Consider the following 58,791-nt stretch of genomic DNA (forward strand, 5'->3'; position numbering starts at 1 on the left):
GTGCGAATGAGGGCAGTGTAGGGGTTTACAGGCTTATCTCAAAATCTTTTTGTTTTAGGTTCCTTTAAAATTTAAGATGTTTCTAATGGATATTAAAGTCTAGGGTAACCAATATAATTTGGACCCCCATATATTTTGGACTCCCTGGGTCGTATTATCACAACTTACACCGATTTAATGATGAGATGACGGAAATTTTTTGAATCATTCGCTAAATAAGATTGCTCTGCACGGGCAGCAATCATTTCGGTGCTGAGGAAACTTGCAGATGTAAACAAAAACGTTTATCATTCTAGCGCATTAAATTCGCAAAGTTCGTCTAATCAGCCTTTGTCATTCAAGTAAATGGGATGTGATCCAGCATATTCAAGCGGCAAATTCTTCCAAAAGAGTTCCAAACGAGTTTAAACACTGGGTGTCCAAAATATATACTGAACAGGGTCCAAAATATATTGGGGTGTCCAAAACAGTGAAAACTGATGCTTCAAAAATCAGTTATTTTCATCAAATTTCCAGTCAGAAATGACCTTGTGGGTATTTTTAACGGTCAATGGAGGCTTTTACAAACATACCAACATCATCATTACGTGTAAATACCGTTTGAATCTGTTTGATTTTCACTTAAATTTAAACTAATGTCCTCTAGGGGTCCAAAATTCAACCGTTACCCTAAACCTCAGCAATACAATTTAGTTGCTGTAAATCTTGTTTTTTGTAAGAATCTAAGAAATATAATCTTATCTCAACAAAAATCTATGATTTAAAATTACCTTATCTCAACAGAACAATCAGACAATCATAGATTGAACAAACATTCTAAAAAACACCGTCTTCAACTAGAAGCTGTACAGACTAAACATTGAACAATCACTAATATTAAACGATGGACATTACACGAAATACACCCAAAGAAGAATTTTCCGTTTGACGAAAAATTTTCACCAACTGGAGCAAGAATCGAACCCACACTTTCACAAACATTAAGCCGAATTAAAAACAATGTTGAAAACTTGTAGGTAGCTATTTTGTGCTACTTGTTTGTATTATATTTAAAGCTGTAGAATATTTTTATTTTATAAAGTTTCCAATTATATTTAAGACATTTTTTACGAATAAAAAAAAACAATATTTCAAAAATACTTTTTCAAAATCACTTTTCGCATTTATTTAAGAAATATGAAAAAAACTTTTTTTCGGATGTCCACGTGGACATTGGGGGAGGGGGTAGGGGTCAATGAAAAGTCCACGCTTGTCCACGGGGAGGGGGGAGGGGGTAGAAAACCATGAATTTTCTGTCCACGTGGTATATGGACGGCCCCTTATATGTATGTTGGGAATCATTTATATATGACGACCATCGTTTAGGGAGGGAGGGGGCAAGGGAGGGGGTGTGTAAAAGTGTAACACTCCATGTATTGAGTATACGAAAAAAACATGAAGAATGGATGAAAAGCGGTCTGAAATTACCAAAAAATGATGGACGTCATTTTTGAAAATCGTTCTACTTTCCATGGTTGCTCTAGAGCACCATCGATTTTCGAAGAATTCGAGACAAACAAAATAAGATGAATAGGGTATGTGTGCCATCAGTAATCTCATGCTCCCATTTTCATCCTATTCGAAAACAAGCTATTACAGCACCGATTGACTCCGTTCTTTTTGTTTTCATGGGTGCTCACTTCTAACAAAAAATACAAAAATAAGAAACAAAACAAACAACGCTTCAATCCTTTGTTTTTCGTGGGATGAAAATGGGAGCCACATGCTTAATAAGGGAACCAATACCCTATGATGCAATAGTTTTTAAAATATGATTGTAATCTCATTAGGTAAACCTAACTCCCAACTCCTTGTTTCAATAGTGGAACTATTGATAAACTAACAAAATGCCATTGATTTACAACTAACATTTTTATGTTGATTTCGAAAAATTTGGCCAATTTGCAATAACTTTTGATCAAGAACTTTTGTCGGAAACACTTCTTGGCATAGAAATAGTCGTTCAAAGTCATGGGAAGGAAAGAGTTAAGTGACATCTTGTCCCATAGCAGATGGCCTATTTGCACCATTTCCGTTTAAGGAACCAACTTCTGAAAATTGCTCAAACTTGATGAAAATAAATGCGAAACCAACAATGTGCAACTTATCAGACACTGCCCTTTCTCAACCGAAGGGCAGAAAAGGATGGTGATATGTATTGCGAACAAAAATATGACATTGATCTAGCTAATAATAAATACCATATATAATTTTATTTATATATTTCCATCGTGTAGATGTATAGTACTTAAACATTGGAAAGGGGCATGTAAAATTGCATTTGTCCTTAGCAGGGTTTACTTTCAGTAAGGTGCTGGTTTATCTTTTTATGTCGAGTGGTGGATTCTGTGAGTGTTGGTGTGTAAATAATAAAATTGAATATATGTTACGATTCTACAAACGAATAAAAATGGGTTTACCTATAATGTTTAGAAATAGTATGTTCCTTTGTAACCACTCTCCATATCGACCACCCGAAAAGTATGTGAACTATTGAGTTTTAATTCTAGTCTATACTCTTTTTTTACATCAGCACATTCTTCAATTAGCCAACTATTCCGATTAGAAGGGGCGTGAAAGAAAGGATTTTTACTACATTTTCTGTTAATTTTCAGAGCATTTTATTTTTTACACTCCTGTATCTGACAATTGGTTTATAAACTGCATTGAATAAAAGACTACGAAAATAATAAAAACAAATACTTTAGTTCTTGATGTGCAGATGAATTTGCATTGTTTAACAATCCTAATAAAATGAAGAACTAAAATAAACAGTGTTTGTTCAGGTAATTTTGCGGTTGATTCTCTTACCAACTAACTTTTGTGTTTGCTAAAAAATGATTAAATAGGTTTTCTTGTGTCATAACTCTATGACCTTAATGATGAAAATAAAAGAAAAAAAAAACATTTACTCAACCATCTGCACCACCGGTTCGAGATCGTGATGGTTTTCCAAGGTATCGTAGTGATCGTCACTCTCCTGAAAACTCACGTCCGGTTCCAGTGGAAGGGGTTCGTCGTCAGCGTCCATTCCGTAGCTGTCACCGAAACTAGGTTGGCTACCAAACACAGAATGATAGCTGAAGTCAAAATTATCTCCGTTATTGCCCATCGGGGTTGGCCCTGCTGTTCCTGCTCCCATTGCGGCCATTTGGTGTGGGTTGAAACTATCCCACAAAGAATTGTTGTCATTGCTGCTGCCACTCATTTGCATACCGTAATCACTGTAGTCGATCCATTCGTTACCATTTCCACCGGGATGTGCCATTCCATTGCCACCCATGTGCTGGTGTTGACTGCCAGCTGAAACGGTCTGCGGTGGCATCAATTCCAGGCGAGGTTTCCGGGGCCTTCTCCTACGAGGTTCGCCTTCCGGTCGAATGTCGTGTACGTGTTCACCTTTGACTTGGTCCACTCGGCCATCCGCTCCAAGGTAAACCGCTGCATGACAACTACGAATCGCCGAACAGCGCCACACTTTACGACCGTCCTTTCGAACGTAGTGCAAGAAGTACCGACACTGCTGGAACACCAACACGTCACGGTTCTTCCAGTTTTTGACGATCTTGTAATCTCTCGAGCCGATCATAGTTTTCCGCCTGGCCAGACTGTTATTGGCAGAGTTATTGTGATAGTCTTCGGTTTTGTGGTTGTGCATCGTGTTGTTAGTACGTATCACTTGTCCGGCCAGGGTCGTGTAGAGGGACGCCTGGCAGTTCATCTTAGCCTCATAGTTCGAACAACGCCAGAAGGCCATCCGGTTGCTGGCATTCGTAGATACAAACTTGTAATGATAGCCATGGTGGATGATGAATTTGGGCAGCTGATGAGCCGATGCAGATGAAGATGATGCCGAAGAAGACGGTTCCAAGTCCAGACCCAATGGGTCTGCCGGTGCAATCAGCTGAATGTCATCGTCCAATTTGTTCCCGCTGCTCGGATTCCGAAGGGAAAGAGACGATGGGTTCATCATGTTGTCCATCACTGGTGGAAAACCGTGAGTGTGCATCATTTCTCTGTTAACCACGAGGGTCTTGTTTGGAAGTAGGAGAACCGTGGCACGGCAACCTGTAAACGATAAATTTCAATTGTTTGGTCAAGTTTGGCAATCGCTACTCGAAACATTCAAGCCTTGAATAGAATAGAACGTTTTTTTTTTTTAATTTTATATATTTATTTTATAAACCGATGTAGACTAGTACATTTTACATTTACATTTTTTCTTATTTCATAGTTTATAAATACCTACATAAAAAACAGGGAGTGGCACTAGTTTTCCCAAGCCGAAATATCCAAAAAAAAAGATGAAAAAATCCTGGAATCCGCTTCATATCTCTTAACAGACCAGGAAACCCGGAAAAGTCAGAAGAAATCTACCAAAAAACTGTGTCAAAACATCAACAAAACACACTAACTAGAAATCATTCAGAGGTGAACGCTGAACTTTGCCGAAGTTTTCTTTAGGACTCTACCCAAAATTAAAGGTAAATTTGACAGGATTTTCACAGTAAATCTGCCTAGAGCCTCACTCAGCAGTCCAGATGATCTTGTCCGAAATTTTCCAAGAATACCCCCAGAAATAAAAAAAGGTCGATCAACGTTTCACTCGTAGTAAGCTCCGACAAGAGAATGCAAGCCCTTGATAAAACACTAAGCAAGTCCCTGTATATGCACCAGGGAAGTTGATGTAGAAGATATGACCGAGTTTTGTACAAAATTCAAATTGGATTACATATTTGACAATGATGAACAGGTGCATCGCGAAGATTTTTTCCCTAAAAATTGCGCCATGAGCCAAAAGGTCTAAAAACCCCTGCTCCAAGCAACCAAAGAATTGAAGTGTCAAATATCTAAAAAAAATCAAAATTTTCAACGTCTGTTGTCTGTGATTTTTTTTTCATGAAATGCTGTGTCTGGTTGTCTAAGGTTGTCACTGGTTTTATTTTCTGCATCTGATATAAAAAAGAATTGAAGTGTCAAATATTAAAAATAAATCAAAATTTTCAACGTCTGTTGTCTGTGATTTTTTGCATAAAATGCTGTGTCTAGTTGTCTAAGGTTGTCACTGATTTTGTTTTCTGCATCTGCAAAAATAAATCAACGGCTGTTGTCTGTGATTTTTTTTTCATCAAATGCTGTGTCTGGTTATCTAAGAATGTCACTGATTTTATTTTCTGCATCTGACGAATTGAAGCGTCAAATATAAAAAAAATATAAATTTTCAACGTCCATTGTCTGTGATTTTTTTCATCAAATACTGTGTCTGGTTGTCTAAGGTTGTCGCTGATTTTGTTCTGTGAATCTGATAGTGAAAAGGAATTGAAATGTCAATTTTTTTTGTGAGAATTTCCCCGCGTGCTGCGTCTGGTTGACTAGTCACCGGACAGACAAACAGGGCTATTATATGTGATTTAAAAAAAAAATGGCAACACGGCAGAATGTTCTGCAATAGACCACCTCACGGCGAAATTCTATCTCTTTCGCTCTTTCAGAGAGTTTGAAAACAACAGGACCAGTACCTGCCAAATTTGACAGGTGCTGGTTCTGTTGTTTTCTAATTTCTCGTAGGAGAGAAAGAGAGCGATTTCTTGATGACGTCACCGTGCAATGGAGTATAATGATGCTCTCGTTCACGCGCTGCTGCATTGAAAGGTTGATCTGGAGGGGAAATATTGAACCAATCATTTGATCCATGGAATAATTTGACCCATGGTTTGAGCAATCTTCGAGAGGATTGATGTAACAATTGGAAATATTGTAGAGAAAATTGAAGTAAAATGCGCTATGGAGGGGAAATATTGCTGCGTGGTTGATCAAACGGAAGATAGGGGAAAAGTTGAATGATTGATATCAATCTATTTTCGAACAATAATATACATTCAATGTTTCCATAAAACGGTCAACTATTGATCAATATATGCATCGTGTGACTGGCGCTAGTGGCTTTTCATCAATGTTACTAAGGTAACATTAATGAAAAGCCACTGAAGTATGTAAATGTATTTTCCCAAAGTGAAATTTTATACCAAGTTTCATGTCCCCTCTTTGTGTTAAGACCGTAAAACGGTAAAACAACCAACATCAATAAATAATTCCAGTAAAATATCCATTTCAAAATATTCATCAGCGTTGGCTATAATAACATTATCTTGGTGCCTATAAATAGTGGACTCCCATTTAATTTCCATGTTATCTGTCTCGCTGCCAACCTTGCTTATAGTGGACTCACAGACAAACAGACGTAACTCTTAGAGGAAATTCATCAAACACTTTTGAACGGTGTCATTTTCATGAGCACACTGCCACCTGTTGGTAGAACCGCGCGCAACACTGTCGGCCATGATGGACTTCTATTTGACGATTTCTGACACGCACACTACTACACAAATTTGCCTGTAATTTTCGTTTGCATCATTCAGCAACGTGTACACTGGAAAACGTCAAAGCGAACCAACACTAGCGCCTCTGGTGGAACGATCGCGCAAATCAAATGAAATTTGAATTGGTGGTTAAATGCATGTGCCAAGCCGTTTTGAAGAGTGTTACGTCTGTTTGTCTGTGGTGGACTCTCCACAGTTGCTCCTCCTAGCTCAAAGGCGCTCTGATATGCAGAGCAAGCTCGATGATCTTGCCAATCGCTCCTCAGCGGCAGGTCTTACCATCAACGTCAACAAGACCAAATCGTTGGATGTAAACACGGTCAACCCTTCCAGCTTTACGGTAGCTGGGCAATCAGTGGAGAATGTTGAAAGCTTCCAATATCTTGGTAGCCAAATGGCGGCCGATGGCGGCACCAAGATCGACATAGTTGCACGGATCATGAAATCTGTGCTGCTATACGCCAGTGAAACCTGGTGTGTATCAGTGTAGAACACTCAATGGCTGCAGGTCTTCATCAATAGATGCCTGCGGTATATAATAGAGTGGGTCATCGTTTATATGGAAAAAAGAAATTCAATGGTATCCCCTCAGATCAAGGCTTTTTTGATCCCATTTAAGGACCCAAATAAGTGTGCAAAATTTGGGAACAATCGGTTATGTCTACGTTTTGCGCATCGCGTTTGAAGTTTGTATGGAATTTTACATGGGAAAACACACTTTTTTGCATTTCTCACATAACAAGCTCATTTTTTTCTAAAACCATGTAACCGATATAGTGAAAACATAGCCTAGGGTGTCCTGGAAAAATTTGTCGAAGACCGCGAAATGATCTGATGCTTATGAAAAAAGTTATAGCGTTGGTATTGCTTGGCGAAACAGCATGATTTTGTTGCTATTGTTGTTCCTTTACATGTCAAAACATAAACACATGTATGCGGTTCGTTGGTTATAACTATTTTCACAAGCATTGGATCGCTTTGCGGTCTTCAACAAAGTTTTTCAGAACATCCTAGGCTATCATTTAATAGTATCGGTTAAAAAGTTTCAGACAAACTTTTTCAACTTATGACAAAAATGCCAAAAAGTATGTTTTCCCATACAAAATCCCATACAAATTTCAATTGCAATGCGCAAAGTGTAGACGCAACCGATCGTGCTCAAATTTTGCACAGATACTCAGGACCCGAAACGGAACCACAAAAGCTTTGATCTGAGAAAACGGTTCCGATGACCCGCACTAGTATAATTCGTGCATGGTGGCCTCACAATTGGATCTCCAACGTGGAGCTCCATCGTCGATGTCATCAATAGCCGATAGCGACAGAAATTCGGGAGCGAAAGGGGAGGTGGGTCGGCCACACTCTACGCAGGGGCGGAAACGAAATCTGCAAACAAGCGTTAGACTGGAACCCAGCAGGACATCGCAGCAGAGGCAGACCCAGAGGCTCATGGCGGCGCAGCCTCAATAACGAAATCAAGCAAGTCGACAGAAATTTGACCTGGCCACAGGTCAAGGCGATGGCTGGCAATCGCCCAGGCTGGAAATCTTTCAATTCGGCCCTCTGCACCACCGTGGGTGCCCAGGACTGAAGGTAAGTCCACAGTTGATTTGGGTATATTTTTCCTGTAGGGACATTTTTCCATGACATTTCACAGCACTGGTTGCTAGAAATTCTACATTTACGAGCGGCCATGAGATCGCTGCACTCGTCATTTGGCATATATGCCAAACATATACGTTCAGTTGAGAGGGTTGAGAGTAGCAGCCCCTATAAGGTATTATAACGAAATATTCGCTATAAATGTGGGGTTAAAGTCCAACGCAGTGTAAAATTTAAAAAAAATCATAGCAGTTACGTGGATGGATAAGAACTAGGTACATAGTTAATGAACAAATAGACAATGACGAATCTTCACATAATAGATAAATAGATAATGACCGATCTGGTTCACAACTTACCCGCCACAGCCGAACACCTGAAGACGATCTTCCCATCCTTTCGCGAATAGTCCAGATAGTACCGCCCATTCTGGTATAGCACAACGTCCCGTCCCTTGGAATTTTTCGTCAGTATAAAATCCGACGTTCCGATTTCCTCCTGCGGCAACTTGACCACGGGAAGCTCCTCGTCGATCTGGCCACCGGCCACCTCGGGCCAAACTTCCGGCACCGGGTGGTTATGTTCCTGGTTACGCATACTGACCAGCTCGTACGTGTCCTCCTTGGTATGGAAGGATACCGGACATTTGGTTTCTAGCCTCATAGCGCAGCGCCAATAGATAGTACCCTCGCGTTTACGGGTAGCGAATCGAAACCGGTGTCCTTCGTGTAAAATGTAGCGGTGGTACGGTGGGGTGTATGCGTTCGAAGCGAAATCCGGCAGCATTCCAGGAGAGAAACTGTTGCTGAGGCCTGACATGGACATTCCAGTGGAATCGACAGACATGTTGGGAGTGGTGAGATTTCGTTTCGGGGGCATGTGGTTGTGGTCCACGAGCTTAGCGTAGTTTATGGAACCATCCGGAAACAAGTGAACCGCGCCTCGGCACAATCGGTGGGAAGAGCAACGCCAAACTTGTCCACCATTTTTCTTCTTGTAGTCCACGAAGTATCGCCAACCATTATAGATAAGGATGTCTTTGCCCTTATAATTTTTAATAATTTTATATCCATTGGCACGGGCTACTTCTTCTCTGGCAACGGCATTAGCAACGGGGTCACTGAGGTTAGGAAAGTGACCAGTTTCGGCTGCTGTTCGCTGCTGCCTTCCTGGTTGGCCATCAACGTCCTTGATAGGACTGGTAATTAAACTATCTTTAGTGACGTACTTTTCCAAATCTTCCGTTGGGGGATGTGTATGGACAAAGTTTTTAGCCTCTGCAATTGTGTTGTCCGGCATGAGGAACGCTCCAGCCGGACAGTTACGGAACATTGTACACCGGTACGAACGTTTACCGTTTTTGGACTCGTACTGGAAGTAGTATCGATACCCTTGATAAATAAGAAACTCCCGCTTTTGGCCACTTTTCACCAGCTGGAAGTCGGTTGATCCGGCGGTTGGTGCAGCGGGTTTCTCGGCCGGTGGTTTGATATTGCATTTGACAGCATTTTCTAATTCTATATTTGGGTCCGGAGGATCATGGTTGTGTGTTTGATCATTAGAATTGATAAACTCAAAAGTGGCCTTTGTATTCAACGACGCCAAACAGTTATTATCCTGCTTCAGCATGCATCGCCAGTAGAGTGTACCTTCAGGTCTTGCGTGACAATACTTGTAATGATAACCTTTGTAAACTGCCACTTTTGGTGATCGATTTTTTCTTTTGTCTTCTTCTAGATCATCTACATCATTTTCATTGTCGGCCTCATCGTTACCCATTTTTTCCTTTTTGATTAATTTCCCTAACTTTATTCTGCCATCAACAAACTGACGAATCGAATCGCTACATACGTCATCGTTTTCCAGAGTAGTGACACATTTCCATATTCTAACACCATCGGTCCTACTACTTTGAAGTTTAAATTTGTGCTCCTTATATATAAGAGCTTCGGTTTTGTCTTCTTCCTCAATGATCTTATACGATTCAGGGCTTTCATACTCCTCATCTTTATTAGCAAGTTCAGTCACAGCTTCCTTAACAGCTGAAATAATTGGTAAGGGTGGACGCGTAATCTGTTGTGGTGGACGGGGTTGTACCGGGGATTCACGCTGTACCATTAATTCATCGGCCTGGTCCGGGAGGACCACTTCGTGTTCACTTTCATCTGTCTCCGTAGGTGGATGAACGTGGTTGATCTTATCGTTTGTTTTGAACAGTCGACCCTTGTAGCTACAAATTTTGACCGGACAGCCACTAACGCTGCATGCCCAGTACCATTTCGGCAGGCCACTGCATGACTTGTTTCGCCGCAGAAAGCGATTACCCTCAAAGATCAGGTTGTACGAGTTTAATCGTGCCTTTACCACCTTGAAATTGGTGTATCCGCCGTCCTGTGGAGAAAAGTGTAAGAAATAGATTAGGCATCGTACAAATTACGCAACATGGGAACTTTCGAAACTCGACTCCGAATAATCGAGTTCGGCCTCTACATCCTAGGGTATACTTTTGTATTACCATTACCAAAAAAAAAACTGCCTGGAATGCCCAAGTTTTGTCCTATAGGTATAAGTATACTTATTTTTTGAGGGCCCAATGATATTTTTTTTATAAAACCCATACGTACAGTATCTAGATCAATCCTCTTCTTTGGTCATGCTACATAATTATCTTTTTAAACCTTTTTTCTGGCAATCACTAATAAGACACTCATGTGACTATACTTAACAAAAACTTCATGGAAAAAACAAAAGGAAGCAGTTTTCTAAATTAATGCAAATTTCAAAACACTCACCATGGCAAAGTTCGGATTCGGTGTTCCAGCGTGCAAAATCAGATCACGCAATCCTTCGTCGAGGAACTTTTGTACCTTCTTGGTATGCTCCATGGTACTCAACGAGAACGTATCGAATCGCCCTCCCATGGGGTTGCGCGGATTTATCGGATGAGTTGCGGGAGCATGGTGGGTGGATCGACCACCGTTAGAAATATTGAAGTGCTGGCGGAAAGCGCCTTCGAAGCCTCGTGGTGGTACTTGTGTTTGAGTCGGCTGCCGCAGCGGCGAGGATGTGTGGAATGAACTTGCAGCGAATGGGTTGGGACGGGCCAGAAGACGCTCGGTAGGAACTGTGGTGATGAATGTTTGGGGCCTTCCACGCTTACCGTCCAGATTTGAGTAATCGGTTATTTTGAGGGGTTTCAGCACAGAACCACCAACCTGTGGAGAAAACTCAGTTGTTTTCCAGCCTCGTTCCATGCCAGAATTATTGCTCGGTCCAAAACTGCTATCATCGTTACCGCCGTTCAGTAAGGACTGGTCGATCTGTTTATCACCGATTTGCGTTTCCTGTGCCAAAAACTGTCCCGGATTAAAATATCCGTCATCGTCGTCATCATCTTCGAGGAGTTCCTGCTTGACCGCACAATTAGTAGAGTCGGCATCTTCTGGCTTCTGGTCATCTTCTGTTTTATCCAACTGCTTATTTGTCTGTTTTTCTTCACCTTCAGTTGCAATCGATGGCGTCGCGACGGGATCGTTCGTAAGTCCTATCCCAGCGAAGAAATTTGTTCGTCGCTTCCGCAACAATTTGTCATTTTCCACACATTTTATTTTGTACTTGAAGAAGGCTTCAATACTAACGACACAACTATTACATATTTGTGCATTGTGATCGTCTCGAAAACTCAACTGAAAGCAAAAAAAAAATACACTATTAGAACAATTGCATATATGTATTTCAAATATCAAATTACAATACTACAAACAAAAGTGAAGATAAAACGAAGCCACACTTCAAATTTTCAAGAGCACGTAATACACATATTGCGCGGCGTCGTGTTTCCAAGGATTACATGTTGGCTTTGTAAGCGGAGGTCATTAATCATGGGTTCAACTCTTAGCTGGTAAATTTTAAATCCTTTGAATGAAGAATAATAAAGATGTTAACAAGTCCAAGGCTTATTCAGTCTCTCTCTTGTAATTCAGGATCACCAGTACTTAAACTGCCGTATTACATTCAATGATCATACTTAGATACTTAGGTACTCATGTTAGGAGCGGTTGATCAACGCCCCAGTGGCAGGGAAGGATTCTAAGACCAACTGCAGGGTTGTTACGAGAAGGGTGGAAAAAAATCCGCGCCAAATCCGCGCGAGCAAAATTTGAATCCGCGCCAAATCCGCGCGATACTGGAAATAAATTCGCGCCAAATCCGCGAGAGCGTGAATGTATTTTTTTATTTCTTCACGTTATTGAAGAAATTTATTAAATAAATTCAACTGGAATGGACTAGTTGAGCGCTGGAAGAAGAATAAACTGTTGATTCGTAAATCAACGCAACTCATGCTTTTTGAAAGTGAGTTCGAAGACATTTCGGCAAAACTCTCCTTATTTTTAAAATTTCAAAAACATTCCTTAAGGTGAATATAGAACGAAGCCGAGAAAAATCATGTCGCATTTTTAATAGACTTCTCAACTGAAACAATAGGCCATATGAATAAAGTTAAATACTTACAGGGGATAGACAAAATGATCGGGACAGGCAAAATTTTCATTTTTCAAAAAATGTTCAAGTGGCTGTAATTTTTCGAAAAGTGCATCAAATATTCTCAAATTTTTACTGTAAGTTTATCAACTAGTTGTGTATCAGTGGTACAAATTTGAGAAAGATCGGGCCATTCTCCACGAAGTTTTAAAGGTTCTTGGGAAAGGTGAATTTATCCGGTAGCCAACTTTGAGCTGTTATATCTCCGGGTTCAATGAACCAAATGCAATGAAATTTTGACCATTTATGACTTATATAATAAGCTATGAAAAACCGTTGACTTAACTTCAAATTTTTAACACGGAAGAAAATTACAACGATTAGATTATTTTTCTAATAAAACGTCAAATTATCCAAAATTTCAACATCGTTTCAAAATTCAAGTTGCAAATTATAGTTGATTTAACTTCCCTCTAATTGACATATATATGAATGTGTTTTGAAAGAAAGTATCAACATAGCCACCAACAAATTGAAAAAGTAATGGAAGACATATCAAAAATAGACCAATTTGCTAAAACATCGTGAAAAAAATAAAATCGCTATTACTTTTTCTCTTGTTGAAAATTTTAAGTTAAGTCAAATGTTTTTCAGAGTTCATTATATAAGTCATACATGTTCAAAATTTCATTGCAATCGGTTCATCAAATCCGGAGATATAATAGCTCAAAGTTGGCTATCGGATAATATTACCTTTTTCAAGAATTTTTATAACTTCGTGGAAAATGGTCCGATCTTTCCCAAATTTGTACCACTGATACACAACTAGTTGATAAACTTACAGTAAAAATTTGAGAATATTCGATGCACTTTTCGAAAAGTTACAGCTAGATGAACATTTTTTGAGAAGTGAAAATTTTGCCTGTCCCGATCATTTTGTCTATCCCCTGTATGTTACTACTTTACTAAATCTATGTGAAGCCGTGGAACAAATCTCTGTTAATCTTCACAGAGATCTCAGTAAAGAGTATTTACTCAGCTTTGTTCATATGGCCTAATGCCTCGAAAATCTCTGAAAATATTGAACACATTAGTAATGGTAATCTGGGTAAATTGTTTGTGGACTCTTTAAAATAATTATTGGAGGAATCCTTGATAATGTTCCCTGATAGAATTACGAATGAAATACCAAGAAGGATTCCTAAAGAAATTAATGGCAGGGTTCTAAGATGTGGAATATTGTTAGAATTCCCAAATAAATGACTCCGGAAATCCTTGTAATGAATGCATGTAAAAACTCTACAGAACGTTTTTACAAATTATTGATAGATTTGATCGATTGTCTTGAATTTTGTATTTGTTGAATTGTCTTTGGAAAAATTACTTGCGGAATATTTAAAAAAATTCCAGTTGAAATCAATATATGTATGTATGCCTGAAGAAATCTCTGAGAAAATCTGCGAAGAAAGCCAAGAGAAATTCTAGGCTACCTGCAAGAATCGATGCTATCGATGCTATACTATTTATTCCTGGAAAACATGACCAGGTAAACTGGAAAAAAACTTGAAAACGATCAAATCACCAGGAAGATTTCCAGAACCATACAGATTGGGAAATGAAAAAAAAACAGGGTAAATATAGTATTTTTTTAAGTGACAAGATTTGTCCTGCAAAGGTTTAGGTAGAACAATACACTAACTGTCCTACCCAAGACATTTTACGTGTCCTTAATACTCCTTGCGCATCAAGGAATCAAAATATTTATAAAGTTTTTCAGACTAAAAATTGAAAACTTTTACAGAAGTCAAAAAAAAAAATGATAGCAACAAGCAGCAGGCTTAGTGAATACCATTTTCATTATTTTATGTATCCCTTTTACATCGTATGCATTACAATAATAATTGTAACTTTCTTTAACATATCTAGAATAATTTTTTTAAGATCTCAAAACAGTCTTTAGAAAATTTTCTAAGAAATATCAAAATAAATCTTTTGATTAACTTTCCATCAGTCGCGTACTTGGCCACCAAGCATTACGCTAATGCTGAGTACAAAAGCGAGAGTTTTTCAACGTGATGTTTAAAATACTAGAGCACGATTACACAAGCGTCAGGTTTCGATATCCGTATATGAAATCAAGGATCTAGTATTGTAAGATCCTGTTTTAGAAGAATCACAGTCATTCTCAATAATAATGATTATCCTGGACCAAGGGAAGTTCATGTTCTTAGCAAATACCCGGTATTTTCCCGGTTGTTTGCGATTCCTGGTTAATTCCCGGTTTTCCCGGTTGAGTGGCCACCCTGTACTTGGGACTTATGGTTGGTTATGGCACAGAGAAACAGACGTCACACTCCGCTCGTTTCCCATCGATCACCTTTTTAACGGTTGATTCAAATTTTCGGTAGTAGGTCGATTGATCACTCGCTGCGCTGGCGCCGTTTCTGCTTCTGTTGACGTTTGCTCACTACCCAAGTAACATTTTTAGTTTTATGCAACACTACGAGGTTGTTATAAACCTGCATCCTTAAACCCTTGCCTTGACTTTTCAATCCTCATTGCTTCTATCGAAACCTCGCGAAGAGTAGAATCCGGCCAGTTGGCCCACTCTGGCAAAGGTTGTGGAGGGCACATTTTCGAGACATATCAAGACAGAATGGAAACCATAAGGCAACACTGCGGTCATACTGAAAGCGTTTTGAAAACCATGTGACCGCTTAGATAAAAGCAGTTTGACATTTATAGAACCTTTTTTCATGCCACTCTATCTAGATGCTTGCTACTTGCACTAATCATGACATTAATAGCAGCATTGTTGATTTTATGAAATATATTCAGTCTAGATAAATTCATCTCGGAAATAAATTATCGGTAAAGGGCCTAACAATATTTACTATTCGGAATATCAAAGTTGAGGAGGCACTGTTTTTTCTTTAACATATACCCAATTTTACATAGGGGCCGTCCATATACCACGTGGACAGAAAATTCATGGTTTTTGACCCCCTCCCCCCTCCCCGTGGACAAGCGTGGACTTTTCGTTGACCCCTACCCCCCTCCCCCAATGTCCACGTGGACATTCGAAAAAAGTTTTATTTTTCATATTTCTAAAATAAATGATTTTAAGTGATTTTGAAAAGTTTTTTTTTATATTGTTTTTTTTCTTTGTATAATTGAAAACTTTCTAAAATACAAATATTCTACAGCTTTACATATAATACAAACAAGTAGCACAAAATAAGTACCGTAATCCGGGGTAACATTGATCAGAATTTTCGATCTTTCTTGAATAATTCTCTTGTTAATGCAAATGTTACATGTTTCATATTTTTAAAACAAGTACTGGCCCTCGGATTATGTGTTAACACAGACAAACAGACGTAACACTCTTCAAAACGGCTTGGAACATGCATTTAACGATCAATTCAAATTTCATTTGATTTGCGCGATCGTTACACCAGAGGCGCTAGTGTTCGATCGCTTTGACGTTTGCCAGTGTACACGTTGCTGAATGATGCAAACGAAAATTACAGGCGATTTGTGTAGTAGTATGCGCGTTAGGAAAATGTCAAATCGCAACCCATCATGGCCGACAGCGTCGCGCGCGGTTCTACCAACAGGTGGCAGTGTGCTCATGAAAATGACACCGGGCAAAAGTGTTTGGTGAATTTCCTCTAAGAGTTACGTCTGTTTGTCTGTGGTGTTAAGCTACTCGAAAAAGTATTGCAAAACTTTTAAAAATGTTTAAATAGACTTTTTAAACTAATTTTTGATTTTGTTGATCATGTCAGCAGTGGCGTAGCTAGGAATTTGGGGGCCCGGTGCGGAACAAAATTCGTGGGCCCCCATGAAAATTACTGATCGCACTGTTGTATTTTGCACAAAACGATGAAAAACCCAATGAAATCCATCAATGAACGTAAGATTTTTTCTAAGAATTATGTCGAGTTTTTTTAACAAATTATTTGGAAATTGTACCAAGTAATCTTTAAGGAATTCCTTCAAAGATTGCTTTACCGTTTTCTTTAAAAAATCTTTCTTGAAGAACAATTTGTCTCCAAGAATCTTTCAAGCCGTTAATGCAAGGATGTAATTCAGTATTTCTATAAGCACTCCTTCAGGAGTTCTTACAGTGTTGTCTCCGAGGATATTTTCAAAAATACTTCAAAGTACTTCAAAAGATTCTTGCAAAAGCTTCATCATCGAGTATTTCTCAAAACATTTGTTCAGGAAGTCCACCAGGGTTTCTATCAATAATTTCTCTTAAGATTCATCTAGAAGATTCCAGAAAAAAAATGCTACAAAAAATTCTTCAAAGATTTTTTGGAACCACATAATCTTCCGAAAAAATAAAATCGGAATCGGGTTCTGCAGGGGTATCCCGATTATTTCATAATCGGAATCTCCGTCCAAAAAATATTTTTTTTTGTTTTTATTTTTGTGTATTTTAACTTATGCTAATTCTACACTTTAGTCCAAAAAATAGTCGAAATCCAAAATTTCATCATTTTTGGTGCCCGGGAACTATTTTTAAAATCCATTTAAAGTTTGTATGGGGATTTTTTTTGTTCGGGTTGAACTGTCATTTTATCGATTGAATTGTCATTCTACCCACGGAAATTAAAACTGTTTTGTTAATTTAACCGGGAACACAAACGAATTGAAACGTAATAAAATCACGTTTTGCTCACAAGGATTCCAAGGATTTCTTCAGAAATTCCTCCAATGATTTCTTAAAGAACGCTTGTTTCGATAAAAATCTGCAAGGGTTCTTCAAGTCCCAAAGAATCCGTTGGATATTTTTTTTTTTAATCTCCAAGGATTCCTACGAAGTTCCTCTAAGAAAATTCTCAGAGGAGCTTCGTAGGAGTTTTGCAGAAATTCTTTCGAAAAATCCTTCTGGAGTTCCTCCAACAAATTCTTTAATATTCATCAACTTAAGGACATTTTCCAAGGATTCCTACAGGAATTTTTGCTAACATTTCTCTGGGCACTATTTAAAAAAAATCTATTGTGATTTTTCAAAGTTCTTTCGAGACCTTCTTTTACCAGGTTATTAATGATTCCGCTAGAAATTCCTCCGAAAAAATCGTTTAAATAAACTCTGAAAATTCCTGGTAGGGTCAACATGCCCTTAATAATCCTACAATCGCAAATGAATTCTATTCGAAAACAAAGCGATTACGGAACCGATGATTACGTAATTTTTGTTATCATTCGTGCTCACTTGTAACAAAAATACAAAAAAAAGAAACAAGACAAAAAGCGCTTCATTCCTTTGATTTGAGACGGATGAAAGTTGGAGCGTATATGCTTAAATAGTAAAGGAACAGACGCCCTATCTTATCAAATTGAAAAAAAAATCTCATGTTACTCCAAGGATTCCTCCTAAGATTGTTTTGCTACTTTCTTCAGGAATTCGTTAAGAATGCCTAGAAGTATCTTTTAAGTGATTAATGCAAGATTAAGATTTCATAGAGGATATCCATAGGGAATTCTTCAGGAATCGCTTTTAGAAATCCTACGGGAATTTTTCCAAGGATTTCTTAAATATTTCTCCAAAACAAAACTTTCGAAAATTATCAAAAAAAATTCTTTCAGAATTCCTTTAAGGATCTTGTTAGAAACTACTGCCAGGGTTTCATCAATCGGATAAAGCTTTCCTTGTTTAATTTATTTAACAATTTCTTCAAGAATTCTACCAAGGATTACTCTTGGGACTTTTCCAGGACTCGCTTTAGGAATTCTTCCAAGGTTTTATTCAAAATTTTAAAGAATTTCCTTCAAAGAGCCCTTCAGAAATCCCTCCCAAACTTTCTTCGGGATTTTTTTCTAAAAATGTCTTTAGTAGTTCATCCAATACATGCTCTTACGATTTCTCCAAAGATTCGTTCAAAATTTTATAAAGTATTCTCTTAGAATTTCCTCAATTGATTTCATTCATTCTTACTCAAACTTTCAGCACGCGCGCCTGTTCGAGCCTAAAAATACACTGTGCTTGCGCTGTATACGACGAGCGAGGTTTTTTTTTTTGGCATTGTTACAACGACGCGCGTCCTGAAGGGTTAAACTGATGTCCTCAAGTATTTCATTTTTTTTACAATAAATCTTTCGGGCATTTTTTTATGCAAGGATTTGTTCATGTATTTATATAATTACTTCAGCAAGATTTTTTCGAAGATTTTAAAGAAATTCCTCCAATAATTTATTCAAGGATTCAAGAACTCCTCATTAGAAATTAAAAAAAATATTTGATTTTTTTTTTCAAGAAATAAAATTAAAAAAACATTTTTAGAAATTGCTTTGTGATTTTCTTAGGAAATTGTTTGTAAACTTCTCTGGTTATTATTTTTGGAAATTCCTTAGATAATTCCTTCTGCCGTTCCGTTTTAAATTCTTGATTTTTTTTTAAATTCACAAGAGTGTATCTCATAGAACTGCAAAACCAGACAAAAACCAGCTGCATAACAGACGTAATTCCGTAAAGAATTATGAAAAAAATCCAGAGGAATTACCAAAGGAATTTTCTGAGGAATTACCGGAGTCAGTCAAACGAATTGACTAAGGAATTTTCAAAGTACCTGTCGAATGAATTTCTAAAGGAACTATTGAAATAAAAACAAACGTAAATTTCAGGCATATTAGCAAAGGGACTGCCGGTGAATCTTTCAATGAAATTGCTGAAATCCCGTAGGAGTTTTCTGATAAATTTCCTAAGCAATTGCCCAAAGAATATCGAAACTTCAGAAATAATAACTAAAATCAATTTCGAATATTATTGCCGAAAAATTATCAAAAGAGCTACCAAAACAAATTCCAAACAAATTGCCGAAAAAAATGCCAAATGAATTAATTAATCAATTCCCATATGAATTGGCGAAGAAGTTTCCAAAAGAGTGTTAAAGTTATTCCCAAAGTAATTATCAGATGATTTTTCAAATGAATAGTAAAAAACAGCAAAAGGTTGCAGACAAAATTTTTAAAGAAATTTCCGTAGAAATAAGAATCTGAAGTTCGTAAAGTCATTGCTGAAGCATTGCCGAGAGTTCATTAAAGAAGTTTTCAAAGGAATTGCCTAACAATTTCTCAATAGATCTGCCGCAGAAATTTTCAATGATGCTTTCAACAAAGATGCTAAAAAAAGCTTGAGAATTTTTACCACAGGGATAGCGCACTCAATTTTCGACACAATAGCTGAAACAGTTTCCAAAATAATAGCCACATAAATTTTCTAGAAATAATTTCCGAAGAAAATTTTAGAGTATTTGCTGAAGAGATTAAGATATTCCTTAATGAATTGCTGCACGGATTTTCAAAGTAATTGGTGAAAAAAAAAACCCAAAAGAAATTTCCGAAGAAATGCATCAGAAATTCTAATAAAAAAAATTAATTTCCTTCCAGAATTATTACAGAAACTTCTCCAGAAAATTCTACTGTGATTCTTTCAATGAATCCTTCAGGTATTCTTACAAGGTTTCCATCAAGAACACCAGTTTCGTCCAGATTCCCTTCACGAAACTTTTAAAAATGATTCTTACGATTGCATGATGCATTTGTTCCAAGTGAGGAACTCCAAGAACTTTTTCTTGAATATATTTTACGATTTATCTAGGAATTACTTCAAGGACTTCTTTACAAAGATTTCCTTCGAAAGTTGCTACAAACTCCTCCATGCGTTTCTGAAGCAATTTCTTCAATTGTATGTATTCCCATGAATCCTATAAAAAGTTTTTTTTAAGATTTCCACAAATGATTCTTTTGGGGCTACCTCACATAATCACTTCAGCAATTTTGGAGAAGAATCCTTTAGGAATTCTTTTTTTTAAGAGATTTCTCCAAGAATTTCTTTTTGCAATGCCTCAAATGGTTTTTCTCGAAGTGCTTCAAATAATGTCTTAAGAATTTGTTCAAGCATTTCTTTAGTTCTACCTGCAGGGATTTCGTCAGAATTTCTCCAATAATTGCTGTGGAAAATCGACCAAAGATTCCTTATGCGAATTTTTCAAGTCCTTTTTCACAATTCGTTCAATAATCTTTTATGGAAGTTCAGTGAAGATTTAATTTTTTTCTCCGATGATTTTTTTTCAAGCTACAATACAAATATTCGTTCGTGGATTTCCTTCAGATAATCCTACAAATATGAACACTTTCATCCCCAAAGGATTTACACAGAATTCCCCCCTAGGCTTCCTGCATAAATTCCTCCAAATATACAGGATCTCTTTTATTTTTCGATTTGCTCCAAAGAATTTGAGAGGAATTCATTATGGTTTCCGCCATTGATTTCTTTGAGAAATAATAGGCATGTCATCATTAGTTCTTCCAAAAATCTCTTTGCCTTCAATATTTCTTCAGGAATTCTTTACCTAAATCCTCAAGCTACTCCTTGTACTGTAGTAACCCTTCAAGGATGTCATCAAAGATACCTGCAAAATCAACCCAATGATTCTTTCCGAATACGTCTTGGAATTCATCAAGACAAAGATTCTATTAGAAATTCCTCCAAAAATTCTTGCAAACATTTCTACAAGAATTTCTTCGGGAATACCTCCACAATTTCTTTAGAAAATCTTCCAAGGATCCATTCAGGTATGGCTCCAAGCGTGATCTCCGAAATTCATGAAAAATATTTTCCATTGATATGTCCGAGATTACTCTTTAAAGCTTATAGGTTTTCGGTTTGGAAATGGATAGTAGTAGTTTTCAGGTTGACTGCCGAATCAAGAATGACGGCACAATGCTATCTTTATTGCTTCGAAACCTTTGTATGAAAGGCAATATCGACGGAGACTATAGACGTCTCACTCGAAATGTCATTTGACATATACTACAGCTCTTCCCTTTTTAATTATTTCTTATTATTTCAGATATTTGAACTTACAAACTATTTAACATTTTGGCATTAAATATTTAAATTGAATTCGATTAACATACTAGTCATTCCACTCTTCTTAATGTATTCGATAACACTTCACGTGTAACACTTATCCATAATGAAAATCCACGTCGACCTTTGCCGTTCGTTTACGTTTCGATCGCCGAAGAATCGGTGTAGAATTCAACGATGCATCCGACCTTTTCCGCTTCCGAATTGTTGATGTCGCTTGTTGTAGCTCTGGCGGTCCCTCGGGTTCCTCCGTATCATTGCTAAACCGCACCCGCTCCGCCCGATTTGCCAAGGACAACGTCAGATTCGGTTTCTCAGGTATCTCCCGGCCGTTAGTAACCAGACGAAGCTGGTTTCGATGAGCCATTTGGCGCGCGCTTCCAGTTTCCACCTGGAAAATGTTTTTGGAAAACCGTTTTAGAAAAACGCCTTTAGTCCATCTGACATGGTGATGTGGGTTATTGTTCTTACACCATACCACGTCACCAGCCGTCAGGTTGTCTATGGGGTCATGCACTTGATCATTAGCGTTAGAAACAGGGTTAGAATGATTTAAACCCTCAACATCATCAATCGGCAATGGTTTTAAATGGTTTTTGTATTGTTTTTTAGGATTAATAAGGTCAATTATTGTCTTCGGGTTAAAAGAAAAGATTTTCTCCGATGGAAACTCACCATCAGTCGTTAAACAATTGTTTCTATAATTCATTAAGAATAAATTGATTTGATCCTCCAAGTCCAATTCCAACAATGCAGGTTCCAAAAGGAATTTTTTTAAAACTTCTTTTACAGTCCGAACCAACCTTTCCGCCTGGCCATTACTAGATGGATTATACGGTGGACTTTTTAGCACATTAATGCCCTGCTTCCTTAAAAAATCCATAAATGTGAAGGAATTGAAAGGAGGACCCCCGTCAGAGACCAGTACGTCAGGAAGCCCAAAGCGAGCAAAAAATGCAACCAACTTTTTCAAAACTTTATTACAATCTGTGCCTTTCTTCATCCAGTCTATTTCGACCCATTTTGAAAAACTATCTACAATAAGCAGGAAAGTATGATGGTTGAAATGAAAGAAGTCAATGTGGACTCGACTGAACGGCCTAAGTGTAGGGACCCAATGAGATTTTACCAATGGTTTATTGACAATCGCCATACTATTGCATTCCTCACAACCCTTCACAAATGTTTCAATATCCTTGTTAATACCAAACCAATATACTGAGCGTCTAGCTAACTGCTTCATCCTAACCATGCCTGCATGGTTAGCATGCAAAAGTTTCAAAACTGCAGCTTGCATTATTTGCGGGATTATGACTCTGTCCTGATATAACAAGCATTCGTCCACCATTTCCAAATCAAACTGATTAGAGAATACATCCATAAAGCGCTTTTCTAGTTTTTCCGGCCAACCATTTCTCATGAACGATAGAACTTTCAGTAAAAACTCGTCGTCCTGTGTCGCCCTCGCAACTATTTTGCAATCAATGGGAAATTCGCTACTAAAGTTTATGCTTCTTACATGCTCTACATCATATTCACTTGGAACAGACTGCTCAAGAGGAAATCTTGAGCAGAAATCTGCATTTCCCATTTTTGCTGATGGTCGATATTGAATATTGAAATCATAAATTGACAGTTCTAAAATGTATCTCTGTAACCTTGTCACGTAAATCGAATGCTGCCCTTTCTTTCCAAAAATTCCTACTAGTGGCTTGTGGTCAGTATATACCATAAAACTTTGTCCATATAAATATTTGTGAAACTTTTTAATAGTACACACTAGCGCCAAGGCCTCTAAATGAAGAATGGGGTATTTCCTTTGAGCCTGATTTAGCGAAAACGACGTAAAACAAATTGGTTTTTCAACGCCGTCAACTATGTGTGCAATCACACCACCAAGACCATAGCCCGACGCATCTGAGACCACTGCAATTGGCTTTTTAGGGTCGTAAAATTCCAAAAATTGAGTTTCTAGTAGGCAGTTTCTACTCTCATCAAAGGCTTTTTGGCAATTTGTGTCCCAATTAAATTTTACCCCATTTTTCAGTAAATTATATAGGTAATAAAGCCTGGCCGATAAGTTTGGAATGAATTTATTATAATAGTTTATGAGTCCCAAATACGATTTAAGCTCCGTAGTATTTGTAGGTACCTTTGCTTTTCTAATTGTTGCTACTTTATTTTGACATGGCAATAGACCATCTTCACTCACAACGTGTCCCAAAAAATCCAATCTATTCACAAAAAATTTACATTTTTCCATGTTAACCTTAATGTTTGCCTTTTGCAGCCTTTGCAAAACAAGAATCAATTTTGATCTACATTCCTCCATATTCTCCCCGGCAATGAGAACATCATCGAGATAGCAATGTACATTCTCTATATCCGCTAAAACTTCGTCCATGACTTGCTGAAAGATCGAAGCACTCGATGAAGCACCCTGAGGCAGTCTGTTATATGTATATAATCCTTTGATTGTATTGATAGTCATAACATGCTTTGATCTCTCAGTTAAAGCTAACTGAGTATAAGCCCCTTCCAGATCTAATGCACAGAAAACCTTGCATCCTGCTAATTTGGCAAATATATCTTGTGCCACTGGAAGAGGATAGGTGTTTGGTACAATCACTTTGTTAATGGAAACTTTACAGTCAATTACCAGTCTTATCTCATTGTTTTTCTTCATCACGATAACGACAGGAGATGCCCACTCACTAGTCTTAACTGGTGTAATAACCTTTTCTGTCTCCAACCTATCCAAATAATTCATAACTTTCTCCCTTAACCTATATGGAACATCATAGGCCCTTTTAAAAATGGGAACATCTGATTTAAGAACCAATTCGGCTTCAAACCCTTTGATTGGAGATGAGAAATTTTTAGTAAAAACATCTTTGTATTTCTGCTTAATTTGCTCAACTTCTACTAAAGCATTTTTTTCAACCATATTGTTTACTGTCAATGAATTCGAAAAAAAATGTCTCCATTTGGAGAAAAACACGTCCAACCAAGTTCTGCCAAGCAAAGGAATAAACCGATGATTGCAATCCAGCACCAACAACTTTAAATTAACCTCTATTCCGTTCAATTTAACCGAAACAGTAGCCTCTCCTTCGATTTTTAACTTTTCCCCATTTACGACAATCAGTTGTCGGTTAAACATTTTTAAGGGATTTATAAAAGTGGAGAAATATTGACTTTTACCAATTACAGACACCGAGGACCCACAGTCTACTTCCATTTCTAAAGCTTTGCCCTCAACCATCACCTTAATTAAACATGGATCGCTAATTTTATTTATGGAGGAAATCATCATGCAGCATAAATCACCTGCGTCTCCATCATCGCTGTCCGACTCGTCCGTTCGCATCCTAGTTAGCAGGTTTACTATTTCCTCATTCGCGCTTGGCTCCGGCTCATAGTCGTTAACCAAGTTGACCGCATCCCGCTGCATGTTCTTTAGTTTGAAACACTTCCTCTTTACGTGTCCCTTCGCGCCGCAAAAGTTACACGTTACGTCAGCATAATTTGGTTTTTGTCTCCAATTACCTGCACGATGATTCTCTGATTCTCTCCAGTTCTGCCCCTTGGACCTTTTGTAATCATCGTATTTTCTAGCATATGGCCTGTATCCCAATCTTTCTTTCACCGGAGTCCTTCGAGAATTGTCTCCCTCTCTGCCATTAATCGCCCCCGCTGCTTTGTAGGTAGCCAAAATCTTTCCCATAGTGGATCCGACTCTGGCAGCCGGATGAGTCAAAGATGCTATTTGACCATAATGATCGTCGTCGTTATTATTCAAGTTTTTGGAGTTCTTCCCTGCTAGCTCCCACGTGGCGATTATCTTTTCCGCCGTTGCCAAAGTGAGTTTTTCCTCATTTAACAGGCGCTCGCGGAGCGACTTCTCACGCACCCCAGCAAGAATGCGGTCCCTTATTGCAACTTCTTTAAAATCACCGAAAGTGCAGAACTCCGCTTGTAATTTAACAGAGAGGACGAAATCCTCAACGGACTCGTCCGGTTGCTGTCTACGACAGTTAAATTTCAACCTCTGAATTAAATCAGACTCTGTTTTATCCAATCTAGTTCGAAGTTTTGAAACCATATCCCCGTATGACACCTCCGACAATTTACTGGTCGGAAACAGGAGTTTCAGCTCATGGTAAATAACCGGACCACTGAGCGTTATAAAGCAAGCTCTTTTTGCCTCCTCCTGCACATTATTGTAGGAGAAATAGAATTCTAAGCGTTCTATCCATTCACCGAAAGGATTACCCTTGCGGTAAGGCTCAATGGTGGTACTCACATTAACCGCCATATTCAAATTGCAATGCACTTACTGAAAAATCACCGAACAACCCAATCAAAATTTGCAATAAAATTGAGAAAATAAAATCACTCACCAAATCAGCGACAAACTACCAACCGGTTCTCCGTAATTGTCCACCTGCAACGCCTCTGCTTCAAGGAAACTGGACAGCACCGGAGAAATTTCTCCCCTTGATGTTGGCTTGCTACTAGTTCAATAATCGCGCCGCCGAATCGTATTGGCTTGCGATTCTACGGGTACCTGTCCGCTGGTTAGCCCTAGATACTACTCCGCTGGAGGTCCGATTGTGTCCAACACTTTCACCGCACCGTAAAATCCTCTTTGATAAACCGCAGTTTACTGGTGCCGGTTCGCTGGTATGATGTAGGTCTGTTTGATGCCCGTTTAAGCTATCGCTGTCGATGTATCGTCGGATTATGCTCAAAAATTCGCGCCGATGCAACACTACACTCACTGAGCCGCTTTTGCACCGGAATTAACGCTGCCGAAACCCAACACCGAACGAATTGAGACCTAATTGAAAAACAAAAGACACTCTTTTAGTATAATGTTTTGTTTTCACAAGAATAAAAACAATGTCGCAAATTATGTTTTTGTCACTCCAATACTCTGGTTTTGTTTCTCGTGTCACATGAAAAGGCCTTTTCAATTTTCTTCACCACAATGGTTGCCAGATATATTGTTCTGTAGCAACAAAAAAAAAATCGACGCTTATCGTAAATCGAAAGGCGTAGAAGTGGTGTATGGCGCACTAATATGGAAATTTCCACCCTTTAGCGTACTTACGTCTTTTACTTACTTCCGTAGTTTTACCCTTTTACCGTACCGCTACTGCAACCGTATCGTCGAAATAAAACCAATGCTATTTTCTGCTCCTTCTGGAAAATGACTTCGCCGGCAAAACCTTTTCCCTTGGTGTTCTCAGACGCCTTTGTCACTCGACGAACTCCAATTGTTGTAACGCCGTCGATTCGACGCCTACTGGTGTGACGAAACTGCCAACGCCTGATCGCTTCCAAAGACACCGTATTTTTCAGCCACTGCACTTTTGGAGCAGAAAACTTTTGCACTTTTGCTTATTTGCACTTTCACAATGACGCGAGAAATCCTTTTTTTATCCTTTCGCCGCCACTTGATATGTCCGAGATTACTCTTTAAAGCTTATAGGTTTTCGGTTTGGAAATGGATAGTAGTAGTTTTCAGGTTGACTGCCGAATCAAGAATGACGGCACAATGCTATCTTTATTGCTTCGAAACCTTTGTATGAAAGGCAATATCGACGGAGACTATAGACGTCTCACTCGAAATGTCATTTGACATATACTACATCCATGAGGAACTCCTACAAGATTATTTCCTAAGGCTCATCTGAGGGATTCCTTGAAGGACTTCATGACATAATCCTTGTAGGATTTTATGAAGGAATTCGAAGCGGTATTCCTGAACGAATGTTTAAAGAAATTCCTGAAAAAATCCTTGTAGGAATTCCTGAAGGATTTCTTGAGAAGTTCCTATAGAAATGCTTGGAGAAGTTCCTGAAGGAATGCATCATTGTAAGCTTTCCTAAATCAATGCTTAGAGGAATTTCTGAAGTAATCCCTGGAAAAAGTTCTGAAGTTAATCTTAAAGGAATTTTAGTAGAACTCCTGATGTAACTCCTGATAAATCGTAAAAGATATCCCCAGAGACAAGTACCTTAACTGACGGAATTCCCGCAGAAACCCTTCAAGGAACATGTAGAAAGAAATACTTGATGAAATAGTTGGAATAAGTTGATTGCATTTTTTGTACGAGAGTAAAACTTATCCACAAATTTTTGTTATAACAGTTTTGACGTGACATGTGTTTAGATCTTAACTTTATTAAATGAGACCTCTGAATTTCAACTGCTATCCTAAGCTAAGTAAGCAGCTATGTTTGGTCCTGTGGTTGGGATAAGTATCAGGGACATTTTCATTATGCTCATAAATTTTACTTCCATATCGGTACCGTAAACCTGGGTCAAATTGATCTTCGGGTTGAAATTGATCAGTCGTTTTTCATGTAGATAAAGCATTTTTTGAATAGTTTCCTTACAAATATCGTTTAGCATCAGATTCCAACAGTATGATACTTGAAAGCAAACTATAAAAAATATGCTTTTTCTAACGGAAAAACGGTTGATCAATTTCGACCCGAAGATCAATTTGACCCCGGTTTATGGTACTGAATTTCGTAAAATTATATTTTGATTTCTAGCACATTTTTTATTGTATTTTGGGACCCCTGTAGATACAAAGCGCAATCATCGAAAAAAAAAAGACTTCAAATAAGTCATCTGTGTGCCCATTTCAAAATCTCACTAAGGGGCCCCTACAAACCCTTCAGCAGATCTGCAAGTATTGAACTAATAATTGGAGCAAACTTTCGCTATTTAAAAAACTTTATTCAAACTAGCGTAAGAAACCTTCACTGATTTGGGGGCCCCTTGAATTCGGGGGCCCGGTGCGGACCGCACCTCCGCACCCCCCCTTGCTACGCCACTGCATGTCAGTGATCAATGTTCGTTTGTGTTAAAACTACTCTTACTTACTAAATTCGGGGTCGCTGAATTCGAATATGTTGTCCAAATTCTTACAAGTTATGTACTTTTTGAGTTATTTTAGGATTAAAATCCTCCAAGCCGCGAATAACGCCTAAAGGTAGGCAATAGCTTAAGGATTTGACAGCCTGCTTTTAATAAATCGTATATTTTACAGAAAAAGTGCATTTTCATAAAAGTTTCGTTCATTAAATCCAACTCTAGGATATCATATTAAAGTAATACAGTGATTTCGAACCTTATATTGTATCTAGTATTCATGCCATGCATGAATGTTTGACCATGTATCTCATTGCGTTACGAAACACAGTTATGGAAAAATCGATTTATTTCAATGTTTATGAAATCAAATTTTCAAGAATTACATGTCATTTAATAGCTAAATAATTTCAGATTACGATATACCTTTCGATAACAGAAACTGATTCAATGTAAAGTGCTTATTTGAACATTTCATCAGGTCGGTCAAGCCGATCAATGTTACCCCGCTGATCAATGATACCCCGTTTTACGGTACCCACAAGTTTTCAACATTGTTTTAAATTCAGCTTAATGTTTGTGAGAGTGTGGGTTCGATTCCCGCTACAGTTGGTGAAAAATTTTCATCAAATTAAAAATTCTTCACTGGGTGTGTTTCGTGTGAAGTCCATCACCTAATGTTAGTGATTGTTCAATGTTCAGTCTGTACAGCCTCTGGTTGAAGACGGTGTTTTTTAGAATGTTTGTTCAATCTATGATTGTCTAATTGTTTTGTTGAGATAAGGTAATTTTAAATCTTGGATATTTGTTGAGATGAGTTTATATTTCTAGATTCTTACAAAAAAAAAAACAATATTTACAGCAACTACATTGTATTGCTGAGGTTTACACTTTAATATCCGTTAGAAACATCTTGATTTTTAAAGGAAACAACAAAAAAGTTTTTGAGATAAGCCTACAAATCCCTACATGTATTTCGAAACTTTGAAGTAGTTTAAAAATTGGATATGAAACTTCGAGAAATCCATACAGAACTTCAATGAAAATTTTCTAACTGAAACATCAACATTTGCATGCTCTACATTTTTTTTTTTAAATCCAGAATAATCCTCGATGAAGAAAACTAAGTAATTAGAAACTTTGTAAATTTAGAACAAATTAGTCTGTAAATCAGTACCATGATTTTTTTTTCCTTGAAAAAGTAACTTACAACTAAAAGACAATGTATAATAAAATAAAATGTATGGACGAACTTTTGAAGAGAATCACATCAATAATGCAACATAATTTGTTTCGTTTGTAGATTCTTGTTTCCTAATTTTTATGTCAATGTTGTCCACGTGGACATTTGACGAACCCCCACCCCCCTCTCCGTGGACAAGCCTGGACTTTTCGCGAACCCCCTCCCCCCTCCAAGCTGTCCACGTGGTATATGGACGGCCCCTAAAATGATAGCCTAGGATGTGCTGAAAAACTTTGTTGAAGAACGCAAAGCGATCCGATGCTTGTGAAAATAGTTATAACCAACGAACCGCATGCATGTGTTTATGTTTTAACATGTAAAGGAATAACAATAGCAACAAAATCATGCTGTTTCGCCAAGCAATGTCTACGCTATAACTTTTTTCATAAGTATAATATCACTTCGCGGTCTTCGACAAGGTTTTTCAGGACACCCTAGACTATGTTTCCACTTTATCGGTTACATGGTTTTAGAAAAATTCGAGCTTGTTATGAGAGAAATGCAAAAAAGTGCGTTTTCCCATGTAAAACCCCATACAAACTTCAAACGCTATGCGCAAAACGTAGACAAAACCGATCGTGCTCAAATTTTGCACACTTATTTGGGTCCTGAAATGGGATTAAAAAGCTTTGATCTGATGGGATATCATTGAATTTTTCATCTTCACATATAAACGATGACCCACTCTAATACATACACACACACACGCACATACAGACATTTGCTCAATTCGTCGAGCTGAGTTGATTGGTATATGTGTCTCGGTCCTGCGGGCCTTTGATCGAAAGTCGGTTTTCCAAGCGGTATTTATACCCTTCTTATGGGTGTAAGAAGGGTAAAAAGGCTTTTCCTACATACATTCCATGATATTTTTGCTACTGTTTATTAAGCTCAAATATTACAAAGAGATAGTAGTTTTTTATGTATTTGTAGCAATTGCATTTTCATGTATAACTAATTTGTGAAACCAAATATGATCATAAAAAAATCTGTTGACAGACGGCTGAGAAATTTATTATGAAGCATTTTGTCAAAGACCTCTTAAAAAGTTAAGTTGTATTACTCCAAAGTACTCCCCGAAAGATATCTCGGTTACAAAATGTCCAATCGGAATGAAATTCAAAAGCGTTCTTCTAGGATGCAGTAGCTTTCGCTTCGGGCCTTAAGAACCCAAATCGGTTGATAGACGGCTGAGAAATTTATGGTGATACAATTTGTCAAAAATATCTAAAATAATTAAGTTGTACTACTCCCTAGCACTCTTTGAAAGATATCTCGGTAACCGAACGTCCAATCAAAATAAAATTCAAAAGCGTTCTACTAGGATGTAGTAGCTTTCGTTTGGGGCCTTAAGAACCCAAATCGGTTGGTAGACGGCTGAGAAATTTATGGTGATACACTTTGTCAAAAATATCTAAAATAATTAAGTTGTACTACTCCCTAGCACTCTTTGAAGGATATCTCGGTAACCGAACATCCAATAAAAATAAAATTCAATAGCGTTCTACTAGTGCTTATAGAACACTAAGCTGAGAAGCAGGCTTTGTCCCAGTGAGGACGTTACGCCAAGAAGAGGAGAGGAGAGGAGCGTTCTACTAGGATGTAGTAGCTTTCATTTGCTTCCAAGACAACTCAAATCGGTAAACAGACGGCTGAGAACCGAGAGTGACATTTTTTTGTAACACACACACACACACACACACACACACACACACACACACACACACACACACACACACACACACACACACACACACACACACACACACACACACACACACACACACACACACGCACGCACATACAGACACACACACACGCACATACAGACATTTGCTCAATTCGTCGAGCTGAGTTGATTGGCATATGTGACTCGGCCCTGCGGGCCTCGGATCGAAAGTCGGTTTTCCAAGCAGTATTTATACCCTTCTTATGGGTGTAAGAAGGGTGAAAACGTTACGGAGGGGGGAGGGGGAACTTAAAATGTCGATTTTAGCGTTTCGTAATAAATGGATGCTGCCATAGTATTTTAGGAAGCGTAGACTCCCCTACAATTATGAGTCGGACCGTATATTGCATAGTTAAAAAACATGCTTCTATGAGGGAGAAGGAAGGAATCAAAAGTTGTAAAAATATACTAAAATTTCATGCACCACATACCATGATCCTGATCATTTAGAAAGAGAGATAATGTATTGGACAAATAAGTTGTTTGCTCTATTGTGCCGCTCAGCGGAATTGTTACAATGACGAATCAAGCGATCAATCTTCTGTAAATCCTTGAGATATGTACTTAACCCTCGAGCGATCGCGCTGTTGTATTTTGTACAACACGTTGAAAAAATCTCGCTTTTTGTACTCAGCATTAGCGTGGTGCTGACGCAGGTAGTCAACCGCGCGAGTTACGGGAGACACCATTCGCCCTATCAGTACTTATCAATTAGTCAATTGGCTTCTTAAACGGTGTTGAGATTATTCGATATTCTGATCCACATTTTTAATTCTAATCCAAATTTTCATGAATTTTGGAGTCCGGGAACCTTTTTTAAAATCAATTTAAAGTTTGTATGGGAGCGATTTGTCGAATCACCCCTCGTCGCGGTTTGTACTGGGCGGAGCTGTCAAACAGTTGCCCAGCTGTCAAAAGGTAATTTCAAAAAATCTTTTTGAAATTGATTTAAGGTACCTAAACAAAGTTCTAAAAATTTGAAAAAAAAACATAGTGACTCAGAAAAAGGTGCTCTTTCGTATAAAATCAAAAAATCAATACATTTTTCAAAATTTAAAAACCCAATTCCGAGATTTAAAATCTTCATACACTTGAGTGCAAGTTGGTGGCACATTTGCTAATCAATCGAAAGGAAAGCAACATTTGTCACGGTAATTCGCGAGTTCTAATTACAGCAGAACTCACTCTCACAAATCTCCCTTTTCGCTAGAAGAACGGAAACGGAGGGACTGATTACCCTAGGATTATATAACACTAGCCCGAATACATACATACATACATACATACATACATTTATTGCAATTAATATAATATACATTTGGTTTTTTTTTACATTCATTACTGAGATTTGGGGTTCCCTTTCAACAGTTGATTATTCAAAACACATGCTGTTTTATTTAATAGTCTAACTTAAAGTTTAACACGGAAGGAAAAATTTTCTATACAAAAAAACCTTCAAATTTGCATTACTAAACTAGGAAAACAAAAGAACAAAGAAACAAATACAATAACACTTAACAATAATATCACAGCAGACTATGCAGCCAGCTCTTGAAGAAGTGGGTTTATAGACGTCGCGCAACTCAGGTTGAATTTCGGCAGTAATCTCTCGAACCATTCATCCAGCGGTTCTATCCTAGCCATCCTATGCACATCTTCGGTAGGGTGAAATGGTGAAAGATTCAGCATCATTTTTAATAATTTGTTTTGCTTGACTTGGATTTTCTTACGATGGCTTTGAGCGCAATTGTGCCAGGCTGGAAACCCGTATGCAATCGTGGGTCGAAACACAGTTTTGTATAGCAGGAGTTTCATGTTTGTCTGTAAACGTGAGCGACGTCTACTAAGGGGTACAGCGATCTGGTGAGTTTGTCGCATTTTTTTATACAATTGCTAACATGTAATCCAAAGTTAAGCTTCTTATCAAGAGTTAGTCCTAGGTATGTTGCACTTTCTGACCACGGTATGTTTTGGCCTCCGCAAGAGACATAACTTTGTGGAAGATACCTCGGGCTACGCCGACGAGTAAAGTAGATCGCCTGGGATTTCGCAGGATTCGTCTTAATCTTCCATTTTCGTTGATATTCAAGGATAGCATTTTGAGCCTGCTGCAGCTTTTCGACCACTTTCTCTGGTTCACGATGCGATGTTAAGAATCCAGTATCGTCGGCAAAAAGGAAGTATTCAACACCATCAACTTTAACTATATCTGCAGAAAAAACGTTGTACAGTGTGGGACTGAGAACGGATCCTTGGGGAACACCAAATGGTACAGATTTGCGGTCTGATAGACATCCATTTACTGAGACCTGGAAACTTCTGTCTTTCAGGAAATTGCGGATGATTTTCAAAAGGCGAATGGAGAAATTCGCACGGAGCATCTTATGTATCAGAAGGATCAGCCCTGAGGAGTTTCGTTGTTCGAAATTTCGTCTCACCTCCTTTACCAGACGAACGAGTTGGTGGTTTGTAGAATGGGACTTCTGGAAGCCAAACTGCTCACGCGGGATACTAGCCCGAATACCAAAAGTCCGAATCTAATAAGCTCACCTATCACTATCTTAGTAACTGTACAACACGGAAGAACAGCGTCTGTTTAAAGAAGGAAACACCTTTGTCGAATCAATCAATTAATTATGGCGCTAATCATGGCGCTACTAAGGGGCAATTTCTTAACCCTGGCTTAATCGTTAAACCAGGTTTAACCATGTATATGAGTAAGCCAGGCTTACCGGTAAAGCGGTGGTAAAGAAATCGTTCCTAAGATTTTCGGCAATATATCTTGAAAGAATAGCCGATATACAGAAAGAAGGAAAAGCATTCGGGCTAGTGTTTCAAAACCCAGAAATACATATCTCAAAAACTGTAAATTGTAGAACAAGTTTTTTTTTAGTGAAATCAAAAGAAATTTTTTTTAGAAATAAAAAAATATCTGAAAATGTTTTATTATAAAGCTAACATGTCTGAAAATTCTGCTAAAATTCTGTTTCATAGATGGGTTTCAACAAAATATTTATAAGTTTAAAGGCTAATGTTTTTTTTCTTTTGTTCTTTGACGCCATAATTGAATCTCTTACTTCAAAAATATCTGTAAATTTACAAATTGGTGTAATTATATGCTCAGGTGATTGGTTATAATTTTATTTTGTGGGTGAGATACAAATGCTTGACTTTCATAAGCAATTATTTTCAAAGCGTTCCTCTTAATGCATTTTACATTCAATCGACGATTGAACGTCTCAAGCATAGAAGACAATCATAGTAGTTGGTAGTGAATAACATAAGAAATTAACGACTCGTCAATACACGTACAAAGTACAAAGTACGGAAATTGTGCTGCATACACACTGGGGTGTTTCTGGCATCAGATCTTTATAATTGAAGTAAAGCGTAAAACAGACCGTAATCGAAGATATGAAAAAGAGTCTCATAACGTCCAACAAAACTTCTCAGTCACTCTCCCCCGTATTCATAAAAACCCATGGGCAATAAATCCGAAAAAGCAGACATAGAAGCAAGAGAGAAACGTCGTTACTCCCGAATTGTGCTGCTGTTCCGAACATTATATTGCGTTTTTTAGTAGCGCAGGATTTTAATAAAAACTTTTTATGTTACCAACCAACCAGTACAAGTTTTCTTGGCTTGTGGACTTGCACATACAAAATACATACATACAAAGTCGAATCATTTTACACTTTCATACTAATACAACTTACCCATACAAATCGATACTGAATAATTTGCAGCGAAAAAAACTTCAAGCATAATTTAGAAAACAAGAGAGACAGGCAAAAGTTCACAGCGCACAGCGTTTTGCTACACAGAAATATGATAGGTTTTTATGAAAACTCGTAAACTTCCGGACCTCTCTTTGCCCTACTCCTCATCCTACTGGTTTGCTTGCCACCCTACTCTCCCCCTGGGGCCCATACACGAACAGTACAGAGAAGTTATAATATATTTTCCCTTCGCCACAAGTTGGCCCCCTCCGACGTCTTTCCCAAATAGATATGCCCTGGTCGGTTCCACTTCCACACCCCACCGGGTTTGCCCACCTCACCCCCGCTCACCCGCGACAAATTCTTCCCACCCCGTCCGGACTTACCGTTATGGTGGTGCAGTCGAAAATTTTGTGAAGCAGCACCTTGTTCGGAATGCTGGCCGGAGGAAACAGAGGACATAGCTCGGCCGACTTGGTGAAGCACAATCGACAAAATTGGCCCTCCTCACTGTGGTCCGGGCGCAGATCGCTACTGCTACTGCTGCTGCTGAACATGATTATAATTCCCAACCAACCCACAAAATCTGCGTTTGATGTGCCACTTTTGCTATGTTCACCAACACCCAACACACTCCACCGGGGAGAACTACCGCGAACCACCCCCGCGGGCAGTTGTTTAAAATCGGAGCACCGACGACGGCGACCACGGCGGAAGTTTGACCACTTTTTCGGTGCAAATTTTACGCGACGACGAAGGCAGTCATCTTTTTTCCTGCAACTTTACTTCTGTGGATCGGATTTGGGCTTGCGACGAGGACTTTGACAGACCACCTCTTCACAGTTCACACACTCTGGCGACGACGGGAAAATGATCCCACGCACACCAGTGAGGGCGCTAACGAGGGTCAACCAAAGTGTGCGTGTGTTGAAACAAAAATAAAAGCGAACGACGGCAAAGTTTGTTGACATTTTGGTTGGCACAGATAACGATAGAACAGATGTATGGCTGGATCGAAATTTGTCTTGATCGAGGGAGACGACACTTCTAGATTAGGATTAATATTAAACACAAAAATTGTATATTCTGCACGGTAAAAAATCTGCACTGTGATATAAACTGATTGGCACTTGAATTCGCACTACTGTTCAATCAGTTTGTTATCAGTTACATATCATTTGATAAAGAACATCCAATGCCTCTTCAATTTTAATGTAACTTCACATCAATTCGTTGTTGACAAGGTTTTGATTTCAAAACTAAAATTTAAAAAAAAAATGTGTACAGCCGCACCCAGATTCGGGAGCGGGACATTTGGCATAAAGTAATTTGGCATAAGGTCGTTTGGCATAAGGTCACTTAGCATAAAGACATTTGGCATAACGGTCATTTGGCATAATGGACATTTGGCATAATCGAAATGCACCCTTCTTTATTATGCCAAGTGTCCATTATGCCAAATGACCGTTATGCCAAATGTCTTTATGCCAAGTGACCTTATGCCAAACGGCCTTATGCCAAATGACTTTATGCCAAATGACACAGACCCCCCAGATTCGATACCAGGACCTTTAGAGTCACGATCAACTATTTTACCACTACACTGCTTCACATCTGTTAGAGAGGTGCGAATCGAAGCGAAGCACTTTCTACCGCCTGTCATCTATATTTACTTTTATGCCCAAAACAGTCATTACCAAATCAACAACTTTTCACTTTGGATCGTATTGCTTTTTACAGTAGTGCAAATCGAAGGGATTTTCTGTTGATTTCTCTGGTGGGTTTGTTTTGGTCCTCAAATCAACACTGACAGCATTGCGATCTCAAAGGAAAAGCACTTCTGATCATGTTGATTACGACAAGGAATAGTTAAGGGATTTTTCCCTTACATCTAGCGTGCAGAATTTTTACCGTGTGTTTGAGTAAATATAGCGCATTTAGTTCATCACTGGACTATCGCACTAGTTTTCACGAGTGCGAAAACGCTAATAAAAGTGCGCGATTGCATCAAATCAACTCGGTGTCTTCAGAGCACTTGTTCTCCATAGATTGAAGAAATAGTGCGCCGAAGACATCAACCTGATTTGATGCAATCGCGCACTTTTATTTACGTTTTCGCACTTATAAAGTCGCACACTGAAAGGCGGCTTGCAGTAATGACAAGCATAAAAATGTTTTTAAATTTAGGGGTGATACTCACCTCGTAAGTACTGTGTAAAAAGATAGGCCAAGAAACGGTCAAGAAACGTTTTTCTGTCGAAATTTCTTGAGCCGTACTCAGCTGGAACGGAATAATCGATGAACTTGATGATCATTGATGACGGTGATGATTGTGTCGATCAAACCAGCTGTCACTTTTTTTCTGCGGGAAAAATAGCCTGACCGATTATTCCCAAAGTAAAAGTGACATTTCATTGGCAGGACTAGTTTTTTTTGTGTTTTTTCGAGTGATCACTCGCAATCGAGAAACATTCGCAATTTTCTCCGACGACGTAACATCAGATTCAAACGAAAATGCTACAGAGTCACTCTGGCCGCACCGGTTCGTCAATGTGCCAAATTCTGCAATCCGGCGCAGTGTCATCCCACCATGGGGACCGGGACAATTTGGCCTCGAACGTTATAATCCGGCGCCCTGCAATCATGCTGCTGCAAACAAGCTATAGAAGAGGAGTTTGCGATGTCCACCCGAGCTGGACTGGGAAATGCGAGAAGGAGGAAGTACCGACAACATAAACGGAACTAGTCCAATGCATCGCAGTAAGAGCTCAGCGGAAAATAGTCGGACGTGGTTCTTCTGGGGCGGCAAGAAAAGGGATCATCTTTTATGGGATTGGTAGGTATGTACATATTGCAGTGTTTGTCAAAATGGAGCAGGTATTTGGACTACATACGATAAAATGATCCTGAAAAGAAAACCACGGTAGAATTCGTTTGTGAGAAGAAGCCTGCAGCAGAGATTCCGGCCGCAAACTGACAAGAATGAGGAATTCGAAAAAAAAAGTAAATTGAGAGCTAGTGATGAGAAGAAATACGCGAATTATACAAAATGGTTTGCGTGAATAAGTGTGCCAATAAAATAAAGCAGGTTTAAATGTGTGTAAGTGATTTTTAATTTTTTAATAAACATTCGGAAGTTCTCTAAAAGGTATTCAAAAGTTTTTTTTAAAAAAAACCTCCGTTCATTAGTTCTTTGGAGAATTATTGCCCTAGTTCTTTTGGGATTCCTTCTAGAAACGCTGTGAAGAGTTAAAGAATTCCTCCTGGAGCTGCTTAAGGAACTTTTTAAGAAGGTCCGTTAGAAATTCTATCAGAAAATCCTAGTAGGATTCGTCCAGGAGTTTATTTATGGGAATCATGATGGGAATATTTTCCAGAAGTACCTAGTGAAATTCTTTCGGGAGTTTTTTTTTTGTATCTGGGATTTCTCCAGAACTAGAATTCCTCGAGAACTCTTAGGATTTCTGCAGTACATAATTCCTTCTGCGATTCCTACAGAAGCTCCTTCTAGGATTTCTGCAGGAGTTTGTTCTGGGATTTCTCCACGAATTCCATCTGGTATTTCTCCAGATTCCAATATACCTCCGTAAATTCCTTGTGAGATTTCTTGAATCCCTTCTGAGATTTCTCCTGGCATACATCTAGGATTTCTTCAGGAATTGATTCTGGGATTTCTCTGGAAATTTCTTCTGGAATTTCTCCAAGAATTCTTTCTGCGATGCATCCAGGAATACCTTCTAGAATTTCGTGCTGAAAATCTCTTTAACAAAGATAATATGTGAATTTATTCCTGGAATTCCCTCTAGTATTTCTCCTAGAATTTCATCTGGAATTTCCCCACAAATGCCTTATGGGATTCCTGTAGGACTTTGTTCCTTCTAGGAATTCCTTCTGGGATTTTTCCACGAGTTCCTTCTAGAATCCTCGATGAATCTCTTCTAGTTTTTCTCTATCAATTTACTCTGGGATTTCTCCAGGAATTCTTTCTAGAGTTCTCCCAGGTATTTGATTCAGGAAGTTGTCCTAGGATTTTATCAAAGTATTTAGACTGCGATTTCTACAAGAATTCCTTCCGGGATTCATTTAGCATTTACGGAATTCCTCTAAGAATTTCTTCTAAAATTTATCTGCAAATTCTTTCTCTTGTGGGATTCCTTCTAGGATTGTTCTATGAATTTATTCTGCGATTTCTCCAGGAACTTATTCTGTGATCAGGAATCCCTTCTGGGATTTCTCCACGAATTTGTTCTGGGGTTCCCTGTAAATTAATTCTGGGATTTCTCCACGAATTCCTTCTGGAATTTAACGCCTTTTGGGATTTTTCCAGGGATTTATTCTGGAATTCCTTCTAGGATTCTCCCACAAATTTCTTCCGCGATTCTTTCAGGAGTTCCTTCCGGCATTCCTCCAGGAATTATTTTCGATATTCCTCCAGAAAGTCCTCCTTCAATTAATCTAGGAAATTAGACTGCGATTTCTCCAGAAATTTTCGTGATTAATCCTTGAATTCTTACCGGAATTCCACTAAGAACTCTATGTGAGATCCTTATCCCTCCAGAGATTTCTTCTATTATTTCTCCAGGAATTTATTGTGTCATTTTCACAAGAATTCTTTCTATGATTTCTTCAGGATTTTCTTTTAGGATTTCTATATAGATTTCTATAGTATTTCTCCAACTATTCCTTCTGCTATTGCTCCAGAAATTCGTTCGGGAAGTTCTCCACATATTATTTCTGGGATTCTGCAGCAATTCGATCTAGAATTTCTCAACGTATTTCTTCTGGGATTTCTCTAGAAGTTCCTTCTAGCATTTCTCCAGAAATTTGATCTGGGATTTCTTTCCTTTTCCTTTTAGAAACCCCAGGAATTCATTCCGTGTTTTTTTCCAGGAGTTTCATCCGTGAATCCACCTGAATTTTTGTGATTCCTCCTGGAATTCTTTCCGGGATTCCTTGCGGCATTCTTGAAGAAATTTATTTTCTTATTTCTGGGATTCACTCAAGATTTCCTTTTGGGATTTCTCCAGAAGTTTATTTCAAGAACTCCTAGGATTCCTTCAGAAATTCATTCTGGAATTACTCTACGAATGCCTTCTAGGTGTCCATAGAAAATCCTATTGGGATTCCTTGAGGATTTCCTTCTGAGATTTTTTCAGGAATTCATTCTCATATTTCTCCAGAAGTTTATTCTGGGATTTCTCATGGAGTTCCTTCTGTGATTCCTCTAGAAATCTCTTCCCGGGATTACTTCTGGGATTTCTCCAGGAATTCTCTCTAGGATTCGTCCTGGAATTTCTTCAGGAATTTATTGTGCGATTTCTCCAGGAATTTATTGTGTGATTTTTTTTCAGGAATTTATTCTGGGTTTCTTCTAGGATTTTTTTCTGGGATTTCTCTGCAGTTTCCTCCTGAGATTCTTCCAAGAGTTCATTTTAGAATTTCTCTAGGAATTACGTTAGGTATTCCTTCAGGAATTCTTTTTAGGATTCCTCCAGGAATTTATTCTGGTATTTCTTCCGGAATTCCATCTTGGATTTCTCCAGGAATCCCTTTTGGAATTAGTCCAGGAAATTCTTCTAGAATTTCTCCTGGAATTTACTCTGAAATTTCTTCAGGAATAACTTTGGGAATTCTTCACGTATTACTTCTGGAAATTCTACAGGAATTTATTCTAGGATTTCTAAAATTGTACAATTTATTCTGGGATTTGTCAAGCAATTCTTTTTGTAACTTCTCCACGATTTGCTTCTGGGATTCCTTCACGAACTCCAAGGATTTTTTTTCTGGAACTTGTAACGTTGTTCGTCTTTCTGTTAAAATTTCTTTTTTTTTACCTTATATTTTATAGTAAAGTTACAGTTACTGTTATCAAAAAACGTTTCAAAATTAATTGTTGCTATTTTTTAGATGTGCTATAAATTTATAGCATCTTTTGATAATTTTAAGAACCATTGATATATCAGCCGCAAATTTGAAATTTCTAGCCATAAATTTTGAAGCTTTATCAGGATAAAAGCTTGTTAGTAGTAGAACTTAGACATAGATGACCTGTAAATGAAATAATTTCGTCTAATGTTTATATAAAAGTATGCGTTAATATTGAATGTATTGCAAAATGACTAAGCATTTTAGGGCATGACATATTCCTTTTGCGACTACTGTTTCATTCCAAATTAGTCTTGGCTGAAGAGTAGAAGCCAGTTCAGTGATATCTATTATTTCTTTTTTATAATCCAAGGTGTGTAAAAGTTCAAAGTGAATTATTAAAATTATTGAAAAGTTATTAGAAGAATATTTAGTGCAGTAAAGTGAACCGTAATTTATTTAAATGTTTTATTCTATTCTTTTTCAACGAACAATAGTTTGAGTTGTATTCTATCACGAGGAACAGAGGTTCTGCTCTCGTGCATTCTTGTATAGTACAAAAGGTAATTGTTTATTGAATTCCTTTAATTGTAAGAAATTAATCAAAGATTCAAATCGGACAGCAGCGTCCGATTGACGCTTTTTGTACGGGCTTGAAAGCTCTACGGCCTTCGTTGGCCAGCTACGTTCCACGAAGTGCCATTCCGGACCGTGCGGGCCCGCCATTACGGTAGCTAAACGGGAATAGAGGCCATCCGACCTGCCGAGAGTCTTCGAGGGAAGGTTTCATTACGTCACGGTGGTTGAGTAGTCCCACAGGCGAGAACCAGTTGGAGGCACGTTGGCCTTCCGGACGAGAGGAGACGGTAGAGTATCGGACCATCAGCCACAGCCCATTCCCGCAACGTTGTTTCGGCCCCTTACGCACGTGTGCCCCTCCCGGCGACGCTTCTGCCGAGGAGCTCTGGTGATCCCTGGAACAAAAGGTTCGGACACCCGCTGTAGCCGGTACCCCGGCCGCTGGACGTCACGCAGCGTCGACCCACCCCTGACGGTTCGAGCAGCTGCCAGCATCAGCATAAAATCCCTGATCAGGTATGTTGTTAAGCATGGCCATGTCACACACACTACAACACATACACTTTCACGTTACACATAAATGAATCTTTTGAAAAAATGAAGACAATACAAATGAATTCAATCTAAATTACTTTGCGTTTCTCCGTTCATTTTCTACCGAGCCCTGAGGTAACTTTGTCCACCCAGGAAAGTCTTGAGTCACGTGTCTGTTGAGCACGTTTGCGTTATACGTTCACTTTACTGCTTCGGTGCGTTCGCTTCAGGTTAATTCACTTTGAGTTTTGGCAACCTAGTTTCTGCGTTATATACCTAGGTACCGTTCGAGCATTCCTCCCTAGTAGATTGCACTCATGCTGTTAAAAGCTTAGTCGGGCAACTTAATACACGACCAGTGGTCTCTCATCTAGAGAGTGGCGCATAAGCCACTGCGTTTGCGGCATTTCTCATTGGCAGATACGACGGACGGTTACATTGGCGCCCAACGCAAAATTAAAAGGTCCAATTGTTAATAAATTAAAATACTTTGAATTTCTTTAGTTTTAAATTATTTTGAAATTAGTTTTCTTATTTTTTTTCCTTTTTTTTCTCTTATTTTTACTTAAATCTTGAATTGAATGCTTGACAAGGTCAACACTCTATAAATTATTTAAAGTGAATTACACTTTTTTCCTTGAATTGATATTTTTTTTTTATTTGCTTTTAGTTTTTTTTTTGTTTATTGCCGATTATTTCTTTTTTCGGAATAGCATTGATATTGTTTTCCCTGATTTAATTATTTTTTTCATTGTCTAGTATTAGAATTTGGAATTGATTTGAATTAGAATTAGATTAATCTAAATTAGAATTGTTTAAAAGTAAGGATACTGAATTTATTCTGAAACCGTTTTTTTTTTCATTCTTTCTTTAAATCTGAATTAACATTATCAAATCTATCTTTGTTTATTTTTTTTTCTTTTTCTATTATTTTTTTTATATTCCTTTTGTTGTTTTGTATTTTAGAATTGAATATAGATTTACATAATTATTACTATTTTTATTTCGTATTTTTTTTGTTTTTATTGAATTTTATTGAATTTTACAACTACAATCCTTTGAAATTTGTAATTGTTATTCATTTTGGATTGTTGGTAGTAGAAAGTTAGTATTTTTGATCGTAGTCAAAATGGTGAGGTTTTATATTTTGCCTAATGCGGACCATTTGACCGAAGATGAATTGAATTTTGAACTTACTCTTAGAAATGTTCAAGTTGCAATAGATGCAAAACTAGAGGAAAAGACAAGAGCATTGAGATACGCATATAAGACGGAGCGAGTAGACCCAAAACTTTACGATACGGGCCTTTCAATAATTGACGAAGCGAAAAATCTTGAAAAAACAATAAAAGCATTAAAGAAATCTTTGAGGGAAACTTTTGATTATGTCATCGTTTCCAGACTCAGACATTATTTAATTAGACTGTCCTCTGCAAGCGCAGCGAATGAAGAAGAAAAAGAGTTGAAAATGGAGTACTGTAAGGAAATAGAAGAAATTATGCGGGCCCACAGGCAACGAGTAACTTATGATCCAGAACACTCAAATGACGAAACAGATCAGGATTTAGGTGAAGGAGCTAAAGCATTGAAAGACTCCTGGAGGAACCCCAACCCGCAAGCATTAGTTCAAACTGCAAATTTAAATCGCAGTATTGTTGAAGGCAAAATCAATAGAAGTAGAACCGGTACGTGGCCAAAAGAGTTGAAAGGAAAAGAGGAAAAAGGTAGAGGTTTCTATTCAGACAAGTCATTACACCACAGTGATGGAACAAAGGAGATCGAAATAGGGAAGAAGCGGGTAGATCCCACACCTTTAAGGAAAAAAGAGAAACATGGAGAAAAGACCAACAACACACCAACACATAAAAACGATGAAAGAAATCATAATACAAGGAGTAAACACAAGAAAGACTATAGAAGAACTAGGTCCACCTATTCTGCAACAGAGGATTCAGACTCCGACGAAAGTGAAAAGACAGAAGATAGCTGGAAGAAGAAAAATGCAAAGACAAGTCGTAGATCGAGAGGGAGGTCTTTTTTGACCTCAACAAGTTCTAGTAGTACAGAGGAAGAGGAGGAACTAGGAAGATGGGGAAGACACCGCGATTCTGCACGAAGATCAGTAACGCCTCCTAGACGTGCCAGAAGTTACCGCGATGACTTGTATCGGTCATCGCGATCAAGAGTCGAAAATTGGGATATTATATTTACTGGAGATTCTAGGTCAATGCAGGTAGAAGATTTTTTAAATAGGGTAAAGAAATTAGCGAAGCATGAGCGAGTAGAGAAAAAAGAGCTGCTTGACAAAATACACTATAAACTGAAAGGAGAAGCTAGCGACTGGTGGTTCACCAGAGAGCATCACTGTACCTCGTGGGAGAAATTCGAGAATGAAATTCGGTTCAGGTTCGGGAATCCTAACCGAGACCGAGGAATTCGAGCCCAGTTAAGGGAATTGCGACAAAAACGAGGAGAAACATTTGTGGCCTTTGTTACAGAAGTTGAGAAGTTAAATCAATGCCTTAAACACCCCCATTCTTCACGCACAGTCTTTGAAATTGTGTGGGAGAACATGCGACCCCATTACAGGTCGAAGTTAGCGACAACGCGCGTGCGTAATTTAGAGCATTTATTGGATCTTAACCATCGAATAGATGCGACAGATCTAAGCCTTTATAGATCGAGTAGTAATATGCGAAATGATATTCACAACATTGAGGCTCAGAGTTATTCCGAGGGTGACAATTCGTCAGTTGAAGAACATGTAATAAATGCACTTCAACGTAAACCGAAATTTGTGAAAGATGCTCAAAAGTCAAATGCTCCATCGAACACTCAAATACTGCCATCGACCGACACTTCCGCGGTAAAATGCTGGAATTGTCAAAAAACAGGACATCATTGGCGAACCTGTAAAGAAACTAAATTGATTTTTTGCTACGCGTGTGGGAACCTTGGTCGAACGACTAGAACATGCGAACGCAATCATCCGCAGTTGAACTTTTCAAATCAAAATTCTAGTAATTCACAATCGTTAAACTAGACGCGGGGTGTACCGTTGGGAACCCGTCCATCTCGCAACCGATCAAAGTGGTTCCAGGACCCAAAAACTCTGAAAATTTCGAAAAATATCAGAAGACCCTTCATATTAGGGTGAACCCTAACATATGTCCCAAAATACGTGTCTCTATTTTTAACACTGATATCATAGCTTTGCTAGACTCGGGCGCAAGCATAAGCGTACTGAATTCTACTAAGATTGTTGAAAAACATGGACTGAAAATATTCAAAGCTGCGGTTGTTATTAGCACAGCCGATAATACGGAACATGAGTGTATTGGATACGCGAATGTTCCCTACACGTTTGCAGGGACAACTAAAGTTATTCCAACTATAATTGTTCCCCAACTCTCAAAGACATTAATTCTAGGAATGGATTTTTGGCACGCCTTCGGGATAAAGCCAATGATCAAATGCAAAAATCAGGTATCAGAGGTGGATTTATTGGATATTGATGGCCAACCTATGGTTAGTCATATCACTCCAGAATACCACCTTCAATTAAGTCCACCTGATAATGAACCAGAAATTTGCCTTAAAATTTGCTCGTTAGAATTGACAGAAAATGAAACCATTCTCACCCATAAGGCTATACCAGAAGATGATGATTCCTTAGATCTACCAACGTTAGAACTAGAAAAGGACCCAGAACTAGAACTTGACACGATAGAAACAGAACATGAGTTAACCGAATCCGAAAAATTACAACTTAGAGAGGCACTTAAATGTTTCCAGTGTACTAGTGAGAATAAACTAGGAAGAACTAATTTAATTGAACATGAGATCGAGATAATAGAAGGTGCTAAAATGAGAGATCTTCCCATGTACAGGTACTCACCCAGGGTGTGGGAGAGCATAGAAAAAGAGTTGGAAAGGTATGAGAAATTAGATGTGATTGAAGAGTGCACTAGTGAATTTGCTAGCCCTTTAGTTCCTGTTAAAAAATCAAACGGAAAAATTCGTGTATGCTTGGACTCTAGGAAAATCAATTCGGTAACCAAAAAGGATGCATACCCAATGCGCAATATGAATGAAATTTTCCACAGGCTTCAAAAGGCTAAATATTTTAGTATAATTGACTTAAAGGATGCTTACTTTCAAGTCCCTTTAAAAGAGAACTCTAGGAATTATACAGCATTCAGGACGCCTAAAGGTCTCTTCAGATTTAAGGTTGTCCCATTCGGTTTAAAAAATGCTCCATTTACAATGAGCCGGCTCATGAACAAGGCAATGGGTTTTGACCTTGAGCCATACGTATTTATATACCTCGATGATATAGTGATAGCAACTGAGACCCTTGAAGATCATTTTCGCCTCCTGAAAGAGGTGGCCAAACGTTTAGCCAAGGCTGGTTTGACAATTTCAGTTCAAAAAAGTCGTTTCTGTAGGCGTCAAGTGAAATATTTAGGCTACCTTTTAACCGAAAACGGCCTAGCGATAGATGGGTCCAAATTGGAACCCATACTGAATTACCCAAGGCCTAAATCCATCAGGGACGTAAGAAGACTCATGGGACTTATCGGGTTTTATCAGAAATTTGTCAATAATTACAGCCACATTACCACACCGATAACGGACCTATTAAAAAAGTCAAAGAAATTTAAATGGACTACGGAAGCCGAACAGGCTTTAGAGCAACTGAAATCTGTATTAACATCCTCACCAGTTTTAGCGAACCCGCGGTACGACCTTCCATTCGTAATCGAAACGGACGCATCTCAGCTCGCTGTGGGTGCAGCCCTGCTGCAGGACCACCCTGAGGGCAAACGTATTATTGCGTATTACAGTAAGAAACTGTCTAGTACGCAGCGCAAGTATGCCGCAACAGAGAAAGAGTGCCTCGCGGTGTTACTAGCAATAGAAAATTTTCGTCATTACGTTGAGGGCACAAACTTTAAGGTCATTACCGACGCAAAAAGTATTACGTGGCTTTTCACAATTACGGCGGCCAACAGTAATTCTCGTTTGCTTCGCTGGGCTCTCAAGCTGCAGTCGTATGACTTTAGCATACAGTACAGGAAAGGCAAGGACAACGTGCTCGCTGACTGTCTTTCACGAATTGAAACTGTTCAGATTGTTGATGGAGAGTATTTAAACTTACGTAATCAGATTACTTCCGACCCTGAGAAGTACAGAGAATTTAAGATAGTGGGCGATAAGATCTTTAAATTTGTACAAAACACTGCCAAAATTGAAGATAAAAGGTTTTTGTGGAAGTACTACCCCCCAAAACAGGAACGAGCTGAACTCATTAGAGTGGCTCATGAACCTGGTCATTTTGGATACGATAAAACCCTTTCAAAGTTGAAGGAGAAGTTTTTTTGGCCTGGAATGGCAGTGGAAACTAAACAGTTTTGTAAGTCATGCCTACCTTGCAAAATCTCGAAAAGCACCAATGTCAATAGTGTCCCTCCAATCGGATCACAAAAGCAAAACTGCGACCAACCATGGCAATTTTTGACCTTAGATTACCTTGGTCCTTTTCCACCATCGGGGAAGGCACAAAGCACTTGCCTTCTTGTCGTCACCGATGTGTTCACGAAGTTTGTACTCATCCAACCATTTAAACAAGCCACATCCTCCTCTCTGGTCAAATTCATTGAACAATCCATATTCTTACTGTTCGGTGTACCTCAAACCATTCTCACAGATAATGGAAGCCAGTTTACTTCCAAGATTTTCAAGAATCTACTAGAGCATTACGGTGTTACACATTGGCTGACACCATTCTATCACCCACAGGTGAATAACTCTGAACGAGTTAACAGGGTGATAACATCCGCAATCAGAGCCACGATAAAGTCCAATCATAAAACATGGGCGGACAACATTCAGAACATAGCCAATGCTATCAGGAATGCCTCGCATGAGTCCACGAAACACACGCCATATTTCCTAACGTTTGGACGAAACATTATATCCGATGGTCGGGAATATGAAACGCTCAATAGCAACTGCAAAAACGAGCACACAATAACCCCCGGGGAGAGGGAGTTGTTGTATGAACAGGTGCGCAGAAACCTCCAAGCTGCGTATCAAAAGCAAGCCAAGTTTTATAATTTAAGATCCAGCTCAAAAGCACCAAAATACCAGATTGGAGAACGAGTTCTCAAGAAAGGTACCTTTATGTCTGATAAGGGGAAAGATTTTTGTGCCAAACTGGCTCCTAAATATACGGAAGCTACAGTTACAAATGTACTGGGGGACAGCTATGAATTGGCGGATAACACTGGTAAACGCATAGGAATCTTTCACGCGACCTTTCTTAAAAAGTTTTAGAGAAGCAAAATAAGTGTTAAAGCTATGAACTTTCAATACGGAAAGCACAAAAAGGTAGAAAACGCCCACGAAAATACGTCTCAGGTTCGGTATCAGGAAAACGGTATAAAAATAAACACATCCAGGTAGATTTTCCAGCATTCATATCTGGTTTCTCTGTACTCCATATGTAAATACACTTTCACTTTCACTAATACAAATGAAGAGCACTTTCACTTTTGCTGGGATAGAGTTGAAGCATAATGAATTCCAGGTAGAAAGATGTAAACATATCATCTGGGGGGGCGACACTAGTTTTCCCAAGCTGAATATCCTCAAAAAAAGCTGAAAAAAGACGAAAAAAGCCGGTAAAACCCGCAAAACTTTTGCGGGTTTTAGCGGCTTTTCTCGTCTTTTTTCGGCTTTTCTTGAGGATATTCGGCTTGGCAAAACTAGTGTCACCCCCTCTGCATATCATAGAGGTTCATCATATTGTTCTCGGTATAGGTAGACATATTTCACGTTTGCGTCCAAACCAGGCGTTAATGATTCTTTAGAGTTAAGGATTTTCCATTCTCGTTTTCACCTGTAAATAAAAGGAAATAGTTTAGATAATGTTTAAATAATAATTGTAGGAAATACTCCCCGGTTTTTCAAGTAATTTTGCCAGTTTTCGAAGATTTTCATGCAGCTCCATAGTAAAACGCGTTCTTCACTATTCTTCTTCTGATGCTTTTGTCGTTTTGACATTTGCGTTATCATCGCTCTGTCATATCCAGCGCAGGGTTGAACACGATGCTGTCAGTTGCTTACGATGTTTTTCTCCGTATTTTTGAAATCAGTCACAGGGCTATTTTGATAGCATAATTTTTTATAGTATTGGTCAACACAAGGTTGATGTCGTAGAAAATTATGAACCCTTGTTTATTTACGTTTACGTTTCAAGTGCTGGAATCAACAAATAGTCAACTTTGGGTTGATGCTGTTGATCTGAAGCAAGTTCTAATCATGTGTAAAGTGTTTACGAGTAGTCGGTTTATGATCGATGGGGTAGACACTGCATGTGAGGGTTTTATGTTTTATGGAATCTTTTCGTTTTAAAGATGAATCTACGGATGGGTTGGAAGTTTCCAATGTTGTAGATATTTTTTTTTTTTTTTTGAATTATAATATCGGCAACAAGACAGTATGTGTTCAACTAGGCGTTAGTTTTATAGAGTAACCTGTTTCAGTATTCAACAATTGGACCATCGACTTGTTATATATATTTGAGTATTGTGGTATCGAGTTTATTATCTGTTCTATTATATCTGTGCCTAGACAACACCTGAATGACGACACCATGAACTATGACTATGACAGGTTGAATGAAGAGTAGAATGTAAACAAGCGTGCGGCTCGTAATCAGTGGTCCGAGTAATTACTACAAATTGACGACGAAAGTTGGGATAAATCCACAAATAAATCTACCTGTTTGATTGTTTTCTTTTACTACTTTGACGAAGCAAACGAGGTAAGTGATTTTTTTGTTTGGAAGGAGGAGAAAACTCCCTAATAAATAATCCTTTAATTCCATGCTTCAGTCCGAAGAAGAAGAATAGGAAGAAGGATTGTATGTGAGTGCAATACTGAAGACTCCGCGACAAGGCAGCGGCGAATTCCGCGACTGATTAGCGGCGCATTCCGTGACACGACAGCGGCGAATTTCGCGACAAGTAAGCGACGAAATCCTCGACACGGTAGAGGCGATATCCGCGCATGAAAGCGGCGTAAACCTCGGCAAGACAGAGGTGAAAGTGTTTCCTAAGGTAAAAGAAAAAGAACAAAAAAAAACAGAAATATAACCTTTAATGTATTGCAGAATGGATAGCAGCAAACTGATTGCTAACTTGCCTCCGTTTACCGTCGGAGATGTTCCCCTAACGGAGAGAAGGAATAAATGGTACACATGGAAGCGCGGCTTCGAAATTTGTGTCCGTGCTTCAAAGGTCACGAAAGGTACGGAAAAGAAGGACCTGCTGTTAGCTCAAGGTGGGTTTGAGCTACAGGAAATATTTTTCAATATTCCTGGTGCGGATGTCGAGGAAGACGTTGAGGCGGGTGTTGATCCGTACGAAGTGGCGATTGAGAAATTGGATGATTATTTTGCCCCACAACGACACTACGCACACGAGCGATACATTTTCTGGGGGATGAAACCTGAGCCTGGCGAGACCCTCGGAAAATTTTTGATGCGAGCACAAGTGCATGCAGCCAAGTGCAACTTTGGGAAAACAGCTGCTGAAAGTTCATCGATTGCTGTTGTCGATAAAATTCTTCAGTTCGTACCAGCTGGACTGCGCGAAAGAATGCTGCAAGATTCGGGATTGAATTTGGAAGAGCTTCAAAAGCAGATTAATGCGTATGAGATTTCACGATCTGCGAGTGAACAAATTGGTGGGCAAGTGATCTTGCAATCGAAGAGTTCTAATGCTGAAAGCCTTAATCGTGTGAAAGCTTCCTGTCGATATTGTGGACGTTCACATTCGTTCGAGGATCCATGTCCAGCGAGGAATAAGTCATGTGCAAGTTGTGGAAAGCGCGGACATTTTCGTGCTGTCTGCCGAAATCGTAATGATAATCCAGTGCCATCCACCTCTCGAGCTCCAATGAAGAGACCTTTCGGAGAAGCTTACAGAAGTCAAGCGGAACATCCTCAGGGACAACAACGGAAGTTCGTCAAACGGGTGAATGCTATTGACGACGCGACTTCAACCGATAAAGGAAAACCCGACGAACTGGTTGAGATGGTATCTTCTGCGAACGATTTGGATGACATGGTGTGGGTAAAAGTAGGAGGAATTTTGATCGAAATGCAGATTGATTCAGGAGTTCAATCGAATATAATTGACGATTCAACCTGGGAAACTATGTGCAGAGACGGAGTACAAGTTCTCTCCGACTTGATGCCCTCTGATAGAAAGTTCAGAGCGTATGCTCAAAATGACAACTTGAGAGTCACTGTCATGTTTGATGCGGAAATTGAAATAGCTGACGGAAACAACAGTCGAGGCGAAGTGGCCCGGTTTTACGTCATCCAAGGGGGACCTCAGCCGCTGTTGGGCAGGCATACAGCCAAGCAGCTGGGAGTGTTAATCGTAGGACTACCAAGTCAGCACGAGTTGGTTCAGCATGTTGAAGTGTCAAAACCATTTCCGAGTTTCCGTGGAGTGGAAATACTTTTACCAGTCGACCGTTCAGTTGAACCAGTTTCGCAGAGATTGAGAAGGTTGCCGTTTGCTACGTTGGAGCGCGTGGAGAAGAAGCTTGAGGAGCTGCTCGCCAATGATATCATCGAACCAGTATTCGAACCGAGTCGCTGGGTATCACCGATGGTTGTAGTGGTGAAGGATAGCGGTGACATCCGTTTATGCATTGATATGCGGCAGGTGAACAAGGCTATTTTGCGTGAGACACATCCTCTTCCTACAATCGACGACATTAGATGGAAGTTAAACGGAGCAACTTGTTTTTCGAGATTGGACATCAAAGATGCTTTCCATCAGCTGAAACTGGCAGATGAAAGCAAACCGATGACCACCTTTATAACACATAAAGGTGAGTAAACACACAGCTATTCGTGAAACAGTCTGAAATGTTTCTTTGCGTAGATTTTAAAGATGAAATAAATTTTTCGTGAAATCATAGCTTAAACTTTTTTTTATAAATGTTATAGGTTTATTCCGTTACAAGCGCTTGATGTTTGGAATCTCATGTGCCCCGGAAGTATTCCAAAAAACTCTCGAGCAGATTCTATCAAGTTGCGACCATTGCATCAATTTCATTGACGACATCATCGTCGCAGGACGTACTGAACAAGAGCACGATGAGGCACTTAAGAAAGTTTTACATAAACTTCGTGAATATGACATTCTGTTAAATCAATCCAAATGTCAATTTAAGTTGTCTGAGATTGAGTTTGTTGGTCATCGATTCGGTGCTTTTGGAATGGCTCCATCACAAAGTAAAATTGAAGCCATCAAGTCATTCAGAGCTCCAAAAACTTCTGAAGAGGTACGGAGTTTCCTCGGTCTCGTGAATTATGTTGGAGCATTTATTCCAGATTTGGCCACGGTATCGTTTCCACTCCGGGAGCTCACTAAAGCACAATCTATTTTCAAGTGGGAGCATGAGGAGCAAGAAGCTTTCGACCATCTTGTTTCATTGATTAGTGACGAGAAGAATTTGGCCCATTTCGACCGTAATCTCAAAACAAGAGTAGTTGCCGATGCGTCACCTGTTGGATTGGGTGCAGTCCTTCTTCAATTCTATGAAGGAATTCCCAGAGTTGTATCATATGCAAGTAAGAGTTTGTCAGAAACTGAACGAAGATACGCTCAAACCGAAAAGGAGGCTTTGGCTCTGGTTTGGGCGGTGGAAAGGTTTCAAATTTACTTGTTAGGAATTCGTTTCGAATTGGAGACAGACCACAAACCGCTCGAAGCCATATTTTCCGCCAATTCAACTCCTTGTCTTCGCATTGAACGCTGGGTATTGCGGTTGCAATCATTTACCTATGATGTCATTTACCGGAAAGGGAAATCCAATATAGCAGATCCGCTCTCTCGTCTACCAAGTGCAGGAGAGCTGAAGGAGTTTGATGAAGATTGTGAGGTCTACATTCGCAATGTGATTGAACTGACTGCCATTGACGTGAACGAGCTAGAAAAAGCTTCCGAAGAAGATATTGAGCTACAATCCATTCGTGAATGTTTGGATCACGGGGTGTGGAATTATACATCAGAGGTGATAAAACCGTATCATGCATTCCGAAACGAGCTTGGCAAAGTGGGAAGTTTAATAGTTCGAGGGTCCAGATTGGTTATACCAGGCAGTCTGCGGCAGCGTATGTTACAACTAGCACACGAGGGTCACCCAGGTCGCACGAAAATGCAACAACGGTTGAGGTATTCCTGCTGGTGGCCTGGAATGGATGATATGATCGCCCGTATGGTAGCCACTTGTGAAGGATGTAGGCTTGTCAGCCAACCGGAACGGCCCGAACCTATGCAAAGAAGGAAGCTACCCGAAGCACCATGGATGGATATCGCGATAGATTTTCTCGGACCGTTGCCTTCCGGTGACTATCTGTTAGTCGTAATTGACTATTTCAGTAGATATAAAGAGGTAGAGATAATGCGGAAGATCACGGCTTCAGAAACTGCGGAACGGTTAGAGCAAATTTTCATCAGACTTGGATATCCGCAAACCATAACATTAGACAACGGTCGCCAGTTCGTGAGTACAGAGTTTGAGCAGTATTGTGCCCGTCGTGGGATCGTTTTGAACAAAACGACTCCGTATTGGCCACAAGAAAATGGTTTGGTGGAACGTCAAAATCGATCATTGGTTAAGAGACTCAAAATTAGTCAGGCTTTGAAGCAGGATTGGAAACGAGATCTGTTAGTATATCTGCAAATGTACTATTCAACTCCTCATAGCACAACTGGTAAAACTCCTAGCGAGCTTATGTTCGGTAGAAACATTCGTACTAAGTTACCATGCTTATCTGATGTTTCTTCAGCTGTAATGTCCCCTTCGGACTTCCGAGACCGCGATCAACAGCTTAAAGATAAAGGGAAAGAGGAGGAAGATCAACGTCGTAAAGCGAAAGCCTCAAGTATCGACATTGGAGATCGGGTGCTTATGAAAAACGTTCTTGGTGGAAACAAACTAACAACGACGTATGGGCCAGCGGTTATGACTGTCGTTTCAAAGCAAGGTCCACGTGTCACCGTTCAAAATAATGAAACAGGCAAGGAGTATGATCGCAATTCAAGTCACCTCAAAAGGATTCCAGTGGAGCCCTCAGCAGTGATTGAGCCCGCGGTGCAAGAATATGCCTCGCCTTGCGTTTCTTCTGCAGAAGATCGAGTTGAAGAGTCTCGGAATCTTTTGGACATTTCTCGGAATATCACCAATGACGAGGATACAGCTGAACATCAATCTAGTGTTGTCCCGGATGCCACCCAAGCAGCGCCAGGTAGACTTAGGCGCAACATAAAGAAACCTGAACGTTACAAGGACTGTGTAATGAAATTTTAAATCTGTAATGTGAACTTTGTTTAAATAAAAAAAAGGGAGATGTGGTATCGAGTTTATTATCTGTTCTATTATATCTGTGCCTAGACAACACCTGAATGACGACACCATGAACTATGACTATGACAGGTTGAATGAAGAGTAGAATGTAAACAAGCGTGCGGCTCGTAATCAGTGGTCCGAGTAATTACTACAAGTATTTTTCTAGGGTTATGAAAATTTGATCAATCTCAAATTGATCAAATTTTCATAAAATTGCGTGGTGTGATGTAACGTTGTTCGTCTTTCTGTTAAAATTTCTTTTTTTTTACCTTATATTTTATAGTAAAGTTACAGTTACTGTTATCAAAAAACGTTTCAAAATTAATTGTTGCTATTTTTTAGATGTGCTATAAATTTATAGCATCTTTTGATAATTTTAAGAACCATTGATATATCAGCCGCAAATTTGAAATTTCTAGCCATAAATTTTGAAGCTTTATCAGGATAAAAGCTTGTTAGTAGTAGAACTTAGACATAGATGACCTGTAAATGAAATAATTTCGTCTAATGTTTATATAAAAGTATGCGTTAATATTGAATGTATTGCAAAATGACTAAGCATTTTAGGGCATGACATATTCCTTTTGCGACTACTGTTTCATTCCAAATTAGTCTTGGCTGAAGAGTAGAAGCCAGTTCAGTGATATCTATTATTTCTTTTTTATAATCCAAGGTGTGTAAAAGTTCAAAGTGAATTATTAAAATTATTGAAAAGTTATTAGAAGAATATTTAGTGCAGTAAAGTGAACCGTAATTTATTTAAATGTTTTATTCTATTCTTTTTCAACGAACAATAGTTTGAGTTGTATTCTATCACGAGGAACAGAGGTTCTGCTCTCGTGCATTCTTGTATAGTACAAAAGGTAATTGTTTATTGAATTCCTTTAATTGTAAGAAATTAATCAAAGATTCAAATCGGACAGCAGCGTCCGATTGACGCTTTTTGTACGGGCTTGAAAGCTCTACGGCCTTCGTTGGCCAGCTACGTTCCACGAAGTGCCATTCCGGACCGTGCGGGCCCGCCATTACGGTAGCTAAACGGGAATAGAGGCCATCCGACCTGCCGAGAGTCTTCGAGGGAAGGTTTCATTACGTCACGGTGGTTGAGTAGTCCCACAGGCGAGAACCAGTTGGAGGCACGTTGGCCTTCCGGACGAGAGGAGACGGTAGAGTATCGGACCATCAGCCACAGCCCATTCCCGCAACGTTGTTTCGGGCCCTTACGCACGTGTGCCCCTCCCGGCGACGCTTCTGCCGAGGAGCTCTGGTGATCCCTGGAACAAAAGGTTCGGACACCCGCTGTAGCCGGTACCCCGGCCGCTGGACGTCACGCAGCGTCGACCCACCCCTGACGGTTCGAGCAGCTGCCAGCATCAGCATAAAATCCCTGATCAGGTATGTTGTTAAGCATGGCCATGTCACACACACTACAACACATACACTTTCACGTTACACATAAATGAATCTTTTGAAAAAATGAAGACAATACAAATCAATTCAATCTAAATTACTTTGCGTTTCTCCGTTCATTTTCTACCGAGCCCTGAGGTAACTTTGTCCACCCAGGAAAGTCTTGAGTCACGTGTCTGTTGAGCACGTTTGCGTTATACGTTCACTTTACTGCTTCGGTGCGTTCGCTTCAGGTTAATTCACTTTGAGTTTTGGCAACCTAGTTTCTGCGTTATATACCTAGGTACCGTTCGAGCATTCCTCCCTAGTAGATTGCACTCATGCTGTTAAAAGCTTAGTCGGGCAACTTAATACACGACCAGTGGTCTCTCATCTAGAGAGTGGCGCATAAGCCACTGCGTTTGCGGCATTTCTCATTGGCAGATACGACGGACGGTTACAAACTTTCCAGGAATTATTTTTGAGATTCCTCCACAAATTCCTTCGGAAAATTTTCCCAAAAAATTCTTCTGGGACTCCTTCAGTAATTCGTTGTTGTATTCCTCCAGGAATACATTCCTCTAGTAATTCCTTCTTAGATTTCTCTAGGAATCCCTTCTGGAATTCGTCCGGATATTTCTTCAAGGACTTCTTCAAAAATTTATTCTGGGATATCTCCAGGAATAGCTTCTGGGATTTCTTCACATATTGCTTCTGACGTTCATCCAAAATCCTGGATCCTACTAGGATTTCTAGAATTTTACAATTTGTTCTGGGATTTGTCGAGCAATTCTTTGAATAATTTTCTCCACGAATTCCTTCTAGGATTGCTCTAAGAATTTATTCTAGAATTTCTCCAGGTATTCCTTCTAGGATTCCTACAGGAAATGCTTCTGGGATTCCTGCAGAAATTCCTTCTGGGATTGCAGGATTGGGAATGGGTGTTGTATTATTTCAGGAATTCATTATAGTATTTCTTCAGGAAATTGTTCTGGAATTTCTTCAAATATTCTTTCTGGGACATCTTCAGTAAGTCATTCTAGGATTATCTCAGAAATTGCTGCTTGGATTCCTCTAGGAATATGCTCTGAGATTCATGCAGGAAGTATTTTTGAAATTTCTTAACGAATTGTTTCTGGTTCCTCCCCGAATTCATTCGGAGATTCCACCAGGATTTCCTTTAAGGATACCCTCAGGAATTCTTTAGGGATTCCTCTAGAAATTCCTTTAGGGATTCCTCCTGGAATTCCTTCAGGGATTCCTCCAGTAATTACTTTGGGGATTGCTCCAAAAATTCCTTCGTAGATTGCTCCAGAAATTCCTCCGGGGAGTTCTGCAGGAATTCATTCTAGTATTTCTCCAAGAATTCTTCTGGGGATTCCTCCAGAAATTGTTCCGGGATTCCTCCACGAATTCGTCTGGGGATTCCTTTAGGAATTCTTCCGGGAATTCCTCCGGCAATTCCTTCAGGATTTCCTCTAGAAGTTTCTCCGCGGATTCCCCCAGGAGGTCCACCGGGGCTTCCTCCAGAAGTTCCTCCGCGGATTCCTCCAGGAGTTTCTCCGGGTATTCCTCCAGGAGTTGCTTTGAGGATTCCTCCAGGAGTTTCTCCGGGATTCCTTTAGAAGTTCCTCCGGGGATTCCTCCAGGAGTTGCTCTGAGGATTCCTCCAGGAGTTCCTCCGGGATTCCTTTAGAAGTTCCTCCGGGGATTCTTCCAGGAGTTGCTCTTAGGATTCCTCCAGGAGTTCCTCCGGGGATTCCTTCAGGAGTTCCTCTGGGGATTCCTATAGGAGTTCCTCCGGGATTCCTTTAGAAGTTCCTCCGGGGATTCCTCCAGGAGTTGCTCTGAGGATTCCTCCAGGAGTTCCTCCGGGGATTCCTTCAGGAGTTCCTCTGGGGATTCCTATAGGAGTTCCTCTGGGGATTCCTTCAGAAGTTCCTCTGGGGATTTCTTTAGGAGTTCCTTCGGGGATTCCTCCAGGAATTCCTCCGGGAATTCCTCCGGGGATTCCTCCACACTGCAAAAACTACAAATATTTATTTTATGTGAAAATACACATCGATCCAGCTGACCTTCCCACACATAAATTTTATTACCTAAACTATAACCAAGATATTTATTGTTTATGCTCTAGATTAGTTTCACAAATACTTGGTATGTGTGAACACCCATAGCAAAAAAATATGTGAGTATACACATAATAGCAATGCTTAGCGTCTGAGTCAGCCGTCGTCGACGCGCAAAGTGAGAAAATGGCGACTGAAACGCGTTTGCAGAAAATTGTGCTGCAGGACTTGAAGCTCCCAGTGGAGATATTGTACCAGAATTATCGCGGCTACATTCTCGGGAGCATGGAATACTCATCATTAATCGCTTCAAACTGAAAAATCTTTGGAAACTAAGGCCAAGAAGAGCGCAATTTAAAACTTCAAGTTGCAAAGTTGACCGATTGGTCCCTTTCTGGTGGTAAACAATCGACTAACTTTTCAGTGCAATGGATGTTTGGATCTTTCTTAAATAGCTTGTGGCTTTGTTTTGAAATCATTTCAACGATTTTAAATGGTTTAAGAATGCTTTATCCCCGGTAAAAACCATTTCAGTACATCTATTGTTTCTATTTGCCATTCTCTACTGTTTTTATGTGTAGTGACATATCAAAACGATGTATAGCAATAAACAATTCGTTATGTTTGTCACACATAAACATCATTTGTCCAGACAAATTGCAAAAATACATGTGTACGAAACATAAAATAAATATTTGCAGTGAGGAATTCCTGCAGGGACTAGTTCAGGATTTTTTCCAGGGATTCCTCCAAGAACTCTTGTAACGAATTCCTTCAGCAATTTCTCCAGGAATTACTCCATGAATTCTTCTTCCACCAGGAATTCCTTCAGTAATATTTTCAGGAGGCAGAAATTCTTCCAGAAATTTTACCAGGTAATTCTCCAGGAATTCTTCCAATATTTCCTTCAGGAATTCTTTAAAGGGTTCCTCCAGGAAATTCT

At 39.1% G+C, this 58,791-nt stretch overlaps 2 protein-coding genes and 1 long non-coding RNA gene across 6 annotated transcripts; 1 reads left to right on the forward strand and 2 right to left on the reverse strand.

The window, feature by feature from the left end:
• Positions 1-2,221: 2,221 nt before the first annotated feature.
• LOC109430724 (uncharacterized) lies at positions 2,222-35,947 on the reverse strand. The gene is made up of 4 exons (XM_019706798.3): positions 35,358-35,947; positions 10,814-11,707; positions 8,381-10,412; positions 2,222-4,107 (listed from the first exon to the last, which is right to left on the reverse strand). Exons 1-4 carry the CDS (start codon positions 35,526-35,528, stop codon positions 2,948-2,950), a joined length of 4,257 nt encoding a protein of 1,418 aa, XP_019562343.2. The 5' UTR covers positions 35,529-35,947; the 3' UTR covers positions 2,222-2,947.
• On the reverse strand, positions 15,762-29,720 carry LOC109430177 (uncharacterized protein K02A2.6-like). Of its 4 annotated transcripts, none has more exons than XM_062846384.1 (3): positions 26,520-29,719; positions 25,794-26,233; positions 15,762-25,729 (listed from the first exon to the last, which is right to left on the reverse strand). In XM_062846384.1, exon 3 carries the CDS (start codon positions 25,706-25,708, stop codon positions 21,488-21,490), a length of 4,221 nt encoding a protein of 1,406 aa, XP_062702368.1. In that variant the 5' UTR covers positions 25,709-25,729; positions 25,794-26,233; positions 26,520-29,719; the 3' UTR covers positions 15,762-21,487. The 4 variants fall into 4 exon arrangements, with proteins under 4 accessions (XP_062702368.1, XP_062702369.1, XP_062702367.1 ...); XM_062846385.1 differs by having other exon boundaries at positions 15,762-24,143; positions 24,177-26,233; XM_062846386.1 differs by having other exon boundaries at positions 15,766-21,781; positions 24,721-26,233; positions 26,520-29,720.
• Positions 35,948-37,172: 1,225 nt separating the features above from the next.
• LOC109433099 (uncharacterized) lies at positions 37,173-38,070 on the forward strand. The gene is made up of 2 exons (XR_003896918.2): positions 37,173-37,463; positions 37,495-38,070. It is a non-coding gene; the product is annotated as an uncharacterized LOC109433099 (long non-coding RNA).
• The last annotated feature ends 20,721 nt before the right edge of the window (positions 38,071-58,791 follow it).

This window comes from Aedes albopictus, chromosome 1, assembly GCF_035046485.1.
Source record: "Aedes albopictus strain Foshan chromosome 1, AalbF5, whole genome shotgun sequence".
NCBI classification, from domain to species: domain Eukaryota; kingdom Metazoa; phylum Arthropoda; class Insecta; order Diptera; family Culicidae; genus Aedes; species Aedes albopictus.

What these genes read in the sequence shown, in the direction of transcription:
- LOC109430177 (XM_062846384.1), bottom strand. Translation starts at nt 25,708, where the DNA reads ATGGCGGTTAATGTGAGTACCACCATTGAGCCTTACCGCAAGGGTAAT.
- LOC109430724 (XM_019706798.3), bottom strand. Translation starts at nt 35,528, where the DNA reads ATGTTCAGCAGCAGCAGTAGCAGTAGCGATCTGCGCCCGGACCACAGT. An exon ending in CGAATCCGAACTTTGCCATG is followed by an intron (nt 10,413 to 10,813) that starts GTGAGTGTTTTG and finishes TTTTCTCCACAG; the next exon opens with GACGGCGGATACACCAATTT. An exon ending in CAGGTGTTCGGCTGTGGCGG is followed by an intron (nt 4,108 to 8,380) that starts GTAAGTTGTGAA and finishes TATCGTTTACAG; the next exon opens with GTTGCCGTGCCACGGTTCTC.